Raw genomic sequence first — 68,545 nt, forward strand, 5'->3', positions numbered from 1 at the left:
ACAGAGTTCTGGCAACGCTACGTGCGCTACCTGGAGCGGACTGATCCACAGGCAGCCAAGCCGGCGCTTGAGCGTGCAGTGATGGGCTTTTGCAAACGGCGGCCGGAGATTCATCTCTTTGCAGCGCATTTCGACGAGCGGCATGGCGACGTGGAGGGTGCTCGCGCACGCTACAAGCAACTGTTGAACAGCGTGGCGCCTCGCCTCCTTGAGGCGGTTACAGCAGCCGCCAATTTTGAGCGACGGCAGGTGGGTGGTTGCTGCTTTACACCGATGGCTACCTAAGGTGTTTGCTGTTTCGCCTGGGTGGCTGTCTACCTTGGGACTTGTACGGAAGAAGGGCAGGCCTTCGCGGGTGCCACTAGCCATCAAGGGAAAGATCGCGTGCAGATGTTATCCTCGTTGTCCTTGTGGGGCATCAGACGGCATCAGGTTGGCCTCTATTAGCGGGGCAGGTGAACAGGGGGCAGCCCACACCTTCCAACCCTGGTTTGGTAAGCATGCTGAGGTGAAGGCTTCCAAACTGTGCTTCCATGCGTCCTAACCGCAGCTTCTGATGTCATAAGTAACCGCATCAACTTCTCGTCCTCACGTGCGTATCCACGTGAATGCCTTGTGTGCCTTGTTTGCGGCTTCGTTGACCCCAGGGCAACCTAGAGGCTGCGTGCCACTACCTGTCGGAACTGATGAACGAGGAGAAGGCAAAGGAAAGCTCGCGCATCTACCCCTTCCTAGCAATCCATTACGCGCATTTCCTACGCCGCAACACGGGAGACCTGGCGGCGGCGCGCAAGGTGTGACGGGGAGTTGGTGGTGGACTAGGCCCGATCAAATGCACGGGAACTGCCAGAGTGTCTCGGTCGTTGCCGCGGGACTCTTGCTGCTGCTGCTGCTGCTGCTTTATGCCTTGTTGCTAGGGCTCGTTGTCCGAGCAGGGCCTGCCACTGCTCCGGAGGCCACAAGTAACGCTCGATAGAGGAGGTTTCTTCCTAATAAAGGCCTGAGATATTCCGTAGTACCTGCCAATCCCGGTGGTCACAGAACTGTTACGCTTGTATCCGGTTTAATTCACAGTTGCTGGTAGTTTCTTGGGCACGTTGCCACGCCTCCTGCGTGGACGCTGCAGCAACAACCAGAAATCGCTCTTATCACCTGTGATCTCCGAAACAGAGACCTGCCCTTGCACCTCGGTGCTTTCCGATGTGTCACCAGGTTCTGGACGACGCGTTGCAGCAATGCCCAGGCGTCCGCAGCTTGTGGGAGGCAGCTATACACTTTGAAGAGTTAGTTGGCGGGGCAGAGGCTGTGTCACGAGCGCTGGACTTGTACAACAGGTGTACAGGCTCGCCACCGGAGGGCGCGGTGGCTGCAACGGCAGCAGGGCGGTGCTTGCCCGAGCGCGACCGGGAAGAGCTATCAGCACGGTCAGTAGACTTCGCGGACATGTACGGCACGATTGACCAGGTCAAGGTGGTCTCGGCGCGCCACGCGCAGCGCTTTATGTTGCCAACGACGGTGACGGCGGAAGCGCGTGCCGCCGCCAGTGCCAAGCGAGTAGCGGAGGCGTCAGCTGGGGCCCCGGCGGCAAAGACGGCTCGTCCTGAAGGCGCCACCACAGCCTCTGGGTCCGCTGCGGTGGCAGTGCCTCCGCCCCCGCCCATGATGGCACCTGCCGCCGCGGCAGGGTATTACCCACCTGGCCCTCCTGCTGCTGCAGCAGCAGCAGCAGCGGCGGCATATTCATCATACTACGGGTACGGGCAGTACCAGGCTGCGCCACAGTATCAGGGATACGGGGCATATCCTGGGTACGGTTACTGAGCAGGAAATGCGTTAAGCAGTTGAAAACGCAGCAGGGGGGTACTGACTTGGACGGTGGACGGTGAACAGAATGTCAAAAGGTGCTGGCTACTGCATATCGTTGTCACCGCAATTTGCGTATGAATTATGTACATGGTGCATTGTGGACCTTATGATTGAGTACGGTGGAGCGTACGGCATGGCGATGGCTTTGTTTTTCCCTGCTGCGCTTGTGGAGCAGTATGTCGCAGGCGGTCTCCTCTGGGGGCAAGCAGGTCATGAGCGAAGCGGCGTTTCGCGGTTTAAGGTGGAACATAGCGCCTAGGTTCTTGGCTTCAGCCAAGTGGATGGTTGGGGTGGGGGCGCGGCATGGTGTGCGATGAACCAGCCGCAGGCGGCTATCCAGCATCTGGGTCGCTCGTGATGTGAGGCGGGAGGCGAAGGTCCTAAGGCGATGTGTGCTGCGGGAAGGCGATTGTGCTGAGCAGTTTTAATGTGTTCAGTGTCTGTGGCGATGTTTTGTTCTGTTCTGTACCGTATGTACCTCTGTCGTCGTCGTCAGCAGCACACGGCTATGAATACGTGTTATTCATGCTCTTATGCATCCGTAGAGGTTTAGAGGAAGGTCAACTTGGCACGCAACGGCTGTACCTTGGCTCAGGAACGGTACCTAGTTGCTGTGTTCTTAAACACATGGCAGATAGCCTCATGGTGTCAAGAGAGTTTTCAAAGATCCCGGCACTGCACGCGATTCTACTACTATAGAACCATCGGTAGCTGTGCTGCCGCCAGCTGCGAAGAGACAAACACCTCCAGGAAGACACACGCAAACCAGCGTGGCTATCTTGCCTTTTGGGGAAACGCCACACCTGCTATTTCCCCTATGGGTACTTGGCCTAAATCAACGGGTCGGCGCAATTTGGTCGGTCGGGGATTTAGGGGATGGGGAAGTCGACAAAACAGCAAACTCACATGACATTTATGCTATGCCTCTCAAAGTGCTTGTTCGGCAAGTTTCGCTTCGTTTCCGCCATCTATCGGCTAGATATGCCGTAGCACGATTTCAAGTCGGGGCCAGGTGCCATATCAGATATGATGGCTGTATTTTTATTATCATGTTATTGTAACGTGAATTAGCTGGTAGGTGATTTTGCACATTTACATCGTGTTTCATCACTGATACAGTGAAGGACCGCTACAGTAGCGATCCTTCGCGCCAGCGCGTTATTCGCCAATCCAATAATGTTCAAAAAAAGCCTTGAAGCATGAGGGTTGAGAATGTCCGCAGCAACAGCAAACAGTTTCAAGGCCACCCAGCCAGGATATGATATTTGAAAGGTTGGAGATACGGAAGGCGTGGGTGGGTCGCGACTGGGAGAGATGCGAACAGTGGGATCAAGTTTCCCTTGGGAGATTCGTTTTCGATCGATCACCGCACGAAAAATTGACCCCTTACCGCATCCCTCTTATCCATACACCATCAGCTCGCGCTCGCAACCGGTCATCTACTGCGTCTGCATCGACCCCGCCATCAGCATGAGCTGCAGCATCTCCTTGTCCGTCATGACCGACCCCGGGGCCAGTAACCGAATCACTCGCCAGCCGGGCCTGCGGCGTTACAGAGTCGCGGAATCGGGTTCAGTGGTTCAGTCCACGTGGATACACGGTCAACGCGACATACGATATCGGCAGTGCATGTAGCATGCATGGGGGACATTTCATCACGGTCCAGATCCGTTTCATGTCACCAGGATGCGCGTATGGACGGCATCTAGCAGTCCTCGGCATCTTGCACAGCCAGGGTTTGTTGGGTTCAGGGCCACACAGCATACTCAACCACCCTACCCAAGTCCAGTCAATCACCGCGGACCTTCAGGACGGCAGGAGTGCTTAGTTCCCCGACTCTCACAACGTTCTCTGTGCATCACATGATCGAGGGTGCGGTAAAACCCGGGAACTGCAGATTTGCCCAGGCAAGCTTGGGACTCCAGGACTCTGAACTGCTGTCTGTCAAACACGCTTGGCAAATATTCCCACATTCATGTAAAAGGAAGAAGAGAGATAAGCAACGAGACGGAATGAAGACATCACAATTTTCTTCAACCGGTCACCTGCGCAGACACCCTGCCACCCATCAGTGCGTTTGACTCCAGCAGTATCTACTTTGGTCTCCTTCGGCAGTTGGTTCGGTCTGCATTTTGCATCATCGTATGATCTCTTCCCCCCAAGGCACGCACCTCTGTGTGGCCAGCAGGTACTGCGCATTCCCCGGGTCAGCCACCACAGAGACGGCCCCCAGCGCCAGGCTCTGGGCCAGACGACCCCGCAGCAGCAGTGGCAGCACCTCAAGCTCCACGGGCAGCAGGGGCACCAGCCGCTGGTAGCCGCACTGCCCGGGACGCAACCAGCAAGAGGGGGCCACAGCACAGCAGGGAAAACCGAGCTCTCAGTACCGACGCGATGCCGAGAGAGAGGAGGCGCAATTGCGGGAGGGCTGGAGGAAGGAGCAATGCGGGGGGGAGGTGCGGGGCGGAGGTGCGGGGCGGAGGAACTGTTTGTGCTCCATTGTGGACGTTGGTGGATGGGCATGGCGCCCAAGGGAACTTGAATAGCGCACCACGACAGCGCACCTCACCTTCTTGCTCAAGCGACCTGACGACTCCTAGCACCAGTTGGATTAGGGAAGGCTGGATAAATATACCCCATCATACATCCCTCCTGGAACGCACCGCCAGCACGCGGTATCCTCCCATTATCCCGACTTGCCCGAACATCCGAGGGCCCGTGCCCCCCTCCCTTCATCCGCCTCAACCTCCAGTTCCCGTCCCTTTACACATCACACACCAACACCAGCCCGGCGACTCGCAGCAACCGCCGCAGCGTGCATCCACCGGGTTCCTCCCTATCCCCCCCGGGACCCGCAGCCGCTTGCGGGTCCCAGGTCGCCACCGTGGCCGCAGCTCCAGGGCCTGCATCCTCCAAAGTGGAGGCCGTGTGTGGCGTGCCAGCTGGCGCCGGCGGTCCCATGGGTCGCTTCAGGCCTAACAGCACGGCATACAGCATCGCAATCGCCACCTCACACACCTGCGTGGTGCACACCGGTGCGTACGGCACGAAAGGAAAAAATTACGACATCAAAATTAAACAACAGGGATAAAGCGTAATGCTTCATTAGGCACGGGCAGAGTATCGGCGTAGTTTACCATTAATGCACGCTGTCATGTGCCGCAACCGTACCAGAAGCATCAGGATCATGGAGGGAACCTGGACCAGCAACCCAGATCCGCCTAACGCCCAAGTGCTCTTACCCGGGGCATGATCGCCATATCGCCAAAGTCGATGATGCCAATAACCTCCCGGCCATCTTCGCTGACCTGTACAACGGGACAAAAACAACAGTCGAAAAAACAACGATTTAATCTAAACATCGTTTCTCTCATACTTTAATAGATCCTTGGAGCAGGTTTAAAAGTGATATTAGCCCGCGGGAGGCACTGGCTGCTGTGCATTTGCGCAATGGGATCAGTCAAACAGATGCAGGGGAAGCTCAAGACAGGTAACAGGCAAAACTGTCAACTGCCAAACCACTATTTACCTTAATCGTGGGTAGGCAACCAATGCGGCAGCTCTAGCCAAAAGTCCGAGGCCTTCCACAGCAGGCCTCATCCCATCCAAGCACGGCTCCGAAGCTGAGCTCTGGCCAACTAACCAACAACCAGCATGGCAACCAACCACGCGGGTCTTGACCCATGGACCTACCACGCAGTTGTCGTCGTTGGCGTCCGCGTGGCACACCTGGCGAGGAAGGACCCGTGGGTCGCTAAGCCTGGTGCTGGCCGCCAGCAGCTCATCCGCCACCCGCAGTAGCAGGGATCTGGGAAGGGCTCGGGGCGGGGCCGGGGTGAGTCCCGTGTGCGGCGGGAAAGGGGAGGTGAGGTGAGGGAAGGAGGTGAGGGGAGGTGAGGGGAGGGAAGGAGGTGAGGGGAGGGGAGGGGAGGGAAGGAAAGACGAACCACACACGATTGAAGCTGCTGCCAGGGCAAGAGAGTATCAAACGTAGAACTGACCGAAAGGCGTCCGAAAGGGGAGGGAAGGAGGGGAGGGCGGTCAAGTAGAAAGGGACCTAAGTGCGTAGCGACTCCCTAGGGACTGAGAACCTGAGGTCCACGCACGTGCCGATAAGCGGAGTTCCGGTCCTCGGAGTGGCCAACAGCGCCAGGCAGCCCCAGTGAACCTCCTTTCCCCACATCCGCACAGACGCGCACGCATGTACCATGTACCCGTCCCTCCCACGTTTCGTGATACCCACACCCATATGCTAGGCCGTCCACGCGTGCACGCACACCGCTCCATACAAGCAACACGTACTGACCACCCTTCACTCCGAAGCTGCACCGGAATACAGCCCTCACCCTTTCCCCTCTTCTTTTCTCCCCCTAACCCCCTAACCCCCTGCTGTTGCTGCTGCATCCGCATCTCTCTTCCCACCTCTGCTCCTGGTCGAATGCCTGTATACCCGGCACGAGCCTCCGCAGCACTGCCCCGCCGTTCTCTGGGTGCCAGTCGTGGCTACAGCGCTGCTGCAGGGCGGGGGGCTGCCATCCCGCCAGGCCGCAAGTCACCCGGCCCATCAGGCGCCCCAGGGACAGCAGCAGCGCCGGGGTCTGTGGGCCAGTATGGGCGTCTTGTGTGTGTCTGTCTGCGTGTGTGTGTGTGTGTGTGTGTGTGTGTTTCTATTATCTGCGCAGCGATTTGCGCGTCTGTGTGTCTGCCTGTGTGTCTCTGTCTGTGCCTGTGTTCGTATGAGGGGTATCGCACCCATTGCCGCCACTGCAAACACTGTATTAGTCCATTCAGCACCACCACAGATGCGCCTAATCAGGAGCACACAGCGTCAAAACTCGCTCAAGTTTGTGATAGAGGTGTTTGTCCTTGGCGACTAACTGACGTCCGACCCTCCCGTCGTCGTGATCGCCATCGTCCGTCCTGACTGCCTAAGCTGCCCCTTCTCCCAGCCCCCCCTTCCCCACCCGGAAGCAGCCCGTCCAGTGTTTTTTTTCATTTTTGCCTGTCAATTTTCCAGTCCGAACGGAGGAATAGGTTTTTAGTCGCGGGAATAAAAGTATCCCGAATCTGTAAGGCGCTGGGGGGGGCTACGCCCCCCCCAGACCCCCCCCCATGAGTTATGGGGGCTGCATGTCCACAACCCTTCCCCAGGCACCCACCAGGTACGGCACACTGGACAGCATCTTGCCCGGTACGTACGACAAGCAGCGCACGACGTGCCAGTGGCATCGTCCGCCGCAGCTCCTGCCGGAGTCCTGTTGCATATCAACCGACCCATGGGTCATATCCGACTGGCAAGGAGGGCGGATGGAGGCAGCAGGTCCAGCAGCGAGCGGCCCCGAGGCCGTGCCCAGTCCCGCCACCTCACCTGCCTCCCCCGCACGGCCCTCTGTGGGGTCCTCCGGCTCCGGGAGGGGGTGGCAGGTGCACGGCAGGTAGGCCCAGCAACACAGAACTGACTCTGCGATGCGGGCGTGGATTGGGCGGCGAAGGCATTACCCCGGGTGGGTGAGAGGAATAGGCCCGGGAAATACACGCCTGGGGGGAACACGCCAAGAGGACACTCAAGGGGGAGAACAGGTGGTGCGGTCTAGAGCACGGAGGGGCGTTCTTGCTCCATGCAGCCTCCATGCAGGCGGCTGTGGTTGCCGGTGATCGGACCGACGAATGATCGTTTGACGCAGATCTCCCCGCAGAGGCAGGTCCGCAGCACACAGGACCGCTCGGACCGCCCTCCGTCACCGGTCCCCCCCCAGTCGGGACACCCCGGGTAGGGGGTAGAGTCAACCACCAACTGTCGGCCGCCACCACGCGAGCGGGCCTCTCACCTGCACAGAAGGGCTCCCCTTGCTCCGAAACCGGCAGCACTCGGTACGGCACCTCATCCCTTGAGCTGCTGCTGTTCCAGCTGTTGTTGTTGCTGCAGCTACTGCCTCCTACTTCAGCTACTGCCGCTCCCTCACCTCCCGGGGCCGGAGGTTGGCGATGTTGACGACCGGCGGGGGTTCGTAAGGGCGTGTTGGTGAGCACACCTGCTGCTAGCACTCGCAACATCGCCTCATCCATGGCCTGAGGAAAGAGCGGGAAAGTTCCACAGCACGGGCCCCCAGTCAGAAGAAGAAGAACTACTCTACGGAATGGATACCCCATGGCTCGGCTCTCCCTCGACCACCCCGGGGGATCCGAGCCCCACCAAGGGGCTCCAAGAGGTATCTAGATCTGCCTGGGATGTCCATACTACATATATCCTGCTGCGTCGGCGACCTTGTGGAGAAGGTCTTGCGGGTCTTGCGGGTCTTGCGGGTCTTGCGGGTCTTGTTGGGAGCTCCGTGGTTGGCTCCGACATGAACCGAACCGAACCGGGGCCGGGGCTGGTGCTGTAGAGGTCTACAGGGCCTGCGAGGTGGGAGGGTGGGATGGGAGGAACCCACCTGCAGCTGGGAAGTCCTGTCGTTGTCCTGCGTGTTATGGACCTTGAGCACCACAGACACCTCCTCCTTTGCCTCCTTGTCCTCCCCCTCTTCCGCCTCCTCCTCCTCTCCCCCCGACACCATAATGCTCGCCCCCTGGTCGCTCCGATGAACGCCGGAAGCCTCCTGAGCCCGCTGCTGCTGCGTCGGCTGTGGCGGCGGAGGCTGTAGCTGTTTGGAAAGCTGTGCGGACCGTTCCTGCAGCGACCGTAGCGCTTCTTGTTGAGATTCGTCGCGGGTAAGGCCCCCGTGACCTCGGCTGTAGCTGGGCAGCTGGGGGGCCAATTGCATCCCGGATGTCCGTATGTGGAAGTTACGGTCGTTGTAGCTGGGAAGCTCCGTACACACAGCGTCGAGGACGGTGGTGCCAGACATGATGGCGGTACCGCCGCCGATGGTGACGGCTGGTGATGAGGCGTCGCCGCCGCCGCCGCCGCCGCCGCCGCTGCCGTCATCGCCGACACGGTGTGTGCCGAACGTGCTGCTGCTGCACTGGACCGTGGCCCTGACAGGACCTGTACGGATGCCGTACAGCTCCCGGGCGAGGAACAGCGCCTGTCCAGGTGTCAGCATGGGCCGATGGGTCCCCTTGGACCCCCTGGAGCTCTCTAGGCCGCCAGGGTGTGTCGCTGTGGCCGTAGCTGGGGTATGCGGGGTTACGGCCGGTGGTGCGGCGTGGGGCTCCCTAGCGGAATCCATGTTTAAGGTAATATGGCACAAGTGTGGTCCTTTGGGCCCCAGTGAACGTTGAAACGTTGAATTGCAATGACAGCGAAGATAGTGGAGAGACTGTTATTTAGGTTGCCTACGGATTCTTGGATATGGCGGAGTATATATACTTTAAATTTTATAATTATATAAATTATTAGCAGAAATTACCGGCAGATAGGACAGACTTTGATGAAATCCTGGAGCTATCTGAGTCGCAAAAGCCTCCCCCTCCGCCACGAGAGGGTTCGATAGATTTCAATACTATCGCTAGTTATTAGTTTGTGATATCGTATTTAATAAGCACAGGGTCACAGTATTTTTAGGCCGGTACGGCAGCTTTGCGTGGATCTGGATCCTCTGTGTTACTGCCTGTTAAAACGGAAGTTAAGGTTTTTCCTATATACAGCCCATCTTTGCGCACTGAGGGGAGCAGCTTCAAGCTGCAGGCAAGGTTATGAACGGACCAAACTTAACGGTGGAAATGCCACCTGGCTCGTGCCCTGACTTCCTGTCTCATGACTCGCGAGGGCGGCCCTCTGCCAGCCCCAGCTTTGAGGCCCCTCGCAGGTCAGATGTCACAGCGCCTGGCTGTTCGCCGCAGGATAGAACCCTGAAGAAAGAACTCATGCTCACGAACGCTTAGGAGGAACCTAGCGCTACTACCTACGCTGTTCGGAGTCCGCACATCACTGCACACGGATGCCATCCTACAGTACCAAAACAGCAAAAATCTTAGCCAAATCGTGGGGGCAAAGAGCGTCTCCGGCAACCGAGAGGTACCCAAGGACCTGAAGACGCGTGTGCGTTAGCCACCATGGCATAAGCAAATGAAAGTGACCCACGCCTTCGCTTCAGTTGGCGCTTGACGGAGGTAAAACGCCTAACCAAGCAACCTTCGGTTGTGCAAACAGTGGTGCTCAGGGATGCATGCACATACCGAGCACGTACCTACCTGCCGAGCAAGTGAAGTCCAGCTCTGCACGGACAGCCCTCCGCAACCTCAACGCGATTATGGCGCCTGAGGGGAAAGGGGAGATCAGTTGCAGGAAGAAGGGAGACGTGAGACAGGGCAAACAGAGCTCCTGATAATGTAGGCAGAATGCCCAACTAGAGGAAGGATTTGTATGTTAGTGCCAATGTACGACAGGTTGCTGGTAGTGGCACAGTGGCGACGGGACGGAGAGAGGACGGCGGTGCGGAATGGAAGGACGGCGGTATGGATACTTACTTGCACTTCATTGCCCATGCGGGAGCTTTCTGGGTAGAATTTTCTCTACTGCCGTACATGCACGCTTTGCTGGTCGTACATGATGATCGTACATGTGAGACAACCGAACCAGAGATTTGTGTGTGAAACAAATCGTTGTGCTTGTAAACACCATTGTCATTGAAGCTGGCCAATACCCATCTCAATACCTCTTCTCCCTGGCCCCTGCCGTTCCTTGGCTTTCTCTCGCAATGTCCTGGTCCAGAGGTCATGGTAACAGCAGCAACGGATGTCGGCTGTTCGAAATAAATGTGGTCATCCACCTACCCACATAATAATAGCCATGTGCTAACATGTACCTGCCGTGGTTGCTGCCATGGAAGTTGGTTCCCTCCCTTCCTCGGCCCCCCTTCTTTCTCTTGCCCTGCCCAGGGCCCCAGCTGCCTTTGACCTGATGCGGGGAGCTGATGACATCATCACATGGACATAATAACCTAGGCTATGGCGACTGCAGCCCATCCTGACCAAGTTCACCATAAGGCCTGCGGCTTTTCGCACATGCACCGTTCCTTCCCACTGGTAGCTGCATTACCCTTCTCCACAAGCTCCCTCGCTAGAGCTCCTGATACAGTCAGGAGACGTCAGGCTGACACGCCTGCATCGCAACTCCTCTGCCGCCTCCTGTCGTTCGAACGCTGTGTATGTATGTATGTTGTTACAGGGTGGTTAACTTCGCCAGCGGCCCCCCTTCCCGAGGCAGTCCCTGCTCTCCCCTGCGAGAGGGGCACCCTAATCCATTCACCCCATCCGACTTCAGAATGTATTCGTTGGGTTCAGCAACTCACCACCAGCATCCAACCAAATGTATGTATGTATGTACGCCGCCCTGGAGCTGTGTGGAGCTCTTAACTGGTAGCTGATCCGCGTCACTGAACAACCTGACTGTACCCGGGGTTGCGACCGTTAACCAGCTTGCATGGTGTACAGCTATTGGGACGCGCTGACACGCAGCAGCAGCTCGGAGCTTCACGCTGGACGGTAAACACCAGTGTTGCAGATACCCGTGTGTGTTTGGGAACCCAACCGCAGCTCCTTTCTCACCCAACCGCATCTCCCGGAGAAGTCGAGACCAATCAACATGCAAGCAGCGGCCGCGGCAGCAGCAGCGCCGGGTACCATACGTAACATTCTTCCTCATCATCATTGCCTAGGTAAGTCCCTTACCCCTTTCCGCCAGGAGATGGCTCTCCCTTTCCAGCCAGGATGTTACTTCCCTCCCGCCTAACACATCCCCGCTTCCAGTGCATCCTCCAGCAGCCCAATGCCATCCCCCGAACAGACGCCTTCCCCCGCGTAAACGCCTTCATCAATCAATCGATAAGAGCCGCCGACCAGCAAGGGGAATTCCTTGTTTTTGGACGGCACAATCATTGCCGTCCTCCAGCAGCTTTCGTACAGTTATGCGGAACACGGGATGTTTTCCACACAGCCACAAGTCTTAAGTTGAGATTCACAGCATGGCAGGTATGGTACCACACAGTCCAGTTCGACAGATTCAATACCGCAGATCTCATACTGCAGATCTACATCCCTACAGTGCTTTGTGGAATGTCCTTTGAAAGGCCCTGCTCCTACTTGCCCCACCAGCCCACCCCAGTACCTGCCCCTGCCCAGGCAACCTCCCCCGCCCTTCCCGAGGCCACACTACCCCGCCGCTCCACATCTCTCCAAAAGACGCGTCGCCTCAATCCTTCCCGCTGTCCTGCTCGTCCTCCGTGACGTCGTACGGCTCATCCAGATCCGGTACCAGGCCCAAATTGAGCATCCCAAAGGGTGTGGTGGGCCAGGTCCCCCGAGCCGCCCCGTGCGCCAGTACCCTGGCCATGGCCATCCATGCCTCCCAGGACATCCTCTTGTCCCAGGCCGTGCCCCAACAGCCCAGCAGCCGCACTGCCCTGTCCGCATGCCTCCGTCCGTCGACCCACTGGCCCCTCTGGCAGTAGATCTGGGCGAGCAGCACGTGGGGCTCTGCGGGGACAAGGAAGGGGAAACATGCGCGTGTGTGAGCGTGTATGTAAATGGATATGCGTGCAGGTGGTAAGGAAACCACCGGCTTTTTTAGATGAGGTAAAAACCCGTATAGCGAAAAAGCTGATAAAAAAATGCAGCAAGCTGTTCGTTGTAAACGTAGACAGGTCTAGGCAGAACCCTTAACCGGAGAGAGGGTCGCACACGGGCCGGCAGGGAAAGACAAAAAAGACAAAAAACACTTATGATACCCAAGCAAGCGCATGATGACTCCCCCCTTTCCCCAGTAAGCCAGTCCTCCTAAAACCCCAAACCCCAAACCCCAAAACCCCAAAACGCACCTGCCACATGCGGGTTATGCCAACAGGCTGTCCTCAGCAGCCTAAGCGCCTCGTCATGCTTGTGAGTCTCAGTGCACTCCGAAACCGCCACCCAGTAGGCGTCCCGGGCCGCCAATTGATCTGCCTCAGTGATGACCTAGGGCGAATTTGTGGGTTGCGGTTCCCCCATGGGAGGGGGAGAGATGCGGGAGGCATTTAGATGAGGGAGACGCAGTTAGGGAGTACGAGGAAGATCACAAAGCTATGAACTCCGACGACACGAGAACAAGGGTCTCGCGCTAGAGGGGTACCTCCGGCGGCGTGACCACGGCATCGGCGCGGATGAAGAGGAGGAAGAGGAGGATGCGGGCGAGGGGAAATGGAAGAGGAGGAAGAGGAGGAAGAGGAAGAGGAGGAAGAGGAGGAGGAAGAGGAAGAGGAGGAAGGGGCGGATGCGGGCGAGGAAATGGGTTGCGAACACTGTGAGACGGGACGGGGAGAAGGAGCGCTGCAGCTGACACGCAGAGGCATCCATACACACAGGCGCACACCCGCCCGAACACCCCCACCTGCGTACAGCCCTCGAACACGGGTGGCAGCGGCACCAGCGGCCGACCCTCGGGTCCTGTGCAAGCGAACCTGAGCAGAGCCCCCATGCGGGACAGCGCCGAGTGCCAGAGACCGGGCTTGCAGGCTCCGGGCCAGAGCGACCCGTGGTTCGTTCCCGCGTAAAGCAGCCGCCCGTTGTGGTTCTCGAACATGGAGTCCTTCAAGTTGTTTGGGGTTTGGGTGAGGGTGAGTGACTTCCGTGATCATCGAGGGGGGGGGGGGAATCTGTGGCAGACTTAAACCCATATTGACCCACATGCGGGAATCGAAGGGCAGGGCGGGGAAGTGTTTTGATATTGTGGCGGCCCTCTTCCTCCCTTCTTTTCCCTCTGTAGAGTCGCCCTCCACATGCCATTGAGACAGCCGCGCCGCGCCACCCTGCCATCCACAAGGAGAAGAGCCACCCCGGCATACCTGCCAGGAAAACAACTGCTCGCAGAAGTCCGCCATTGTCATCACAAGGAATCGGGCAACCGTCAAACGGTCAACTGTCAACGGTTCGCCAGTTTTAATGTGCCGGACAGTGATGCCCTCTGGTGGGACTAACCGCCGCAACGACGGCGGCGCAGCTGCCGCCGCAGCGCCGTCGTCGCCGCCAGCGCCACCGACGCCCAGCGCCGCAAGGTCTTCCGCTGACGGCGCCCTCGCGAGTAGATCGTCGTACACGAGGTTGTGGCGCGGTACGACACAAAAGGTATGGATGAGATCCTCCGCGGAGTGCCCAACGAGCTGTTCGTACAGTACGGCAATGAACAAAACTCACCCGCAACTTCAAAGCTGGACTCACCAGAAAGCCTGACGCACGTGACATCTTGTCATCTTGTAGCTATTGCGGTCCCTTGGCGGGATTCAAATATTTCTGGTTACAGGTTCTAAGGTTCTTCTCCTCCCTGGCGGGAAGTCGTACCCGCTTTGGTGGGCCTTTGAGGTTTCACCCTCCGCCGCCACCATTACCACCACGACCACCACGACCACACCGCACCGCTATGCTGCAGCCCGAACCTCAATCATCCTTTAAACATGAGCCAGGAGTCAACTCCTATAGAAGCTGCGCTCTAGCTCTTTGATGGAAGCGCTGTTCGCTATTCCTATTCCGGTCACAAATGGCCATCAAACAGCGCGAGCATCGCCACACCAGGAACCCCCCCTCCTTGCATTTTCCGCGTGCACCCCGTAAGCAGCCCTGGCCCGCGAATCTCCCCCTTTTCCGTCTCTCCCGTAGCACTATCACAACAGCTCACCTCCCTCAATCGGGTTCGATCCGTGGACTCCTTGAATATGGCTAGGTTGACGTAGCTGTTGCTGTAGGCTGAGTGAAACAATGCGCACTTGCACACGTCGTCGTCCTGAGTGAGGCAGGCAGGCGGAGACCCGCGGGTCAGGGTAGGGGACGTGAGAGCCCGAGATAGCAGAGATAGACGGATAGCCCAGGAGAAGATGCGCGCGCGTTGTGGGGGATGTGTTGGGAGGTCAGGCGTGAATGAACGGCAATTGTTCACTGGGTGGATCGGAGGGGGCAGGGACGGGGAGGAGAGGTTGCATTACCGTCTATTGCATTACCTGGCCCCAGATCTTGCAGATCTTGTACACTTCGTACAGGTGCGATTTGAAGCTGGGGACGAAGGCGCCGGAAAAACGGGGTTGGAGCGAGAGAGTAGTTGGAGAAGGGGGAGATGGGCGTGTATGGCATAAAAGGTGTAGCACACGTCGCCGACAGCAGTAGCAGCATCCAGATAGGCAAGTGGAAGGACTTCAAGAGCTCAGACGGACGAGGCGCGGGGGCGTTTGTTACTTGTTGTTAGGATCGCAAACTGTGCAGCAAACACGGCCGTCTTAAGGGCGTAGATTGCAATGGCTAGACTGGTGTTTAGGCGGAATGCGGCCGGAGAAAGAGCACGGGTGGTGCCAACATACACCGTTGGAGTGGTTTCTATTGACCATGCGTTCGCCGTACTTGCAACAGCTTTTTGACAAATCTACTTTACGATACTACAGTCGGGGCAGTTAAGAGAACTATATACTGATACGGGTCTGCTCCGTTGTTATGATCTTTGCCAAGCGAACTTGCCTGGACTTTTTGTGCCAGCATTCGCCTGCTCCGACACTCGACAAGACATCCAGCCACTCCGGCAAATGCGGGTCAATCCGGGATAGGTCACCGCGAAGGAATGCTCTCACGATGCCAGGGATTTTCGGCCAAGCGATGTCTGGGTCCGCCTCGGAGCCTGACCCTGCTTCACATTTAGGACTCCCGTCAGCTTCTGTCATATTTCAATTACTGTATGATCCAAGCCACGTTAACCTTTCAAGAGGAAATTTGTCCTTTCCGATTGACACTTTGCTCCGAGACCAACAAAGATATTTTAACGACCTAAGGATGAGGTAAATCAGGGAGCTTCTACTCATCTTGAAAACGGTCTGGCTGCGTCCACTACCTGTCGGGCAAAGGGCCCAGCGATGATTGTTCGCGCGACGTTGGGGTTAACTCCCATCATTAATACCTGGCCCAGTTTGAAGCGGCCTGCACTTTACAGGTGCTATTCTGTGAAGGTAAAACGTTTTTATCTCGTTAAAATCCTGAGCGCAAGGGGGATGCAGGTCCCCTTTCAAGTAGTTTCTAACGCCCAACTACAGTACCTGAACAGGCGTCCCATATGCATGACGAAGCTAGCAACTGTTTAGCTTCATGGCTATAATGACGCGACTTTTGCCGATCGTGTACAGGCAATGGCTTCTGCGGCCGAAGCAAGAACCGGAAAGACGACGCCCAGGTACGGCAGCCTTGCACAAAATTTTCCAAAGAGAAGCTATTGTGGCAAAAAACAAACTTTTAGCACCCAACGCGCGGACTTTTGGGCCTGTGTGAACAGCTGAGCACCCTAGCGCACCCGCACATCTCCCCTCCTCCACACTTCCCCTTTTCCCTCTTGCTCTTCCGCCGCCCCGCACAACCAGAATTGTCATCTGCGGCGGCGGTATCATCGGCGCCGCCACCGCATACTACCTGGCGGAGAAGGGCCTGGCGGAGCGGGTGACGGTCGTGGAGCGCCACGAGCCTGCATGTGCGGCATCGGGTGAGCGCAGCAGCCCAACAGAGAAACCAAGCTCCAATCCGACGATCAGGCGCGTTTCATAACGGCGGGTCAACCTCTACATAACCATGAAACAAAACACAAAAGATGCCACACATACGTGCGATGTCGCATGAACATCGGGCCGTCACACGGTCGTCACACTGGCCATCCTAGACCCCGTCTGCCCCCTGCTCTTCCCAGTGTGTAAGGTCTCCTCCTCCCTGGCCTCAAGGCCCGGCGCATCCCCTCGACGCACAGGCCCGGATGTCGGCTCAGGCCCTGAAACCCTGATGGTTATATCTGCCGCTGCTGACGACATTCCCCCTTCCGACCCCCACCGCCGCCACCGCCGCCACCACCGCCGCCACCACCTCCTAGGCAAGGCTGGCGGCTTCCTGGCCCTCGACTGGAACGACTCATCCCCCGTGGGCCCCCTGGCTCGCCTCAGCTACCGCCTGCATGAGCAGCTGGCCGGACAGCTGGGGGCTGAGAGAATCGGATATCGCACCGTGCACACCCTGCAGGTGGGTTGGGGGTGGGGGGGGGGGGAGGGGAGCGGGGGAGGGTGCGAGGTGGTTGGGGACATGGGCCGAAGAGGAGGAAATGTGCGGGGGGGGAAGGGAAAGTGGGTTTGCGGAGTTGTTGGCGAAGGTTGCACCTCGTTGGGATGGGTTGGGGAAGGAAAGTGATATGTGTAGGATATCATGTATGTATGCTTTAGCAGCTGTGCGTAGCTTGTATTTAAGAGCTAAGGTTAAGGCACAAGAGTGGGTAAGTAAACGTACGATAGATCCTAGACTTGAACGATTATCCGCAAAAGAATAGTAGTTTAATATACCGTTGATCATGGAATTGTAGAACATAATAATATCTGCATGATCCATGTTAACCATGTTACGTTTAGCGGTAGCTTTAACCTTTCCTAAATTTGTTCGATTTAGGAAGCCGTATGTATGTATGTATTATGTATGTATGTATTATGTATGTATGTATGTATGTATGTATGTATGTATGTATGTATGTATGTATGTATGTATGTATGTATGTATGTATGTATGTATGTATGTATGTATGTATGTATGTATGTTTGTATGTATGTATGTTTGTTTGTTTGTTTGTATGTCGGTGTGTGCCTTCACACACTGGGTGAGGGAGAATTTACGGACTTGAGGCCCTCGTGGAGTGGAGTAATTGCGCTCCGGAACCAAGGGCTAACCTCACTCATCCCTTTGGGAAAAGCCCCGGTCGCTTCCAACATGCACACATGAAGCGTGTGCATAGAATATAGACAATGGATACGTAGGTTTATAGAGGGAGGCTCGCATGAACGCAGCGACCAGATAGCTCCTGGGGTGGATCATCCACGTTGGGTGCCTCCCGCAGTTTTACCCGTTTTACTCGTCTATTGTACGGTGGCCTGCCATAACACACACACACATACATACATACACACCGCAGGTGCTGGGTGTTGAGCGGCCCCCACCCGGCTCCTCCCCTTCGGCTCCTGGGAGGCGCCGAGGCGCCGAGGCGCTTCCAGACTGGGTGGACGGACATGTCGTCGGCATGTCGGTGGGTTCCGGATCCATACCTCGCACGTCTAACGAGTCGGTTGAGTCGAATCAGAAAGGATTCGGAATCGGATCGGATCGGATTTGGCATTGGCCGATAAACCGCTTTCCCTCCTCCTCCTTGTCTCCTTGTCTCCTGGGAGAGGGCCCGCACTTGGCTGTCGGGGAGGCCCCCGGGGTGGTGAGGACGTGGGAAGTCTCAGGACACAGGAGGCGGCTGGTTGGGGTTTCTTCGAGGGTTTAGGGGTCAGTGTCCAGAGTTTCAGGAGGCTAGGGGTCTTAAGGATATCTATTTACTTTGCTGATGGACCATAAGCAGTTGGCCGCAACTCTTCCCTGGCACGGTGTTTTGTTGTATCTCCCTCCCTCGCCTCACCCTCCGCCTCCACAGGTCCCTCCCACGCTGTTGTTTTCTCCGTTCCCCCTCAGCATGCGCCTTAACCCCACTTTCGCCGTATTGCACAGGAGATGGGCGACCCCTCCGACACCGCCCAGGTGCACCCACACAAGCTCACCACCGCACTGCTTGACTCGGCCGTGACCCGTGGGTCGCAACTGCTGCGGGGCTGTGTGGAGGGGCTGCAGCTGGAGGGGGTGGAGGAAGAGCGGGAGGGAGCCGAAGGGATGCAGAGGCGGAGCCGTGTGACAGGTACGGCTTCTTTTGTTGGTACAACCTGACTACCAACCTGTTCTCCGGTGTTGTGCTCGGTCCCCTCATACACACACACACACATACACATAATCCTCACCTCATCCCTCCCCCCTCACCCATATGACACCTAATCCCCCCACCCCCCACCCCACAACCCACCCCACCATCCCGCCAGGTGTTATTGTGGACGGCCAGGTCATTCCTGCAGATGCGGTGGTCATCGCCATGGGCCCTTGGTCGGGGGTAGCCAGGGAATGGCTGACAGCGGCAGCAGCAAGATCGGGGGAGGTTGGGGGAGGCACCGGAGGAGGGCCCCCTCCCCCCTCCCCCTCCCCCACCCCGCTGCTACCCGATCTGGCCATCACAGGTCAGAAGTACCACAGCGTGGTGCTGCGGCCCCAGCAGCCCGTGAGCAACCATATGCTCTTTACGGGCTTCAAATACGCATCAGGTAAGGTAGGGGGAGAGTGCGTGGAGGGGCGCTGTGCTGGGCGAGGGGGGAGGGCAGGAGGGTTAGGACGTGGGACCGCACATCCGACACCCCCGCAGCCATCAAGAGGTCATTTGTGAGGCTGTTTATCTCACCCTCCATCCCTCAACCCCTCAACCCCTCAGCCACAGCCCACATTCCCCACATTCCCCCCTCCCCCCTCCTCGCCCCCTCCCCCCTCCCCTCTGCCGCAGCACTCTTTCCTCGGCAGGAACTTCACTCGCTCGTGATTCGTCTTTTCCCCCTTCCCCCCTTCCCCTTCCCCGCTTCTCTGCACCTGCACCTTCCCCATCCTTACCCCATGCAGCTAGCATGTACACGTGCGACGCGTAGTATTACCGCCTGCCCCTTCTGCCCACCCAGCCCTCCCCGCCCTCTAAAACCCACCACCTCCCTTTTAACCACCTCTGCCACGGCCCCCTGGTCCCCCCGCCTCCGTAGGCCGTACGGTGGAGCCCGAGGTGTACCCCCGCCCGGATGGCACTGTGTATGTGTGCGGGGAGCCCCAGTCCCTGCCCGTTCCCCCCAGCGCTGCCCAAGTGACGGTGGAGCAGCCCCTAATAGACAACATCCGCGCCGTGGCGGCTTCCCTGGCCACCTGCCTGGGGCAGGTGAGAGTTGTGGGGCTTGGGGGAGGGTTAGGGAGGGGTTGTGGGAAGGGGTCGGGCGGGTGACGGGGGTTGGTCTGGCCTTGGCTGGTCTGGGTTTTCCTCACCTTAACCCCCGCCGCCGTCGCTCCCTCCTTGCGAGGGGCAGTTTCGTCTTTGCCTCTGACTCCTCCAGCTTCTGGTGGTGTTTCGTTGGGCGTCGGCAGTTACCTTTTTTTGATTTCGGCTAATACCGCTCCGCCCTTTCCTGCCTAGGAGTTTCTCATCCCTTAACCCCCCTCTCAACATACACACGAAGGGTTCCGTCCCTTGGACTCGGCCCCCCGTCCTCCCCCCCAGGCCGCTGTGGAGGCTCAGCAGGCCTGCTACCTGCCTTGCGCGCCGGACAGTCTGCCCGTGATTGGCCCCGTGCCGGGATGTGAGGGGGCGTACCTGGCCACGGGACATACCTGCTGGGGCATCCTCAACGGTCCCGGCACGGGGCTGGTGCTGGCGGAGATGATCACGGAGGGGGGGGCAAAGAGCTGCCCGGTGGGAGCATTCAGCCCGGGCAGGTTCGCTGGAGCGGCGGGTGGGGGACTAGGTGGGGGAGCTGGGAGGCAGGGGGGTAAGAGGCCGTGATGGGGAAGTAGTGTGGGTGGGGTGGAAGCGGACGAGGGGAGAGAAATGCGTGATGACGGGCGCGGGAAGGTGGCGGACGCCGTGTGTGTGTGTTTTTCCCTCTCGCATTGGTAATGAGGAACCCCTTTCTGCCGAGTGCCCAACTCACCCGCTTGGGCAGCGGCTTACGGAGAGGCAGGCACCCCTTATCACGCGATATGAGACCCATGGGCCGGTCTGTGGAAGTAGCTTGGCGCAAGGAGTGATCAGAAGGGCGGGGAATTCTGGCTGGGACCTGGGCGGTTGCGTGGATTGGGGGGGAAGGGTCCGTGGTGGGCATGAGTGCTGCCGCTGCAAGTCACCTGCCGCGTCGGCGTGCTGGCCCCCGCTTTGCCTCCTAGCGTCCTCCTCATTTTGGCATATGAAACGACCACGCAAGAGTAATGTTGAAACACTTGCCTTGTTATTGCATATGTAAGTCCATTGGAGGTATTGTATTGCCCTCAGGCCTGTATCGGCGCCTATATCGGCGGACGCTTGACACTCCGTCCTATCAAATCTATTACATTTCGTCATCACCAACAACATTAAAACCACGACAAAACTCACGCACAACCCTTCCGAAGCAGAACACATAATCATAAGCGTACAATAGCTCTCGAGGGTTAGTGCACGGACATCCATGCGAGCCGCAATACAAGTACAAGTACACGCGCGCGGTCCCTCCTCCTCCTCTCTCGCACCGCACCCGCGCTCCGCCACCACACAAGATATGATATCGCCATCCGCCACCGCACTTTGCATAACCTATTTAAAAATGGAGGTTTAGCTTGTGGTGGGAGTACCCGGGAATTTTCCCCGTGTCACGTACTCTTCTCCAGGTCTCCACGCCGAAAGGGGGATTGGGGAATTGCGGTGTAAGAGATTCCCTCCCAGACGTAGGGCCACGCGAGAGCCCCTTTCCTGCTAACCACCTCGCTGCGTTGGCAGTCCCACCGGGATTCAGGATTCGACGCCGACACGCAGTCCAACTAACACTAGGATACGGCCATATACACAGCAGCAAAGGTCACACTGGCAACGTTTCCCCTTTCCCTTCCCCTTCCCACTCCCTCCCACGTTCCTATCTTTCACCCATCGGCCACTGTCCCCCTCGCCCCTACGCACCGCAGCCATCACACCCCTCGCATGTCGCACCTCATCCAATCCAATCCCAGCACAGCACAGCGCGCCCGATACGTGACCACCACATGTGTGTGCTTCACTGACGACGCACACATGCAGACAGACACACATGCAGACAGACAGACACACAATACCCCACTTCGCTCTCCTCATGAAGCATTGACGAGGTTCACATTAACGCGGTAACCGCGTTCTGCCCTCCCTTTAAAGCAGTGGCGCCGTAGTAGTAGTAGTAGTAGGAGTAGTAGGAGTAGTAGGAGTAGTAGGAGTAGGAGTATATACAACATGAAAGAAAACAAACACATATAGCTTTATCTCCAAGGGTCCCAGCCCCGCAACACATCGGCCTCCTCCTCCCCCCCCTCCTGACTCTCCTGCTCACGTAGAGGCCATGGACAGGTTCTGGACGCTCATGAGCTCCGAGTAGTGGCTGTTGGGTTTGGCAATGAGCTGGTCGTGAGTACCCGCTTCGACCACCCGGCCGTTGCGCATCACCACGATCTGGTCGGCAGCCTGCGGGTGTGGGGTGTGGGCCGCGGAGGGCCGCCACGCAGGCAGGAACAGGACGCATGGGGATGCGAATGAAAGATGGCGTTCGTCCATGTCTTTTGCTATATACAGGGGTCAGTCATATACAGTTGGGGAGGATCAGGAAGATCCCTGCAGTGGATTCTTCTGAGGTGGAAGGTTCCAGAAGGGAGCTCAAGGAAAACAGGACATGCGCACAAACGCCTGCAAACACTCAATCCCCCCTCACACCAAAACACACATCCCACCTGTACGGTTGCCAGTCTGTGCGCAATGACCAGCACAGTGCGCCCCGCTACCAGGCGGTTGATGGCCTGCTGCACCAGTCGCTCCGAAACCACATCCAGTGCCGAGGTCGCCTCATCGAGGATGATGATGGGCGAGTCCTTGATGATGGCCCGGGCCAGGGCGATACGCTGACGCTGACCGCCTGGGTTAAGGAGGGTTGGGGTGGGAGGAAGAGTGGGTTGGGGTAGGGTTGCGTGCGTGTGTGCGTGTGTAAGGGGGGGGGTAAGAATCAAAACAGTGTGTGGGGGGGGGGGGGGAAGCTGTAACAACTACACACACAGTGGGGGAAAAGACAAACCACGAACGAGTGAAGCTGCTGCCAAGGAAAGAGTGTACAAGAAGAAGAACTGACCGAAAAAAGGCGTTCTTGAAGGCGTGGGAGAATCCCTCTCCCCCGCAAATTAATTACGCTCCACGCAATTGCACAGGTCACAGCAGATCAGCCGCCCTTTTCTTTCACCCCCTGTCGTACCCCCCACCTTACCTGACAGCAGCACTCCCCTCTCCCCCACCACGGTGCGGTACCCGTCAGGTAGCTTGGTGATGAAGTCATGAGCGTTGGCGGCCTTGGCGGCGGACTGGATCTCCTCCAAAGTAGCCATTCCGAACTTACCTGAAAAGAACATGGGGAGGTGCGGGAGAGAGAGAGAGAGGGGGGGGTCATTAATTATATCCGCATGCGGATAAGGGCAAAGAGGGCGGGTAAGGGGCGGTGAATGAAAGGGGAAGGGCCTTCAAGGGGGTGAAAGGAGTTGGAGAAAGACGACCTCGCGAATGGCGAATAGGCAAGGGGGGCCGTGGGGAAACAGATGAGGAGGGGGAGGGGGGAGGGCCCGGTCGGGATCGAAAACTACACCGGCCATAGTGCCGTACCCTTTGCGATCCCAACCCGCAGGGAGTCACGTAGCCCCGAGGAAGCCCCCTCGCATTAAAAACCCTTCCTCTGTACATACATACATGCATACACACACACCCCGGGATATGGCGGCCATGGGAATGGCCACATCCCAACCATCCAGGCATCTAAAGCAGCCCAAAAGCCCCCGCCCTCACCCTTACCCACCCCCTCAAAACCCGTAGCCCCCCTGTGCGACCCAACCCAACCCATGCCAGCCCAACCCAGTTCCCCACCCCCACCAAGCCTCTCGCCCTCTTGTCCCCAACCCCACCCGGGCCCCTCACCATACGCAATGTTGTCCGCAATGGTGCCGCTGAACAGCACGGGGTCCTGGCTGACCAGGGACACCGCCCGCGCCCACTCCCCCCGCGTGAACGAGTCTATGGGCTGACCATCCAGCAGGATGACCCCCTCCTGGGGCTCGTAAAACCGGGATAGCAGGGCTGCGACAGTGGACTTGCCTGAAGGGGGAGAGGAGAAAGACGAACCACAAACGAGTGAAGGGGGAGGGGGGAGCGGGGAGAGGGGGGGGCCGAAAGCGGAGTTTATATAAAGCTGCGAGCGGCCAACCCAGATTCCGGCCAACCCAGGCGCCGGAATGCTGAGGCACCGCGAACCAGGTTTTTACTTACTTACCTCCTCCCTCTTCCCGAGGCCGGCTCCTTCAAAACCGCCTACTGGGCAGTTTTCTGCTTCTCTTTCCTTGGCAGCAGCTTCACTCGTGGTTCGTGGTTCGTCTTTCCCCCACCCCTCTTCCGTTCTCCTCCTGTTCCCCCCTCCCCCCCCCCACACACACCGACCCCCTCCTGCCCCCTCACCTGCTCCTGAAAGGCCCACCAGAGCGGTCGTACGGCCATGGGGAATCGTCAGCTGCAAACCCTGCAAGTCCGTGCGTCGGACCATGCGTGTAAGGGTGTAGAGGGTTTGGGGGGGAAGGGTCAAATTGCATGCAAACAAGGGGAGGTGGAATGGAGGAGGATGGGGGCGGGCATTGAGCCGACTGCACGGCTAGGAGGACGGACGACGAAGGCTTCAACCAGAACCGCTCCCTCTTCATCTTACTTGGGGTTTGGGGTTTTAGGGTTTTAAAGTTTTAGGGGAGATGACATACCATGGTGGCAAGTACACTCTGGTAAGCACTGGTAATAGATGTCAATCAGTGGGTTGTACCACAACCCGAAAAAGTCGTACGGCAACCTTGTTGTCCCCCTCCCTGCCCCAGGAGCCATCTAGGGCACCCCCCCGCTGGATGAATGGCGGCATCCGGAACCAAGCACCTCATACACGTAAGCAAGCTAGCACACACGCACGATACACACACGTACCTGCAACACCCCTGACTCGGGACGTGCCGGGTAGGCAAAGTAGACGTCACGCAGCTCCAACCCACGACCACGACGAGCAGCCTCAATGGCGCGATCGCCCGCGGCGGGACCGTACGGCTGTACGGCAGGCAACTCGCCGTTAGCCACCTCCCACCAGGCGCCCGGTGGCAGTGCGCCGTACATCGAGGGATCTGGATCCGAGTTCTGGATCAGGTCACGAACCTGGACACGTGGACAAAGAAGTACGTACGGTAGGATAAAGGCCGTACGTTAAGAAAAAGCACACAAACCCAAGCTACGTTCCGCACCCTCCCGGACCCGAATTCAGGCTGCCACTTAGCCAAAAAGAGGCCCAGCTTGTCGTACACACTGCCGACCCAAGGCCAAATCAATGGCAAGGTGTACAACCGTTCTGTGTGAAATGACGACACGCGAGGCTGGACTGGCTCTTAGCCGCAACCCAAGCTTCCAATCCACGTACACCCGCTCCTCTCCTTTACAGCCTTCAACCCCTCCCCACACCCCCTCCCCCTCCCCACCCAAAACGCTAAAAATCCTGCCCCCGCCATGCCCTCCCGCACCCCTTCCCCCCCCGTCCCTCACCCTCTGGAATGCCCCTGACGCCCGCCGCAGCTCGCTGAGTGTGTTGACTGAGCCCTGCACCGCGTACATAAGACTGAAGGTAAAGCCAATGCCGCTGACCAGCACCCGCACCGGCATCAACCCGTTAGACACCAGCCAGCCGCCCCAGGCGTACAGGGCAAGTAAAGACGCGTGAATGGCGCCCCTGCGGTTTACACATTCCCACAGGGGGAAAAAGAGGGCACGGGAAGCGTTTTGGACACGGGCATAACATGGCAACTAGAAACCTTTTGACGTTAAAGCGAAGGAAGACAGGTCCGGTCCGGGTCTCTTAACGTGTTCGCCTGCCCTATCAAATAGCCTCTTCCCCCCCCCTTCATCATTCTCCATCATCCCCCCCACCATCACTCTCCCGCGCCCCACCGGTTAGCGCTCTCGAACCAGGCCTTGGCCGCTGCGAAGGACAGCCCTGCTCGGTAGCTGGAACCCACATGAGCCTGCGAAGGGGAGGGAGGGCGCCCCAGAAGGACGTGTGGTGGATTGGGGCCCGATGCGAATTAACCCGTTCGGCCGCTCAAGACGTGACGTGACGTGACACACAACGTGACAGACCTTCAGGGGAATTCGTTTCCTATAGCCCTGGGAAAAGGGCACCCGAAATTCGCCCGATGCAAACACATTCCCTGATAACCCCCCTCGTCCTCGCCCTGTCTACTTCCCCCCCTGCCCCACCTCATTCATGCCAAACCTCCTCCGCTCACCTAAACACCTAAACAACACGTCCCTTTGCTCCCCAGTTTGGATAGCCCTCTGAATTCGTCCCCTCGTCTCCACCATCTTAAACCTCTCCCTTCCCCCTCCCCCACGTCTGCTGATAGGTGTTACCTAGTTACACACACACACCCTCTCGCTCAACCCACGCAACACCAACGTTGGTGCCGTTTCGTTCCTACGTTGGGCGCGTTACACTTGAGCCTCTGTGTCTTGCTCCTTGCATATGGCAAACCCCCCACCCCCACACCTTTTCCCTTCCCCCCCCTTGCCTGGAACCTCTCCCTCTCCAGCGCCTCCCCCGCGAAGCTTCGGACGATCCTCATGTTGTCCAGCGCCTGCTGAGCCACCGCCACCATGCGACTGAGCGCAGCGCCCTGCCGCCGCTCGATATCCCGGGTGTGGCGGCGATACACGGCGGCTGCCAGCCCCGCCACAACTACCACCACACTGCACACGGGGGCTAGGCGCCAGGACAGCGCAAACAGCACCACTACAGACCCAGCGGCCTGATACGCGGGAGAAGGACAACGGGAGGGGGGGGTCGGGATGTGGGGAGAGGGGCTCCTCAAGTCGATGTGTAAGGGAGCGAGAAGTGGACCAAGAAGGAGAAAAGGGAAGGGAGAAAGGTGGGAAGGACGTGGGGCGGAGCGGTGAGCAAGGGAGCACACAAGGGGATGAAACGAGATATAGCGCACGCAAACCCCTGACCAAACACCCTGACAGACGCACCGCCTCCACACCCACCCCCATGCCTCCCACCCATCCCCCGCCAGTTCCCCCCCACCTCGAGGAAAGCCCGGAGGCCTCTATCCCGAGACACGTTGCTGTGCCGGAAGGGAGGCCAGATGGATAGGGTGCGGTTTCGGAGCGGTCGCCGCAGCAGCAGCGGGGGCAGTGGTGGAAGCCGCAGTTAATGACGTCGTAGCAGTAGCAAGATGCGGAAAGGAGGGCAGGAGGGAACACGCAAGGATGTAGTAGTAGCTGGTACACAGTGCGGCACCTTGAACAACTATACAAATACGCGCAAAGCGCAACACTACCAACTCGAGGGCCCTTTTCAGCTACACTACAAAGGAGGAGGCCGGGTAAGCAGTGGCCCAGCCAGAGAGCAGTGAGGGGCGGCTGGGAAGAACCAGAATGACGACGAACACCCTAGGCCCCACCCCCAAACTCCCCCCGGGGCTCACTTAAAGATGAACGACCGCACCGCATCCAGCTCCACCGATATGAGCGCCGTCAGCTCCGCGGTGGTGTGTCGGTCGAAGAAGGACAGCCGCTGCATCAGCAGGGTGCGGAACAGCTCCAGACGCAGCGTGGCCAGAACCTTCTCACCCGCCGACAACACATTGTACATGTACACCTGTATGTAATAAAAATGCGTGCATGCATGCAGGAGGGAATCTTTATGGAGGGAATCTTTATACAGACAGGAGGACGGAGGCCGAAAGAAAAGGAAAGTCAGGCAAACCAATTGACTGATCTGCGACCGCACGTTCTGTGCGGCAATTAATACCTGCCCAATATTTTGGGCATTGTTCTGCAATTAACATTGCTTTTTGCTATAATGCCCATGCAGATGGCGAGTTTGGTTGAGAGATGGAGGGAGAACGGGAACGCGAATGGATTAGCAGGGAAGGAAGGTCCTGGAAGAGCCCAGACTGGGGGAAAGACGAACCACGAACGGGGCCGTGAGGGCCTGGGGCCTTTCTCCCCCTCCCAGGTAGGTACCAGGTAGGTACCAGGGGCCCGCAGTGGGAGTTGGGCGAGGTGGTGGAGGTTGACGAGCTGGCTGACGGCACATGAGACCCAGACGGATCCCCCCCATACACATACATACATACACACATTTATACACCCACCACGCCGTCTCACTTCACTGACATACACATACACACACGCTTGGCTTGGAAAGGGACCTTCCCTTTGTTCACACGTGGCTGGGCTCATTTCGGGTGCCCCAGCTGTACTGGGTGCCCTACACCAACACCAACACCAACATCAACACAGAACATGTCCAAGCTTCTGCCAACCCTGCGATCTCGGCATACATCTAAACTTGTTTCATCTACAGTCCTCCTGTCACTTTCAGCATAGGGGCGGATGTGCATGGCTCGCTAGGGCATCGCTCCATCCGTGGACCTCCCTCCCTTTGTTCTTATTGCCACGTCGGAGCCTCCCTGGCTTCCCCACGCGGGGCAAGGTGACATGTCGGCCCCTACCCGAACGCATGCACCACCCCACCACGCGCCTTGGTCAGGAGGGGCTCCAGGACGTAGCCCGTGGCCAGAATGGCAAACACCTGGGGGGGGGGAGAGGTGGCGAGAGTCAGGTGGGACATTCCGTGTAAGAAGCAAGGCGTTAACTGCTCAACAGGTCAACAGGCGGGTTGCAAGAAGGAAAGTCAGTGCGCAGGGGGGAAGAGGGTGCTGGAAAGAGCTTAACCGAGATGTTAGGCAACGTAGGCAATAAGCGCACACACACCCCACGTATAATCCCGTGACTCCGCGTTCACCCACATCCTCGCTCAGAGAAAAAACACTTCAAACCCCCGAAGCTACCAAGTCAACAAGTCATTACCAAGTCAACAAGTATCAACAGGATTATTCCCACATCACCCCCGCAACAGCAATCACAATCACCACACGGCATGCCGATCGCTCCCGTTCATTTTCGCAACGCCCATCCCACCCGTTCCACACACATTTTTACCCGGCGGGCGGGCGCCCACCCCCCCGGACCTCGTTCTTCCCCCATACCCCCGCCGCGCACACGCACACGCCCTTCTCCGTCTGCTTCGGCCGGCCATAAAAGATCTATATACATATATTGAGTCGACTGCTGCTCCTTTCCAGTCCCTGTCCTGCGAATCCCCCCCCGCCTGCAGCCCTCGCTCACCTCCGCATACTTGGTCATTGATTGTCCGCTGACCAGCATTTCCAGCAGCATACCAGACAGCACGGGTGCAGCCAGGTTGGAGGCGGTGCACAGCAGCAGAGTAAACAGCGCCAAAGCAAGGTGCCGCCGCTCCCGCCAAACCAATCCAAGAAGGTACTCGTTGTCAAAGGGGGCGCGCTTCCGGGTCAAGTGAAGGACGTCGGCCAGGCTAGAGGAGAGGGGGAAGGATGTTGGGGGCAATTTTGGGCCGGCATGGAATAGAGTGGTGTGGGTATAGCTGTAGGTATAACTGTGACGGAAATATGCATGTGCGGGGGCGCGAGATGACATATTAACAATTGTTCAGGAGCTGTGTAAAATGGGATGAATGTTCGCCCGGAGCGAGGCGAGTTATGTTTGGGCAAATGGGAAGAGGTGCCAGCGGAGGGTAATGGGGTATGGGGTTGAAGAGAGTGGCATGCGGGTGATGTAGGTGCCGGTAGGAGAAGGCAAACGTGTGGAAAAGGTTGAAGGCAGGCGGTGTTGGTGGCGGTCATGGGTTTAACAGGGTTTTAGGGCTGAACGCCTGCGAAAGCGAAAGTAGACGTTGGAAAAACGGGTGAGGCGAGGGGGACCGATGCCGGGACCGAACCGCAGGATTGAGGAGTTTCGCGCGCAACGGATCTCGAAACACTTTCGTGTGGAGTGTTAAGGAAGTTGGCGGGGTGTCTGAGTCAGCGGCAAATGCTCAGGCACGCAGCGGTCAAGCCGGACTGAAAAAGATACCTTCTTCTAACGTGGCAACACCCTACAGGAAGTGGTTTTTGTAAAATGTCCGGGAGTTTTGGGGCATAAGAAATTTCCATAAGCAGGGATTGGAAAGGATCGCGCTCTGCGGTGAGGCCGATGCTACAAAAATGCTTGCCCCGAACACCAACACATACTCACTCTTTGACAAGCGGATCCGAAGTAGACGGGTTCTGTATCTCCAAAAGCGAGTCATTCTCCACACGCCTGCTGTCGAAAGCGGCAGCTGCTCGCGTGCATGGTCGCTGTGCACACGACACAGTCCAACGCCTGAAAATTGATGGGCAGACAGTCCCGGCGACTACTGATCGATGAGCTTGCGCCCGCATCTTTGCAATAGAACAGCTGCCTGCGTTCATAGCTATGTTGTAGGTCTACCGCAGGTAAAGTAAACCAAAACTAGTCAAAGCACACATCGTCACTAAAAGCTTTTGTTTGGATATGCAGCACCCGATTAATCACTGAAGAAAGGAAGAAACAAAATTGAGAAGACCGGAACCCGCCATGCGTTTCGGTTGCAAACTTAAGTTTAAACACAACATAAAGATACTTGATAAGTTTTTAAATTCATCTCGCTTGCCTCCGCTGGTCCATTTCTATTGTTGCTTGCAAGCCCGTTCCCGAGATTTTCCGTTAAGGTGGTTAGTCTGTCGACCCAGCAAGACCCGACAGACGCGTACACTTCTGTAATGAAACGTGTGCCAGACATAAGCCTTTGGAAGGGTCCTTTCACATGACAGTAAATTTACCGGCCTTAACACGGCGTAAGAAAAGGGTTATTGTAGGCCTAGCACAAGGCTACATAACGCAATGCGCTGAAATTCTTCCAGAAAGGAAGTTTCACTATATGCTGTCTACATATCGGCCCATGCTAATTCATTAGTGTAGCCCCATGGTGCGCCACCATCGAAGCTCGCAGCGAACAATGTCAGCAGTTGCCGTTCGAACTGCGACGTGACCTTCTGCGTTCACGACAGCTTCCGCACACGTCCTGACTCACTTAACCCAAATCCTGCATTAACAATTGTGCCTAGCTGAGGCCTCGCGGTTGGCCAGGATCTGGAAGTTCCTACTAGGCTAGTTAAGTCGCGGGCTCTGTATGCCTTGCAGCGCCTCGTTCGCCCATAAGCTCAACTTACTTACAGGATCCATTCAAGCCAGAAAGATCCTTTTTAACTTGGAGAAGAACATATTTCAGTGTACAGCGCACAGCCAGCGCAGGACGACAACAGGACTTTCCAGGTCGCGCGCTTCCTTACCCTGCTTAGGGCATGCGCGCAGGTCCCGGCAGTAGATTTTAGCAACACCACACTTTACCACCACGACCACCGCCACAACATACACATCTCCTCCATCGCATCGGAAGCCGACTACAGCCTTGGCCACGAAGGTTCACGGCACGCGGCTCTATACCTGGACTTCTCGCGTTGATTGGTCCACTGTTCTACCGACAGGCATGCTTGCATAATTATTACCAGCCATGTGGCCGCAGTAGCCCTTTCCCGCACCTGCGCCGCCCGCCAGCCACCCAGCGCCACTTCGGCCGCCCCGGCAAGTCTTTCATTGGCGATTGCCAGCAAGGTTGGTGCTCTCAGCAGCAGAAGCAGAAGCAGTATGATCGGCGGGAGAGCAATGGTGGCCGAATCGCTGGCTGCGGAACAGCTGCTGCAGCTCCCACACCTGGCGGTCTGGCGGCTGCGACTATTGCTACTGCTGTCGGTGCTGGTGCTACTGCCGGGCGCAGAGCAGGCCGGCCTGGCGTGTGAGCGCAGTGGATACTGCAGTCTGGGCAGGACCAAGCCGTACCTCGGAGAGGTGGACACTGGTGAGACCTGAAGCGCTGTGTGTGTAGCAGGATAGGATAGGATAGCCCAACACGGCCCAGCCCAGCGCTGTGTGCGATGACTTAAGAAACAGACAAACAGACCCGTAGACAAACGGGAGGGGTTGACCCGGGGACGGGGAAACGAGGACAGGTCGAGAGAGAGGTCTTTGCCTGCACTGGGGACCCTCTCTTGGCAAGCATTTTGATGCCAGGTTGCTCAGACCAACCACACAAACACACTTACCCGCCCACCACCACCTCCCCGTTTCTTTCCTTGGCTAACCGTTCAGCGCCATCCTCATATATGTATGTATGTATGTATGTATGTATGTATGTATGTATGTATGTATGTATGTATGTATGTATGTATGTATGTATTATGTACTATGTACTATGTATGTATTATGTACTATGTACTATGTATTATGTATGTATTATGTACTTATTTACGTATGCAATGTATGTATGGATATCGGGAGGGGCCCGCTCTTACTCCATGCCGTCGCCTCCCTCACCGTCCAAGTCTGTTGTCGATTCAGTTCCTTCACAGCCCTCCATCACAGACAGCCGTTATTGCCGTTAGGCCGTTATTGCCGTTAGGCCCCCATCCCCGTGCCTTGCCCCTCTCTGTCCTGCCGCATCTCCGCTCGCGAGCACGGCGGTGCCCCTGTCCGTTCACTGAGGACAACTAAACCAGGCCGCCCGCCTCCCCATCCCCATGCTGCCGTCCCCATCTTCACCCCCAGCGGTGGGGCTACGTAGAGCCCTGGTGGCTCGGTCATACAGGCGCGAAGTGATCCTCATGGCCACGGACGCCAAGCACGTGCTGGGCGCCATTCAGGTGGCGCTACTTGGCTGATTTGGGGGGGAAGGGCCCCGGGCGGGCGGGGCGAACGGGAAAGGGGCAGGGAGGGGATTGACGGGTAGAACGGTTGGCCGTTAGAGGCCAGGAGGAGTACCAGGCACAGGCGGGTCGCAAGCGTGGTTGGGTGTGTTGGATTGTGCCCTCCGTGTGTGTATTGGGAGGAACTGAGCCGCGAGAAAGAAACGGCGAGCGGTTGGTACCAGACTAGCATGGCCTGCCCGTGTATCTGCCCGTGTGTCCGTATGAGTGCTGGAACTTCTACATGTAGAGTATTGATTGATTGATTGATTGATTGATTGATTGATTGATTGATTGATTGATTGATTGATTGATTGTATATGAGAGATGACTTTTAGCTCCAGTTCCAGGACGCACGCAATGCCGCGAAGGGCGGGCATATGCACTACATGTGGTAGTGGGGCGAGGGGGCCCAGGACCGGCGAAATGAGGTTAGAGGCAGTGAAAATACCGCCCCTCACATGTTTACACACCCACACTAATCTTCATCTCGGGTTTTCACAGGCCGTGAGGGGTGTGGAAGGGGGCTTCCCCTTTGGGGAGGGTTAGGTGCGTGCTTGCTTGTCCGACCGACCTTACGTCTTTGGTCGTGGAGGAGGAAGGCACAGGCGGGTAGGTAGCCGTCCAATGGCACATGTGCCGTATGTGTACGATGTGTTTCGGGGACGCGGGAGCATTTCAGCCCGCCATTCTGAATCCCTGAGTCCCTTGCCCTCACCCGCGCCCTCACCTCACCCGCGCCCTCACCTCACCCGCCCCTCACCTCACCCGCGCCCGCGCCCGCACTCTCTTGGACGTCCCCCAGGCGGTCACGAACCTTCGACGTCTGGGACTGGACAACGTATTGATGTTGGGCGACTCGGGTCCCGAGTGTGTTCGTGTGGCGTCCGCCCTGCCCTCCACTGGCTGTGTGTGGATGGAGTGGGATTTGCCTGTGGTGGGGGCGGAGAGGGACCTGGTGCCCGTGGCGGCCCCGCTGTGGCACAACAGGTGGGGTGGGGGTGAAGGGGGCGGGTCGGGGGAAGGCGGAGGGAAGAGGAGGGGGATTAGGGAGCGGCAGGCCAGCTGGGAGTCGCCGAGAGAGGCAGCAGGCGTTCCGAGAAAAGTTGAGGGGGAAGGGTTGAGGGTTGAGGGTTGTTCATAGTTGCATAGTTGCTTGTGGTTGCGATCGGGACGCTTAAGCAGCGCTTTGGATTGATAGTAGGGACAATGATGCTTTTGGCGTATCATGGTGCCGTACTATCGCCGTCTGCTACTGCTGACATGTTGTTTTGCTACGGCAGGTACCGCCTCGCGGCGCGGGCTGTACGGATGCGGTACAATGTGTTCCTGGTGGACACTGACGTCATTTTCTTCGATGATCCGTACTTGTACTTCAAGTCACCGCCCTTCGCCAACTTCACCATCATCAACCAGCCAGAGGTGCGACTTCCTGCCGCGAAATCCTCCCTGGCTTACGCTGATGCCGCGCCCGCTGCTGTCACTGTCGGCGCTGCAGCCCTGCAGCTTCACGTCCTTCAGCTAGAGTTAGTCAGCACCATCAACCGCCGTACATGTGTACGGCATTGCCGCTCGCTTCTGTGCTCAAAAAATAATGCCATAACGTGCTTTCATGCACTCCAGGCAGAGGGCAGGTGGAGGGACACATTAAACTGTACAATTCAGAAAGCAGTCAAGCAGCTCTTTTTCACTCACCCGTCCCATCCACTCCCCCAGTTACCCCCACTTTCAAATCCGATCTACGGGGTTTGCTGTCCCTGATTTTGCTGCTATGATTGCCCTTACCCATGACGCAGGTGCTGTACGACCAGCTGGACTACCTCACGGAGAGTGACCCCAATGGTGGGGTGCTGTACGTACAGAGCGCGGCACCTGACGGCCCGGCAGCCTGGCTGCTGTCTGAGGTGACGCACAGGTACGGGGAGGGCCTTATGCGGGGAAGGGCCTTATGCGGGGAGGGCTTTATGCGGGGAAGGGCTTTATGCGGGGAAGGGGCTTATGCGGGGGAGGGCCTTATGCGGGGAAGGGGCTTATGCGGGGGAGGGCCTTATGCGGGGAAGGGCCTTATGCGGGGAAGGGCCTTATGCGGGGAGGGCCTTATGCGGGGAAGGGTTTATGCGGGGAAGGGCCTTGTTAACAGGGGAAATTCAAGGACCCAGTCCATCATAAGGTATCTTTTACGGATGTGGACAAGGAACTGTTCCGCCCTCCGCGGGAAGCAGTTGGCTGAGGGCAGCCTATCCTCCATCCTTAGGTCCACCGCGGTGGAGAGCCCCGGCTGGGACGTGTGTTTTGCCTTTTGTACCGTCGCTCTTGGAACTTCCGGGAAAGGCACCAGCCGCCGTGTGCGCGGTCCTTCCGGGCGTTGCCGAATCGAGTGCGGGTTGCGCTGTAGTAATAAGCACTAATAAGTTGGCTACTAAGGGCATCTGCGGCGCTGCCCGCTCCGTCGCGCTCACACATCGCCACAGGAGGTCCGCACCCCTCCATTTAAAGAGCGGCTACTACTCCGTACTAGGACTCCCCACTTACAGTACACACACACATACACACACACGCAGAGTGGTGCGAACTCACACCCTGGCAGGACAGCAGTTTGTTCCACACGACGGGTGTGTGTGGGTGCTTAGGATGTCTTTACCTACCCGCTGGGGTGCACCTCTTAGGCCTGGGTGTCGGCCTCCTCGCGCCATCCGTTGCTGGGGGCGTTCCTCGACGTGCTGCCCGGAGCGCCGTCCTGGTCAACAAACAAGCCTGCCTGCCTGCTGTGGCGGCGGCGAAAAAGGGGCTGCTGCGGCGGCTTTTTTCCCTCAAATTCAACGAAGCTGTCAACCTATATTTATTTGTCCTTCCAAAACCCTGGCTGCCCCACTTCCCAACCCTCTAACCCTGGCCAGGCTGCTCCGCTGGCTGGAGGACGGCTTTCGCCTCAGCCGTCACACACACCACATCGCCACATGGTGCAACTACATGGACCAGGATGGACTCAAGGACGCGCTCAGCAGCGTGCGACTGGGTGGGTTTTAAGGTTTTAGGTTATCATGGGGATTAGGAGGTTTTCGGGTGCATGGTAGAAGTGCATGGGAGCCCCCCAAGGGAAATCAGGCATGATCAGTGTATGGGTAGATGGGCCCCCTGAGGTGGAGCGGATTACCTTGTCAGTGTGTTGTCTGTGAGAAGCTGCAAGGTTGGGAGGAGGTGCCATGGGGAGGGGGAGGGGGGCTTAGGAGACGTGGCCCGGGCGGATTGATGAGGGGAAAGCAGGCGCTGGTCACAACTGCGGTCTTACTCGCACGTTTTGCCTTACAAGGCTTTCAGCATGTTTTTATGTTAGGATTGACGCACACACACACACACACGTAACGGTGTCGTATGTGCCGTGTTCCGTTTTCATGGGCGGATATGCCCTGCACAGGTCGCATTTTCTTCGGGTTTGCCGTACGTGACTGCCGTACAGAGGCGTGGCGAAATGAACATCCGGACCAGCATGTGGCCCTTCGGGATGCAGTAACTGACCTCTTAGGGAAGGACGCCGCCAGCGGCGGTGGTGCCGTACGACAGGACGATCATGTTGAGTTGCCGACAGCGCTCCAGGGAGCCGCGGGGGAGCAGACCGTAACACTCAGGTAGGCCACCTTTGTGCTGGTTATGACGCCCTCCCTTCCTCATCCCGTACAACCCATCTGACGGGTGGGGCTGGCGTCTAAGGCGGCTCCAAAACTCACACGCGTCTCTGTTGGAGTGGAGGCCGTAACCGGGTATGTATGTCGTTACAGGGTGGTTAAGCTTCACCAGCGGCCCCCTTTCCCGAGGCAGTTCCCTGCTCTCCCCTGCTAGAGGGGCACCCTAATCCGTTCACCCCATCCGACTTCAGAATGTATTCGTTGGGTTCAGCAACTCACCACCAGCATCCAACCAAATCTAGCGGATCAACGGCGCCTCAACTTGGTTCCTGGTCAGCTCGCAAGTTGATATTATCACGTCCTACACCCTCCATAAGATGGGGGGCCACCTCCCATTTCAACACTTCTCAGACACCCGAGAAGTCGGCAGGCGGATTTGATCCGGGAGCAGAAGTCAGGCCTTAACCTCTGCCAGCCGCCTGCGTATGTGAGGATGTATGTATGTATGTCTGTGGATGATACATCTAAACAGTTTAGATCCAGGCAGGGGCCAGGTGATGGAGAGGGTAGGCGAGGGAAGGGGATTGCAGGTATGGAGGCGAACACGTTCTCGACCCTTCCTCGTTTGGGGGTGCTCGTGGTGGTGTTATGCACCCGGTGGTGCCGCTACCGCCGCCTTGGGGTTGACGGTAAAGTGGACGTTTGTGATCATCACGTCCTTTCGGTTGTTCTCGCAACGACTTTTACTGCTACGGCTACTTCTGCTACGGCTATGCTGCTGCTTGTGCTACTATTTGGTTTTTGCTGCATGGTGCGGTATGGGTTCGTGCCGTACCAAAGACATCTCTGTACTGCACGTCCCGGTTATTCAGCCTGATGTCCGTCCCTTTCCCCTTTCCCGCTTTCCCGCCCTCTCTCCCCTTCCCTTTGACTTCCCTCCGTGTCTTCTTACCTCCCCCCCATGTAAAGGTACTTCGAAATGCGGATGCCAGCCTACGCGCCGTGGGACGAGAAGTACGGTCCGTACCTCTACCCTTCTAAGGGTGTTCTATCGGGGCAGTGGCTGCAGCAGCTCCGAGAGGACTGCGGGTGAGGGAGAGCGCACCCCGGGGGCCAGGGGGCAGGGGGCCAGGGGAGAGGGAAGGAGGGAGGGCAGGGAGAGAGGGAAGGAGGGAGGGCAGGGAGAGAGGGAAGGAGGGAGGGCAGGGAGAGAGGGAAGGAGGGAGGGCAGGGAGAGAGGGAAGGAGGGAGGGCAGGGAGAGAGAGAAGGAGGGAGGGCAGGGAGAGAGGGAAGGAGGGAGGGAAGGGAGAGAGGGAAGGAGGGAGGGAAGGGGGGAGGGAAGGGGGGAAGGAAATGAAGCTCCTGATTGTAGGCGACTTCTTCAGGCGGCTATGTTGGTGGGAAACATCGCCACCTGGGGGGCACATACGTGCAATTGAGCGCATCTGAAAAGGTAAGGATGGTGTGACCCGACGGCACATCGTGCCCCCGGCCCCAGACCCCCCTCCCCCGGCCCCAGACCCCCACCTGCGAGCATAGCACCCGAATTCCCCCTTTCCCCCCTCCCGGCCCTGCCTCCCCTTCTTCCCCTCATCCCTGCTATCTACTCCCACCCCCTCCCCTCCTGCCCCTCAGCTGCCCCTTGTGGCCCGACCCCGAGGATCCCTCCTCCGCAGCCGCCTCCGTACCCTCCGAGCGCTTCCTGCTGGCCCCCCCGTTCCTGATGCTCAACTGGTTCGCACGGGGCCGCAAGGGTTACTGGCACCCGGCGCTCACACCCACTGGGCCGCAGCAAGTGGTGGGGCACCTTCACTATGTGCCAGGTGAGGAGGGGGTTGTTGGGGCCTGAGGCGGGGTGGAGGAGGGTGAGTTGGGATGTGGGAGAGGGGGGCTGTTTGGTTTGAAAACATTGGATATGGAGCGGCGGGGCAGGGCACAGCAGAAGGGCAGGGCAGGGCAAGTTAGAGATCTTCTGTCACTTCTGCGGTGGTCTGACTGCGCTGTGTTCGGCGTGTGTGTATGTGGACCACATTTTGTGCATACGTGTGTGTATGTGTATCTTTGGAGAATGTAGGTAGGTAGGTAGGGTAGGTGGGGTAGGTAGGTAGGGTAGGTAGGTAGGTAGGTAGGTAGGGTAGGTAGGTAGGGTAGGTAGGTAGGGTAGGTAGGTAGGGTAGGTAGGGTAGGTAGGTAGGGTAGGTAGGGTAGGTAGGTAGGGTAGGTAGGTAGGGTAGGTAGGTAGGGTAGTAGGTGTTGTAGTGTACCATCCTGTGCTTACATTGCTCCCTGTACCATTGGTGTACGGTTGCGTATCATAGCACCTGCCGTAACTCATCCGTACTTCACCCATATCATGAAATACCCCAGGCACCAGCATTTCAGTGGGCAAGTCAGCCGCCCGAATGGCGGTCGGGCAGTACGACTGGAAGCTGGCACAGCAGGTGCTAGGGCCCCGACTGTACTTTTTGCACCAGGTACGGCACGGTGTATATTACTGACTTGGTGTATTACACGGTTGGATGGTATTCCGAAACTCCAACACGCCGTGCGGAGGAGGAGGGGGCAGATCATCTCACACAAGCCCAGGCACACAATCCGGAGGAATCCGAATCCCTTCCGGTCAGTATACATTCAGGTCAGTCAACACGATCATGGACTCGCGCACCCCCTCACTGATGTAGCACACGTAATTCCCCCGTCATACACCTGATGCCATATTACACCATATTACTGCGCCAAATGGCAGAGGAGCTTAGTTGCTATAAAACACCTAAGACAGCAGCAATTACACGTCGTTCTCCATCCACGTTGTCCAGGGCACTGACAACATCCAGCCTGGTCCGGAGACCCAGCCCGGGGGTCTGGCGCCCCTGCACCTGCTGGCGCTGCACCCCTCCTTGTTGCGCTCCCTGGCATACATCCGCAGCTGGGAAGAGTATGCCCAGTTGCTGAGGGGGCTGCTGGCGGTGAGGCGGGAGGGAGGGAGGTTGGCGGGGAAAAGGGGGAAAGGGGGAAAGGTCACGGGCCAGTGAAAGCACTCCGGACCCTAAAGGGGTGTGGGAGAAAGGGGAAAGAGGGGGGAGGTAGGTCGTGGGGGGAGGCTTGGGTCACGTGGGCTTTGGGGATGATGGGGTGCTTTGGATGGATCAGAATCTTCTGAGGGCTTAATTAGGATTTGTCCTATTAAGTCGTTGAACATGTGACCGGCTGGTCATGGCTACGGTTATAGCAGTGCACCTGCAGGTCCAGGGTGTGGGTTCATGGCTCGAGGGCCTCGAGGGCCTTAGCTTAAAATGGGTGTGTTCACATGTTGGCGCAGTTTAATGCCACCACCTGATTTCGAGTGAGTTAGCAGATAACTCAAGGGCTGGTACTTAGTCTGTACGGCGGCATCGCAGCCTTGAGCCACTGCAGCTTTGCATCAATGATGCACAGAGGCTCTCTTGACGCATGCCAGGGTGTAAGACCCAGAGAGCAAGCTTTCCTTTTCTTTTTTGACTTCCCTGGTTTCCTTTTTGGCTGGACTACTGGTCTTGGAAGGACCGTGTGTGTGTGCTTTTGCACGTGCATTGCTGGATGCTCAAGTGGCCCATGGGTCGGTCACGCCTCATGCGCTGTGGCGCCAGGTCACGCCCTCGATCACCCTCGCGTAGCTCCCCGCCCCATACACACACCCATATAGAGCCAAGTCCCTCCTCACACAGCGGTTTCCCCCGTTACCTCTTTTCACTGGACAGACACGCAGTCATTCCTTCCCCTCCGTCCTCGGTATCTCCCGACATTTCCCGATGCTTGGACCGCACTGACCCGTGGGTCACCTGTGCAGACTGCCATAGTGCTAGGCCGGGTGCCAGTGTGGCCCGACGCCCCTTGCGCCGCCCCTTGGATTGCCGAGTCCGGAGCGGAGGGTGCCTCCACGTTGCCCCTGACCATACGGCAGGTGGGGACATCATGGCTCCCGGGAGGGGTAGAAGAGGGCAAGGAGGGGGGTAGGCAGGGTTTGAGGGGGTGATGCGGCGGCTGTGTGGCATGTATTAAAGCTTGGCTATGGGTGCGTGCCTGTTGCTAATGCGGTTATAAGCCGGGTAACCTTTCCTAGGGGGGGGAAAGGGGGGAAAGGGGGGGTGATGGGGGATGGTGGAGGGAGCTCTAATCCAGCCTCCCCCCGTTTGCCCTCCTGGCTTTCCAACCCGCTTCCCTCTCTCCCGCGAGAGCTCTACAAGCTCTCATCTACGTCATCTCCCTTATCGCCGTACGGCCGTCGAATGTCTGCCAGGAGTTCATCCCATACGGCACGCATGCGGCAGACCTGTGGTGCATGTGGTTGCCGCTCCTCACGGAGGGATGTTTGTTCGACGGTCGGGGCATGCTGACACTGGAGTTTGCGCATTGGAGGAGCAAGATGTTGATGTTGCCGTACATCGATCCGGACGAGCGAAACACAATTGGGCTCGTGTCAGGTATGTGTTGTGCACATGTGTGGTACAGGGCGCTAGATGGGGAGGCTGAGTCGCCTTACGGTACCTTGTGGTGTACTCTACACCCTGGGTAAGGCCAACATGTTGCTGCACGGATGCCTCGGGACATGGGCTTGCCGTGGTTGCAAATTTCTCGCTGGTGATTGACGGATTTGTGTGGTTCAGGTTAGCGCTTACCGAGCCCCCGGAGTATCCTGACTCATGTCTGGATGTATGTTTGTCGGTAGTTCAGGGATTCCTCGCAGCCGCCCGAAGCTACGTCTAGAATTGGTGGATTAGCCGATTAGCGACTGCACCAGGTCATTAAGCGCTTTAAATTGGGGTGTTGGGAGTTAGAGATTAATAGGCTCCATGACCGCGAGCGTGCTGCAGGTTTTGTAGCTGCAGCGCGGTGGAAGACGAATTGCATGCATGTGTTGGGGAATGCCCTGCGTATGATGGCTTAAGGGCTTAGTCTGGGAGTGAACTCGGGTTTTAAGGGCGCAGCATGCGCACCATCATGACCGAGGTTCCCCCGCTGGCATTGCGTAGCTAGATTTCTCTTCGAAGTCTAGGAGACTGGGCACGCAGCGCTCCGCCGCTTCACGCTCAAACGGGGGTTGGAGGATGGCGACAGTCCCCCCCGACACCGTGTAACATTAATTTTCAGCAACGGTCTATGACGTCCCGGTCTATGACGGACCCCTGCGAAACTTCTGCGGACACTGTAAGTGTAACCGTAACGGTTAACCGTAACGGTTAACACCCTTCGAGACATCCCCGGGCTTTTTCCGCCTGGGTGCAGCCCCTGCCGCTCCTCGCCGTTCACCCCCTCTCCCCCACGGCTTCTTGCAGAGCACATACACACTCACACACACACACGCGCACACGCGCGCACACGCGCGCGGACACATAGCTAACCCCTCCCCTCCGATCATATCTTTATCTTCCTCTGACGGCCCCTGGGGGACGTTATTAGGGTTTCCAACCTGGACCCGGTTTCCTTTGGCCCCCTCCCCCTTTCCTCGCCCTCGCGCGCCCAAACACACGCGCAGCGGAGCTGGGCGCTACTGGGGTCCCCACCTCCAACGGCTCCAATCCCACCTTGAGGATCTTTTCCCTGCCCCGAGATGACCTGGCTCGGGCCTGGTCCCTGAAGCGCACCCACGTATTCAGGTAGGCTGCCTTGAGCATCGGAGATATACCGTGTTGGAACGGGAGTCAAGGGACACACGACGCAGCGCGAGGCATCGCAGACAGTTTTTTCGAATGTTAAAGGGATGTTTTGGTGTATAAATTTAGGTGAGATTGTTATGGGGGTTGCTGCTCGCGTGGTTTGCATGGTGGGTTTCTTTCACTGCTGGGTAACCGCTTGAGATTGAGAATGAGAATGAGATTTAGGGTTTTGCCTTGCAAGAGCCCGCTTTCGGCGCGTGATCTGGATTGCTTGGGGTAGTTTGAGCCGTTGCGCGGCCAGAGACTGCGTGTAACTCTTTTCATACCTTTGGGTTGTGAAGGAAAGCAATCTGGCCCATGCTTGGGAAGCCTCTCGCCCTCTCGCCCTCTCGCCCTCTGTATGCATGTATAGCATCAAGTCGATTCGTCCAACGTTTTTTGGGCCGCACCGGAAGTTCCGGATCCGCATTCAACTTCAAACATGTCGCTCGTCCAAACGGCTCCAAATGTTTCCCCCCGTTGGGCCCTCTCCCACACGGGTTTCACCCGCCCACCCACCCGCCCGCCCACCTCACCTGGCTGGGGCCCCGGCTGTCACAGGGTGTTGTACTTGATGAATCCTCTACGGCCGGTGCTCTCCCGGGGTACCGTGGAGACCAACAGGCTGAATATGGTGCAGGATATATGCAAGGCAACCAACCATGAAGAAATGGTTCAGGTGGGCTCTTGCGGGCGTGGAGATGATGGAGGAGGTGGTGGAGGTGGAGGAGGTGGAGGGTGGTTGGTGAGGATTGGGGTGCAGGTGGTGGTGGTTTGGTGGAGGAGCGAAGGTGAGGATGCGGGTGCGTTGGGCAGGGGGGATGTCAGCGTACAGCGCGTGGCCAGGCGTGGGGTAACTCAGCGTGGGTGTATGAGCTCGGTGAGGTGGAAAGGGTTGCGGACTGAAGCTCAGGGGGGGCCCGTGCGAAGCAGGTGGGGAACGGGCGGCATACGGCAGAGGGCCCCAGACCAGCAGGTGCTGAGCAGCAGCATTGACTACAGCAGCAGCAGCAGCAGCAGCAGCAGCAGCAGCAGCGGTGACGGAGGCAGTAAGAGCGCCATCGTCAGCAGCAGCACAAGCTGCTGCTGCAGCTGCTAGCCCTGTCATTGACATGTTGTCATGCATGCTGTCGTCGTTTCTGCAACTCCTCACTGCACTTTCCGGGTGTTTCATTTTCGGGGCTCGTATTGTACGGCAGGACCTGAAGGACAAGCCGTACAAGGAGCCCACCATGCCCAACCTGGAGCTCAAGGCGGCGGCAGTGGGTGTCGACGGTCTCATCCGTGCCGCCCCGGCCATCCCTGGATACAACGTGCCCCCCGGGACGGAACCCCAGCAACATGATCAGCAGGTGGAGCAGAATACCGGGGACAGCGTGCCTGTGGACGGTACTACCCCTGAAGCTGCAGTAGATGCAGCCGCTGCCGCGGCGATTTTAGCGGCGGCGGCCGCTGCCGCTGCCGCCGCGGCGGGACCCCCAGGCGACTCTCAGGCGCAGGCGGCGGTTGCGGCGCGTGCTGACAGCCCCGGCAGCGCAAGCATCCTTGTCGGAGCTGGTGCCGCCGCCAGTAGCACTACAGCCTACGGAGGAGGAGCAACAATCCTGGCAGGGAATACGGAGGCCATGCCTGAGGAGTACGATAGTGCAATGGCGGCAGCCGGATGGAGCCACCGACAAGCCATTCGCGGCGCACGTCGCTTTGACGCTGTCAGCCTCGGCGACGGCGGCGGGCTGGACCACGGCATCGGCGGCTTAGGCAGCGCGCTTGCTCTTGATGACGGCGGCGGCGACGATGATGACGGCGGCGGCGCCGGATGGGGGTTCCGGGCACACCGCACCGTGGCTGGCACCCGCCGCTTCCACGGCACTGCAGAGCTGGTGGGGCACCGACTGGCAGGTCGGCGGCGGCAGCACCGGGTCTACGGCACCAGGGCCCACGGAGTGGTGCCCTTCCATGCCGGCAGGCGCGACAACACGCGTACTCTGGCCGCTGGCGACGGCGGCGCTGCCGCTGCTGACACTCCCTAAGAGGCCGGGGAGGCCGTCCGTCTTGCTGGCTGGCTGGCTGGCTGCTTGCTGGCAGAACCGTGGTGGTGCGTTCTGCAGTAACGGAGACGCCCAGGAGTCGTGTGACACCCGTAACACTTCCGGGATGTTGCAGCAGGCCGCAGGAAAGGGAACACTTACCCGTATAGGGGCTAGGCACGGGAGGAGGGCGAGGAGGGCATAGAGGGCGGGAAGAGGAAGATGATGATGAGGAGGCGGGGGGAAAGGGAGGCGACGTGACGTGGCATGACATGAGTACCGTATTAACAGTTCAGGTGAGGATTACGGCGTTCCTAACGGTGTGTGTGAGCACGCTGTGCTCCTGTATCCTGTATGTATATGTGTGTGCAAAGTGAGCTTTGGTGGCACGGCAGGCGCACTCACCCGCCAGCTGCTCCAACGGACAGCCAGTTGCCCAGTTGCCTGCCGTCCAGGGTCACGCATCCTAAGCCGGCCGGTGGCTGTGTCGGCGTGTACGGTATGTACGGCGCCGTTTAAATAACCCGGGAGGCCCCGTGCTGTCAGTGCTTACACTGCTGGGGTTGCCGGGGCGGGTCGTGGCACCTCCCCCACTTTGAAGGAGCGTGCAGGACTAGGAATACGTATTCATGGTGGGCCTTGTGGTGGTTCTGGCGGTGGTAGCGGTGGCGGACAGGTAGGGGCATGTTACTTGGTGCCGCTGGATGCCCTGTATTGGGGCCCGACTATCAAGAGCGCAACGTCTGTCGTGGTACGATGCCGTAGGGCGGGAAGGGCAGGAAGGTTGAAGGGGACGCGGAGGGGATCGTGTTTGCTGTATCTGCGGAGGAGCTGTTCGCAGCCTACTGCACAGGGCGTCCCATCCCCGCCGCAGTGTAGCTGAAGAAGGCGAGGTTAGTAGGAGTTGAAAGGGAGAGCGCTCGGGTTCCTGGTGCTGAGAACGAGGGTGAGCATGCTGACATGGCAGCCTGACTTGTGACGATGTGGTGAGGTTCACCATATCGTAGTTCCCGCTTGTGCATGCAGCCCCATGTACGGCAATGAAGAAGGCAATGCAAGCCCATGTACGGCAATGAAGACACGACTGTCCTTAAAGCGTTTTGTCAATCCAATCAGTTTCATTCCACCACATGCGATGATGCAAGACCAGTACGCTATTGCAGTTCTCGGCATGTTCGCTCAGGGCTGCATCACTCGCCTGCAGGTTCGCTCATAGCCGGCAGAGAAACACAATAGTAGCTGTTCTGGGTGTTCTGTTCCTTTCCTTCTTCTTTCCCGGAGGCATTGCGTAGTAGTGCCGGGGCGTAGTAGTGACGGTGGCATAATAGCATTAAGGGTGGTCTCAACGGAGCCGGTGCATACTCATACATACATACATACCTGCACACGGGGGGTCCCAATGTAATCTGCGGTTAAGCATGCGTTCTTCCGAGCAGCTACACTGCTGAGCATGAGCGCTACTAGTAACAAATACAAGTGGTATCTTGTACAGCGGCACATTTCCCTCTGCTGGTGGCGAGCAATGGAAATGCATCATACGTGCTTGCATGCATGCATGCATGCATGCATGCATGTGTTGTGTTGCATGCATGTGTTGTGTTGCATGCATGTAAAGGCATGCGTGACCATGCAACCTTAAGACCTTGTAATATCGTACATGCGACTTCCGTGCTAGGCGTCCAGTTTGGTTTCAGTCGGCTCTGCACACCGCGTCCTGTGTGTATGGGCATAAGTGTACTGACATACTGCATGTGCAAGATCTGAAGAAGTTCAAGAGTGCAGGGTAAAGCCTGGCAAGTTTTTTGTGAAATAAACATCGGCCTGTGTTACAACCTACTGCCTGCCAGGGGGCTCGCGGGCGACGGCGATTAGCAGCTCGCGACGGCGACAACGATTTCGTGGCAATCCCCACAGCCATCAAAACATTGCACGGCCGAACGACTCATCCGCGTCATAAAAAGGTGGTGTCCGCATCACTGCAGATTCATTTGCTCATTCGCTTCGTGCCAATTGCTGACTTCTCTAGCGACCAACGCCAAACCACGACCCAGCTGGCTGGCGAGCAGGCCGTTCGCCTCTTTCGGATCTATGTCCCAAATGTCGACTACCACGATTATCACTACTGCTACTGCTGCCGGTACTACTGCTGGTACGACGACCCTGTCGATTTTGCATTGTGCGCTTCACCGCTTCGAAGTGACGCTCATTGGAATAAACGAACGTCTTGCAGTTTGGGGGCCAACCTATCCTTCCCGTACGCCAAGCAACTGAGCATCTGGCGGTGACGGCGGCGTGACCTGGTTCCCGTGTCGGCCAGTCGGGGAGCGCATCCGCACATTTGTAAGTACTGCCACTACTGCAGCAGTACTACCAAACATAAATAGACAGGTGTCTGAGCGGCCTGCATGCGCTCGAAATGCGCATACGTAATGGCACGCAAGGGCGCCTCTCTCTTCCCCTCGCTTCATGTCCCTCCATGTCCCCAAGTTGCCCCAGTACGGTACCTCGTCCCAGTCACCAGCCAGTTCCGGCGCCGAGCCGAGGAATCACCCAGCCAGGCAGCCAGCCAGCTAGCCAGTCACAACCATAGCCACCCGGGCTCGGGGAATAATTTGCTTCATTCGAAGGCCGCTTCCGGAAGTGGCCCGGACGACCCCCAGTGCCCCATTCCCCCCCCATGCCCGCCATGGTCTCGCGGGATGTGACCGTCCTGCAGCATGCATAACACAACTTCGCGCCACGCCCAATGGCGCTTTGGGGGAGGGAGCCCGGGCGCGCTGCTCAGGCTGGAACAATTGCCTATTCTGGCACTGGCCACTACGAAACAGAGATACACACACATGTATTCAAGCCCTAACCTATCAACACAGTTATTGACACACACACACACACGCGAGGAAAGCAGTAGATGCACCCTTCGAAACACACACTACGCACAAAACGTTCCCGCATTTCGAGACACACTACTAAACGTGCCAAACGTTCCTGCACATGGATTTATCTGACCTCTCCTGCCGTATGTAAGTTACTCAGCAATCGACCGTGTGCATCATCGGCAAACTCATTTGTAGCAGACACATAGAACACAAGGGCCACCGACGGAAACAAGCGCATCCTTCAGCAGTAAACGCGACACATCGCACAGGGGCACAAGCAGCGGCAACTGACCATGCCAAACTGCCGGAAACGGCACCTCCTAATAATCTAATCGAGCCATCACGGCAAAACAACTGGTGACTCCACTACGTCAGGAAGGGAGCCGGAAGGGCTGCCCCACCCTCCTCGGCAGACGATCAGCGGGCCTTGTCTGTACTACTCAAATCACCACCCAAAAGCTGCTACGACGTCGAGGTCCTGGAGAATTCGTGCAGGTGCACAATGGATTCACAACAAGGGCGGCCACTTTCCCGACTGCCTAAGCACTCTTCACTTGGCTAGACCACCGCCCTCGCGCAGTGTTAGCAACCCGTTGTGCCGATGATGCATGCAGCATAGGGACCCCCGGCACCTTGCCGGCGGGGAGGTCTACGCTGCGTTTAAAGCAAGGTGGACACAGCTGGTCCCACGGGTGCCAGGCGCGGCCTGCTGGTTGGGAACCCTGCCTGTGTGGGGAGCGTGTTCCCCTAGAGCCTGAAGGGGTGCCCAAAAGTGTGCAGTCTGCAGCGGAGCTGCCTTACCGCCCATCCTATTCGGGTCACGCCATCCGCCTCCTACTCGTCTTCTCCCTTCTCGCTTTGTGCAGCCTGCGATGACATGTATGGATGCGATGTGCAGTACGCCACACGCTGCGAAACACAACTCTGCATGACGATGGAACTGGTCCCCTGACATGCAAATGCCGGTAGCAGCAGCAAACAACAGCAATAAATAAAGCAATACATTTTAAAGCAGCAGCAGCACTGTAAACAGCATCATCACTGGCAGATCTCTACCTCCCACAACACCTTCATCAACAGCTCCGGCACAAGAAGCAAGAACAAAGCGATAGCGCCGCCACAACCGACACACGTTCAGCGGGGGATCGACGCCGGGCCTGACCGGCAGCCTGACCCTTCCAGGAAGCACAACGAAACCTCCTCCCAGGGGGGCCTCATGGCCGCACCTCTATCCAGCCGGGCAGAGAGCTGTTCCCGTACAGCCCTGTACGACACGGTACAACGACGCGCTGAGCTGCATGACGACGACGACCAATCGGTGTGTCACAGCTTCATTTACCGCACGTTGAGCGCTGGCGCTTGCCCGCGCCTATTGCTTGGGCCGAGCACCTGTGGTGTGCGGGTGCGGCCGATCTCCAAGAAGCTAAAGAATTTTCCCACATGTCGACCTGCCGGAGAAGGTTCCCAAGAACTCCACCTCCGGCGCATGTAGGACACATCTGGACGCCGAAGCGGAAGCCGATCAGGTTCCCGCCGCAGAGCCAGCATGTGCCCCACGGGCAGGCGGCCAACGCGTCGGCGATTTCCAGGACTAGCTCTCGCCTGTAGATTGGAAGCGAGCAGAAAGCCCGCCGTCGGCCTTTATTTACTTTGCAGGACATGGCCGCATGTCCTGTTCTGCCCTGCGTTCAAGGTCAGTGGCGGTGACGTTAATCGGCATTGGCGCCGGCAGCAATGCAGTGCGTGTGAGCAGCGAAGGGACACTTACGGTGCTCTGATGGAACCCGCAGGCGGGACGCGTGCACAGGCTGGTATATACGTAACGGGCCCATGCGAGCCGGATTTAAGTCTTGGTTGCTGTGGAAAGGAAAGCGGCTAATTACGGATTTGGTCCTGTTCGGCCTTGCCTGGTGGTTGAAGCATATGCTTTGCATACACACACATCGTGCCAAGAACCCTAAATGCCTGTAGAACTCAAGGCCCTTACAAACTATAATATTCTAAAGTTGACCGTGTCTACAATTTTGGACTATATAAAACTCGTGTTCGACCACGCAACGCAATCGGGCGCACCCACCTATCTTCCTGTATGTCTCTTTCCAAGCTTGTCTTCAAGGGGAGCCTAAGCGGCCTTCTTTTGGCCTGCTGAGGGGCTGGAGCTTGGAGTCTCGCTCGCACTGGGGCGTTTACTCTGGTTTTCTGGGGAAGGAGGGGGCACCTTCCACCAGTTGCGCGTCGGACTCGGTGGGAGTGGCGGGAGAGGCGGGGGCTTGGGCGCGCGGGGTGGTGACCGAACTGCATAGCACAGTGGGTGGGCGGAGCGCGGGGGGCGGGGAGCGGGGACGGAGGTATGGATAAGCGGGCATGGATAGCAGTTCAAGGAATTGGCATTAATGCTTTAGCTTAGTAATGACAACGCCTGGTGAAGTGGGTATGCGACCTTACGAATGCGAGCGTCGCAAAAAGGAGGCACCTGGTCACCCAAGGAGCAAGGCTCCCTGACCAAGCTAGCGTCTGATTTCGACCGCCCTATTGCCGGCGCTGCAGCTGCCGACCCGACCACCACTTGCCAGCGTACAAGCCAGTTACAGAAAGTAAGGCTGTTAGAGAAACGAGGACCCTTCCCAACATCCACAGAACTGTGCTGACACCGGCTGAACACGGGCCTTTGCAGAGCTGTATCCATCACCACCACCGCCAACAAACAGCCTCATCCCACAGCCTCCTAAAGTCTTTCGTGGTCTGGCGAATCAACTGATTGTTGTCCATTATGGCAACGAACTTCCGTACTGAGCGGGTACAGCCTTCGCCCTTCAACCCCGAAGACATTATCCAGCGCCAAACTAGGTCCAAGTGACTCCGGAGAAGAATGAAGGATTCCGAACACGCGCCATCGCACCAACATGCTGTGGGGCCCCTTTTTGCAGGGCGTGCCTACGGTGAATTCCCTTGGGAGTGCAGGGCAAGGGAGTGTCTCTGGTTGCCTGGTGTTGTCCGAGCCGTTGTGCATACGGTGTCTGACCTGCTGCAGGTACCTCTTTGGCCCCTTCATCGGCCATTACAGTGTGCCAGTGCTGACAGCACCGATGACCTGTTAGGTCCCGCTGTAACCTCATTCATTCATTCGTGCCGTGACTTAAACCCCCGGGCCCGGAATCTTTTAATCGCACGGTTCCGTATTGGAGTAAAAATGCTGCTTCAAGGTTCCCCAGGTTCAACACCACTTACCCTTCGCTATAATAGGCGGCGACGTATCAGTGTCGGAGTCCTCGGAGGGTGGAGGAGCGTAGTCGGGCGTCGGTGGGTAGGGGGAAGGCGGCTTGGGACTCGGAGGGGGAGGCCGCCGCCGACCTCCTGTGATCAGGGGTGGCGGCGTAGGCGACGGTGGCGGCGGCGGGATCGGCGGCCAGGCCTCGGGCGGGTTGTAATCGTACGGTGGAGGTGGCTCGTACTCTGTGGGATGGGCCGTGTGGAAAAGGCCGCGGGGAGTGTCAGGTAGGGTTTTTGAGGTGGAGGGGACTAATCATGTGGCTTATGGGTTACCTGGTGGAAGAGCACATGCACACGTACGAATGCAAGCTCGCGTCCACGCACACGTACATACATACACACACGCACGCATGTATATTGCTCTACGTAAGCATGTGCATACCTACAGTTATACGCACGCGCGCAAAAAACGCCCAGGTGGAGAGACAGGCATACAGACGGATAGACAGACACGCGGGCAGGCGCGTACTGCACCTGGTGGAGGAGGTGGCCGGATCCTCTTGGGCGCCTTCGGTGGTGACGGCGGTGGCGACTTTGATGGTGGCGGAGTAGGCTTCTTCGCCAGGAGGGATCGGCGAGTCGTGAGGGCATCTGCGCGTCCGAGGTTGTGGGTGGTAACAGTGACAAATCGCAACGTTTTAAGTTCATCAGCAGGCATGGCGGAAAGTACGGTTCGCCCGGATTTAAATTTGTAAGACAAAATAAAATTATAGCAGCGGGATGAGGCTACCTTTTGTGAAGGCGCTTTCCGGCAGCCGCGGCTCTGCATCGGGGTACGGAGGACTTTCCTCTTACGAGGACGAAATAGCGATGAGGCGCTCATGTTCGCCATCCCGCGTGGGCAGGACGACAACCTAGGTACTCGCTAATAAAAAGGAAGGAATATCTCTATAAATGGAAATAGTGGGGCGGGAGCGAAACGTGACCACGTAGCCCAGAGAAATGTACTGGCCTGACACCTGTATAAAAGCGCATGTATATGGGCCGCATGGATTTTGCTACTTGCCTGTGTGAGCACTGATGGAAAGGAAGAAGCAGGCCAATAGCAGCAAGCTTGTTGTGAGCTTGCGGGACATCAGGCTGTTGCAAGGGCCCCGCATCCCGGCGCCTTGATGGAGGCCTTGATGGTTCATACTCACAGTATCTCAAGATATAATTTTACTCTGATGTTACCTGTGGGTAGAAAAGCGTTTCAGGTCGACTCCGTCGAAGTGATGACTGATAGGTTGGACAGGCTCTGCTTCCTCAAATCTAACAGGCAAAATTAATGAGGAGCAATAACAGGATACATCTATTTGCAGTGATGGATTTCTCACGTCTAATTGAGTTGAACGCCAGCTAGCGTGCACTACAATTGCGGACTGATTGCAGCTCACCCACGGCGCGTGCCTTTGCGATCAGGTCAGCTGGAACAAATTGCTAGAAGATTCGCTGGCTGTTATTTGTAGGCACAGATGTCAGACCGATGAGGCTTCCGCCTTGCACCCGGGTTCTGCGATCTAAACAATCGCAGCAGTAGACTGCGCAATTGACTCCTCTTATAATAATAGAGGTTCTGCCTATAGTATAGGCAGCTTCCTCAAAAATTAGGCTGCAGGTTCACCTATTATATCTTCGCTGAGGGTTGTACGACGGGTGGGCAGTCACGGTCTGGCCGTTAGCGCAGCCGACGCAATCGCACCACACTGAATGTGCTCCGTGGTACAGATAATGATAGGCCTATATTTCTTCTTCAAGATACCTTAACGGGAGCTTGAGTTGCACTGTGTTTCACATTTATGGTTGCTTGATTCTTGGAGGATCCAGTTAGGTCAGAAATTAGAGTTCGCACCACTATTAACAAATTGTAAGCAACATGTGTGATTATGGAAGGCATTTGGAAGCTGCCGCGGAAAGGCGGGCGGGGTTCAAGTAAAGTACTGCTCTATTAGTGGAGTCCAGCTTACTCGACGCTCTTAATTGATAAATCTGATATCAGTTACACCTCTGATGACATTTTGTGCGTCTGACTGAACGTCTCAGTAAGGCTTTCAAAACAGGCCTAAACGAACTTTGGGCAGCAAGTTTCTCTAGATTTGCTGCCTTAACTATATGTAAAGGAGTTTCATTGCATCATGGTACTTGGGCACCCCAGAATTTTCGCCCTGTAACAGGTCTTCGTTTTGCAAAGCCCTACCTTATCTAGGGAAATTTTGTCTCTAAAGCATATCCAAAAATCAGCACCTGTGATGTACTATGTTTTTAACTCTCGGGAAACGCCGTCTGTCCTTCCAGACCGCATTCGCTTTAGGGTCCAAACAGGCTGTTAGGCGTCTGTCTGGGTGCTGGATGAAAGCATTCGCTCTGCGCCGAATACCTCTGGAAGATTCTCCTAAATATGGCTTTATAGGCCAAGTTGGCGATTGTTGTTGCGATTAAGAAAGCAAGGCCGCGTTTCGATGGCTGTTCCGTTACAGGAGGTTACGCTCATATGCCTAACTGGACGGATGTCCACTTCACGTTTTTGTCAACTCACAACGTCGAACTTTCAAGATTCATCATCGATTATGATTAGAGTCATCGCAGACAAGATCGCTTCACAGCTTCATACACGCCGCATGCCTGCGTTGGTTACGTAGCTAGCAGCCAACGACCTGCGGCTTGGCGGCGATATGTCCTGCCTACGTCCCTGCATATCGGTTCCTTACCATCCATAAATGTATGCTTGTGATTAGCAATGCATTTTTATGATCCTAACCCTGACTAGACGGGCCTCCGTCAGACGTCGAGTTCCGATGATCGGAAATAAAAAGTTAAACAATTGATACGTGTGTTTCCAGCTCGGCATGTTTTTTTCGCGCCAGTCGCTTCTTCCCAGTAACGGGTGCTAGCAGCTACCACCACTGTTTCTGACACAGCCGTCGGCGTTTCCCGCGCTTGGTATTGCCGCCTCTGCGCCTAGCTGATGCAAAGTCCCCAGGTCACCAGCAAGAGAGAGACGATTTGCACAATTGGCAACGGCCCTGTGTCTACCTCGGCAGATCTTGCACTATTGCGAGAAACGGCATAACCCTTTTTTGCCAATCTGCAGATTGAAGAAGAAGAAGAAGAAGAAGAAGAAGTAGAAGAAGAAGAAGTAGAAGAAGAAGAAGAAGAAGAAGAAGACCATGTTCTAGCGCGGGCTTGAGCATTAGGTCAGATTCCACCAATTCATGTACGAGGCTTAGCGGACCCCGTCCAGAGGAAGCAAGGAGTGCGTTTTCCGCATGCTAGCCTCGGTTCGTGGGTCAAGCATCTTTCCCCTTTCTCGTTCTCCATTTACCTCCAGCTCCCACAATTAAGTGGATAAGATTGTGAATGTAATTAGAAGGATGATGCCGTGTAAGGTATCAACGGCCACCTAAACGGGATTGGCTGGCGGCAACTCCCTAAGAGGTTAGCAGCAGAGCTGCCCTGAACCGGTGGCGGCGTTGCGGCAACACGGGCGGCTGCAAAGCAATGGAGATACGCGGTGACGCTGAGATGTTGGTCTGGCAGGTAGCGTCCTTGCTGGTGGTAACATGGGTGCTTCACATGATGACTGCTTATTGAGAAGTGCCTTGCCTTCTCCCTGAGGCTTGAGCAACTTTCCTTTCTGTGTGCCTATTTTAGCAATTGCGGTTGCGGCGCTTTTTGTTAGTTGCCACGCAGTGGAGGTCTAAGGTCTAAGTAGTTGCGGGCCCTCTTGCGGGAGATAGATGTAAGCTCACTCACCAAACCGCACGCTCAAGTTTCCTTGCAGTGTGACGCACGATGGGATGAAAAGAAAGGATAACATGCGGTCCCTCAGGCCCCAGCCTGTTGTTGAAATATATACGGCATTATGGAAGTTTGACGCTAAGGAATGCCACGTTGGTAAGCCTGAAAAAGGCAGATGAGCCTTTCTTCAGACGAGGCGCCGCTGATGGAGAGCGGCAAGACACCAAGCACGAAAGGGAACGAAAGGGGAGGTGGCGTATCGACGGTGGCATACAAGAAGGGACCCGCACACAGCGGGCCGCCGTGAGCCCCTGCCAAGACTAGATGAAGGAGTTACCTGGAATAAAAACGGCTGTGTCGTAAGGGGCGGCTACAGCCCATTTCCTTTCTGCCATCCTGTACCTAATGACCGGCAACCAAGGAACAGTTACAGACTGCAAACTGTTTAACAGCACGGGCAGCTACTTCGAGGAGGACAAGTCGAAGTATAGAGGTTGCCCGTCCATCCATGTTGCTGTGTTGGAGAGTGACCGACACTGTAGACTCGCAATGTGGGGTCATACATACATACGGAGCGTTTGAGGGGTCAATACGCCCGTTTCAAAGGTGGCCTTGGGATAACACTTTAAGCTTCTTATCTTGTCGGCATATCACATACTGCACACAGGTGTGAATGTCGCGGCGTTGTTCGGTCGACACAAGTCACTAAGCGAGTCCGCAACTTTTTGAGCAATTTCAAACTGGGAATCCAGCTGTTTTGTTGTCACATCCTTTTGTTTGCTGACCATGCAAAGATCTTGACATGCACGAAGTATTGTGCATGGACAGGTTAGCTACAAGTTCCGCACACAAGTGGGGGTCCGTCTGTAAAAGCCGGGGGAGCCATGGACGATCATAACACTGTGGCGCTGATTGAGGACGTTGTCAGTGATCATCGCCGCGCGTGCTACCACCGCTGAATCGCGCTATAGTCCCAGCGACCTCAGCGGCTGCGACCTTCGTCCAGAGGAGAAAGAAGGAGAACGGGACACTGCAGCTGCAGCGCCGCGCAGACCGGTAAGCACTTCAGGGCCCTCTTTAGCCTGGCTTTTAAGGCATGTGGGTAAGAAGATATTTTTGCTCGTCAGATAGGTCAGGATGTCCAGATGTCGAGCTCCTGTTTCCGCCCGCCACAGACCCGCTATTGCCTGCACTGGGGTGAGGATAACCTCCGCCGTTTCGGATACGGACGCTGAACCTACAATTGGGTCAAAAAGCTAATGCGCTGATCTCGATCACCATCCTCACATACTATCGGAAGGCATGAACCTGCCCTGGGCAATGGCGTGTGCTCGGAAATGTCCTTGTCTTCCATCAACACGCACTTGTGCTACCTTCCATTCACGAATGCCCTTGTGGATGGTCCTGGGGGCAGCACCCCATGCCCTAACCAAATTGGTCTGGGGCTCATGGACTGTAAGCAGTCAGTTTGCCACTTATTGTTTACCAAGAATTGAGAGGAAAGTAAGGATACGACATCTTACGACTCCCTGCGTGACAGTGCTGTGCATCTGCTGCATTAAGGTAAGCAAATAAATAAATAATTTAATGATTAAATTAACGAAAATGCAGCAGGCGCCTGTCCGCCACTTCGAACTTGCTCGGTCGTAGCAGGTGATCTAGCTAAGCGCAGTAAGAGGCGGCTCAACCCTTGCGATAACCTCATTTTTCTGGGGTCCTGCAAACATCGTGTTCGCAATGTCTTAGCAGCCTTATAGCCCACTCGACGTTGGACGGTCGTGCCTTGCGCGAGCCGCTGCTACAGACGCCAAAACATGATGGGCAAAGATCAATGATAGCCGTTTGTTGTCGGTCGTATAAGCTGTGCAGGCTGTTCCGTTAACATTTCCTTTTCCTTTTCAAGTATCTAACTGGTTCAGGAGCCGTAAGGGACCCAGCCCGGACGCATGAGTAAGCGTCAGTAAGTTCGCAGGTAGGAAACAGCTGTATGTGCCGCGCAGCCAGGATCACGCAAAGCATGCACCCGCGCAGTTCTTTAGGTAATGCGCTCAGACGTGGTATGCACTTGCATCAGTTGCATTTGTCCCTACTCTATCGCCTTCTCTAGGAAACTCCTCCATAACACAGAAGCGCAAAGCCCCATTCCAAAGGAATTGGCTGGAGACCCGGAAATCCTTACGGCAGATGTGTCCATCCCCCACTTCATGCGGCAGAACATCAGGCATGGGCAACATCACGGAGTTGCTAGGTCACAGCGCGGAATACGCAACTCAGGCGGTTTATCAGTCAGTTCCATCCTAGGGTAGGCAACCAGCCGCAGTCCCCGGCACGGAAATCCTGCACCCTCGGGCAGAATGAGCTCTCGTGAAGCAAGCCCACAGACCGCTACGGATCCCCAGGCGGTGCCGAGGAGCAGGCTGAGGCGGGGTCGCATGTTTACGAAGAATGCTGCCCGGGCGCCGTGGCGGAGAAGATACAACTTATCGACCCTTGCAAGCAAGGCAACGGCTGGTGGAAGTGCGGGAACCTTCCAGGTCGATGTTTTTGAAAAGGCTTTCATATCTGGTGTCACTGGGTGTTCGTGACTGAACCAGCGGGGCTTCGGCTCCGTGCCCTGTCCTGCTGCTGCGCTGTCAGCGCTGCTCTCGCTGCAGCACGTCGTTGAACAGGATACATCATATCTGCGAATCGTTGAACAGGATACATCATATCATGATCCTCGATCATGAAGTCATCTGTAAGCCCGATAAGATCGCATAGGCAGGCAGAGGCTTGGGACGTGGGACCGCTGCTTGTAGCCAGAGCGGCTATCATGGAGAACAGACCTGTGGTTCTTCAGCGCTGTAAATGCCTTGGGCACATCCAGCGTGAGTATCTTCCGCGGTATCGGAAATGGAACCCACTGCTATTGACCCCCGTCGGAGCTTGGTTTAAAAAAATGGCTGGCTGGCGCGACCTCGTCGGTCGAATAATAGGAAAAAAGTTAGAAGGCAGGCTCAGCAGCCTAGGAGTATTCCTTCGCTAAGATGTCTTTCCGGAATATTGGTAATATATGTCTGTTGTGCTCAACGTCAAAGCACGCAATTTTCCTATGCTGCTGTCAGTGCAGTCCGTTGGCGAATTTGAACTTGGATCGGAGTTGCCGTTTGGCACACACGCGCATCGTACGCATGGAATGGCTTGCAGACGAGACTTCCATCGAAAGCTTAGGCTGGAGAAGCAGCCGACGACTTAAGACTTTGAAGGAAAGGATAGTCGTCATGGATCGGAGCAGTTCTGAGCAGTGACCTTCATATATGACCGTTAAGGGCAGCAGTACAGATAGACGATGTCGTCTAGGAACTTGATACAAAAGCATAAGAATTGTGCCGCAGAGGAACTTTAACGAAGGGGAACGTATGGCCGGATACGGAACAGACGGCGCAGCGAGGCGGCCAAGGGCCCTGATGTTAGTTTGGGCTGCGTGACATTGTTAAGACCAGTCTTCCAGAGCCATCTTTCCCGTTAGGTACGCTACCTGATCAACGAAGACGCTATTGACCCAGGAGGTTTGTTGCCAATGTTCTGCTGCGCTTTCTCGCACGTTCGTATTTTTCCGACGGTTTCCTGGGTACATAAGAATGTCAGACAGTGGCATGATGGAGTTGACGAAAATAAATCGTACATTACCAGGGCGCATAGCCTGAAGATTTGTAATGAAAAATCAAAAAAAGCGACCCGTCTTTTACATGCCTGACGAATCTGGCAACTTCTGGCAATCAAGCAGGCTCACTCGTATCGATTGAGCCCGACTCGCCTAATTCTAAAGTTCGCCATGCCAGCAGCAATTGTTTTTTTTTATGTCCGCGTTGGGGATTGCAGTCAAATATGCTTCTGTTGGCCGCCGCCGTTTTTGTCGTTTTTTCCTGGTGCCCCCACACACCGACAAGCAAGACGCACGCGTAGGCATAAGCATGGACATTTCTTACTAAGCGCAAATGGTCCAAACCACTTGAAATAAGCTTAGCACAATATACATGAGGACTACTCGTTAGCGTTATTGTTGTCGTTCACGTACGTACTCCAAAACGCGATGGAGGAATATGATCAAAGGATTGCAACGCTCATGTTGGAGGTCAATATGGATGCATCATGCTAGCTATCATGATAGCTCGATGGAGCCACCAAGTGCGCAGGCCCCGACCTAGCAACAAACGTGCGCTTTATTGGCCTCAGCTGTTCGTAACCTTAGGGGCGGGCATTTCGCGACATAACTCGATTCCTAACTTCCTCGATTTAAATTATATAGTGGCAAGGTCGAGAAGTGGCGTAGGGCCTCGTAGTAATAAAACGCTGCCAATTATGAGGAACACGGCCGGAGAGTGATACGCGTGAGCTTTTAACTTAAGCGCGACGGGGCGCTCTTTGATTGACCTTGATGTAGCCCATGCTGAGAAACGCATTTCCAGGAATAGGCATCAGCGATTCGGATGAATGTGTTGCCGGTCTGTGCATTTGTGAGCGTCTCCTTTGCACTGCACGCTTCACAGAAGAGGCCATTATGGCCACCATAGCAACAATCAACAAAAACTGGTGTCATTCTTCCATACAAACCATACAAACGAACACCAAGGCCAAATTGGAGGGCCCCTGTGTCAGCCATGCCGACGGGGAAGCCACGAGGTCGATGAGGGGCTCAACACTGCGTAATCATTGCAACCTTCTGGCGCTTGCATTTAGGGCGTCTTACTGCATGACCTCTGTACTAACAGGCATTCCGTACTTAGCTGTCAACAACTGAGTGCCAACGGAATGTTACTGGCAAAGGATCACCTACAGAAGAGTAGAAAGAACGTGGCCATAATCAGACAAGCGCCATAAGAAGACACGTCAACGTGGCCGCTCTGCATTTTTATTCAAGCACTAAAAACAAGTACCTAAAAGCTTAGGAATGCCAAGCAAGCCTGTGAGCTGCATGGCGACGCTTTTAAGGCAATAGGTTTCACCGGGCATGCATGTGGTGGCATGAGGGGCGCTAGCAAGTTGCTGCACTGCCTTGCGTGAGCATCCGGAGAGGGCTTGGGAGGACATTACACGGTGGCACCTCAGCACTAACCCTACCCAGTGAGATGCCGCATTTCCTGCAGCCGGCCTGTGTTGTACAGCTCTCTCAGGCACTTCTCGGGTTCTTTTCCCCCCGGGCCCCCCCCCCCGGGAATAACTACAGCATGAGCAGACCTCACGAGTGCGCGGCAGCACAGCTCAGATGTATAGCGCAGCATGCACAGAAGCATGATGCCTTCGTAACGGCAGCGAGGGCGGTGCCCTACCATGCCTCCCTCCCCCACCTCGCCTCGCACCCACCCCGCAGCACCACGGGTTGCTGACCCGCGGAAGCGACCGCCAAGATCCTAAGAGGCTCGTATGCCTCAAGGCATTGTTGAACCCCCCAACGCCCTACCCGTCCCAGATGACCCCATGCAGCAGGAGCGCACCATCAAAGACAAAAGATTATCAGTCCCATTCCCCAGCAGTAATATTTATACAAAACATGGTAACGAAATAAGGGGCAGCAGCATGGTTTAGCACCGACAACGACGATGAACGTGGTTATCGGCACAGCATGGCTAAAGACTAGGTGACGCGTTTGGCGAAACTCGGCCGGACTAACTTCTGGCTGTTAACCACCGCAAACCTTCTCCACCACATCGCCGGAAGAAACAGGACTCATCTATGTGACCGCGCGCAGAAGGCTACATACGGAAGGCTGCACGTGCTTGGCACAGCTCAAAAGAACAAATGACAGTTTCTGATATGGTTTTGGGTCTGGGTGCATTCTGGAGGCATTGGCAAGAAAAAACACGTACCACCTCCCTTATAGGGAGCCGGGGGCCGCTGCCCGCAAAAGCGCGCCGCGCCCATCCGCTGCCTCCAGTTCACGAGGAGCAGGGAGGGCGGGCAGGATGCCCCCAAGGCAACCAAGAGTACCACACATTCCGCAAAACCTCACACTCCAACAAGCAACTGAAAATCAAGGCAAGTTAAATATCAACGCAACATAACCATCGCTGCCAGCAACATCACCGCCACCACGATCACCACCACTCCACACCCCCACATTCGATTGCGGAGCTTGGGCGAGCAGTTCGGTTTTCCTCGCAATTTCACGTCGACTGCGAAACTTGCGCCGCTGAGATGGCAAGTATGGGACAGACTGCCCCGGACACGCCGCTCCTGCTATACTGGTTTTGATTCCTGTGTATTCCAGAGGGCAATCCGCCCGCCCGCCCTGCAGCAGGCCTGTCCTGGGCCCCCGTCCAACAACCCATGTCAATCACCGAACACCAAGCAATCACCGAGGCAGCAGCAGCGGCAGGATTGCACCACATCAGCAAGGCTCGCAACCGCAGTACCCTGCATGCACCCAGCACCAGTACCCCGTAATTATCCGTTCCCCGTCCGCCGGAGCGATAACCAGCGTGTCACCACCCGTCCGTGCACCCGTCGTTGCCACACACCCCAATCTGACCTCATCTCCTGCAACGCCAAAGGTGCGGTGCGGCACACTGAACCGCACGTGCCCACTGAACGGACGCGGTGGAGTCACAGCACCTAGCGGCCACACCCGCAGCCGCGCCGGTGGCCATCTCCCTGATCTCCGCCCGGCGATCAGAGTCACATTGCTTAGCACCCCACAAGTCACTCCGCACACAATATCATATTTAACCCTCACTCAGCAGTCTGGGGTGTTCCGCAAGTGCGGCATGTGCTGGAATGCTCCCGACACGTGCATGCGGCAGCAGCAGCAGTAGCAGCAGCAGCAGCAACAGCAGCAGCAGTAGCAGCAACAGCAGCAGCAGTAGCAGTAGCAACAGCCTTCGTCAGCACAACGAATACACCCGCCCCGCCGCCTGAACTAAGCCCGAACTAATACACCCGCGATCAAAGCGTATTACGCAACCACGCCCTTGCGTCTTGGTTCTCGCCCTGCCTGTCTTGCGTTTGCCTGACATCTCTTCCCTCCCCCCTTTTTTCCTTCCCCTGAGCTGCGCCACGTCCGCCAATCGTGCCCTCCGTCGTGTCCATCCAGCACCGCCATGGCACTGCCGTGACAGGCCCAGCACTGCCCCGCAGATCCTAACACGCGAAAACAGCTTTCCGGGGCCCCAAGGCAACAGTTGTCAGACGCTGAACAGTCCACGCCATCCCCCTGGGCACGGCGGACCTCACCCAGAAGCTGCAATTCGCCCCGACCATGGGTTAGCTTAACACACGCAGCCGCCAAAACTCGGCAGCCCCCAATACCCCATCCTCCACGCCCATACCCGCCACATCACACTCTGCACGGCGCCCAAAGCCCAGAGGACACAAGAGAAAGGTAGGGATTAGCCCTCCTGCTCTTTCAACTTGTGTTGAGCTACCGGTCCGTTAGATTATTACCCAGCTTGAGCACCGCTGGCAGCATGACCGCCACCACCAGCACCAGCATCCCCAAGAGCAGCAACCTGAGGCCTAAAAGCCGCGTGGATGCTCCTGCCTTGGCCGCCAACTTCACCGCCGGGGCTGTGACCACCAGAGTGCCACTCAACAGAAGGAAGCGGGTCGATGCCGACGCTTCCAACGCCGGCCCAGAAGGTGAAGACGGCTGACCCGTCCGTTGAGCAGCCTGATTGTGAGGTTGATGCTGTCGTCCTTGATCATGCTGCTTCTGCCGCTGCTGCTGTTGCGGCTCACAGCGCTGCAAAGGCTGTGCCGGCGATGCGGCGACATCGCTGCCGGCGAATCGCATATCTCCATCCCCTTCGGCGGTTCCCGCCAACGCACACTGTGCCACCGGAGTTGGTTCATGTGACTGCGAGCTTCCGTAACCAGATACAGAGCCACTGCAGCGTACACTGTCGCTGCTGCCAGGCCCGCCCCGACCAACGTGACCGTGGCTGCCAGCATCGTCGACCATACAAGCGCTAGCTTTAACACCACCAGACGCTGCCTCGGGGTGAGCAGCTCCCGAGGCTTTCAACAGGTGATCCTGCTGCTCCTGCTGCTGCTCCTGGTGATGGTGGTGATGACGATGGTGGCGATGGTGCTGCTGCTCCTGCTGCCGTAGCTGCTGGCCCTCGTACTGGCGCTCGTACTGCTGCTGGCGCGGTGCGAGTCGCAACGCATCGCCGCGATTACACAACGCCCCATTAAGATCCCCGGCAACCCCGTCTCCGCGCCCGGCGACCATCAAAGCCAGCATTCTCGTCAGGCCGGCCGTCCTGGAAGCCGCAGTGGGCAAGCAAGAGGGTGCGTAGTCATCTGCGAAGGCAGCTCGCCGGGTGCTGGTGGTGGGTTGGCCGTCACCAGGGCCGCAGCTGAGGCCCCGCGGAGCGGAGCTGAACAGCGAAAATGTCGACACAGCCGAGGTGGTAGTGAAGTGCGTCGAGTACGACGACGATGACGACGCGCCGCCAGCGCTGCTTGCTCCGGTGATGGCAGCAATTGTGGGCGAAGGCGAAGAACCTATGGAGCCCGGCGGCGAGCGCATGCGCAGCGACGCAGCGGAGTTTGAGTTTGCGTGGTCGCTGAGGAGCGTGTTGGCCAGGAGGCGGTGGCCGCGGGAGGGGGCGCGCGGAGATGGCAGCGGCAGTCCCGTCGGCGTCGGCGTCGCCAGCTTGTGCTGCGGCTGCTGGGACGAATGCCACGGGTTCGCGGTCAGCGGCTGTGATAGAAGGATAACATTAGAAGGGGCCGGCGGGGACATGGCAGTGGCACCTGACGGGGGCATTTCCATGGTGGCGGCCGCGGCGGCAGTGGCATCGAGGACCGTCCCCTCCGAGCCCGGCTGCTGCTGCTGTTGCTGCTGCTGCCACGGTGGCGGCCGTATTGGCTGCGAACATGGCCCCATCTTCGTTGATGGCGACGCACGGAGTGATGACTGCTGGGATAAGTGCGAGCTCGGGTTCTGCATCTGCGGCGAAAGCGGCGATGCCACGTGCGACTTATGGCCTGCCATATCTAACTGGAAGGCCGCACGGACGGAACCGCTTGGTGCCGTCTGCGGCTGTAGGTTGTGTTGTTGTTGTTGCTGCTGCTGCTGCTGCTGTTCCTGTGCTGCCACCGCTAACGCCAGGAGCTGTCCTTGCAAAGCGTTGCCACCCATAAGGAATGCTGCAGTCCCTGACGCAGGAGCTTCCTCCGTAGCTGTGGCGGTTGTGGGGCCGCCGCCAGCGGCGGAGGCGCCGTCGGCGCCGCTGCCGCTACTGCTCATGTCCGGCAGGTTGGCCAGCGACAGCAGCGTGGCGTTGATGGCGTGGTGCACGCCAGCGGCTTGTACGGGCGACAGGTCGCTGCGGAGGTCCTGCAGGGTACCCAGCGGCTGTAGACGGCACAGCGCCGCCGCAACAGGAACAAGAACAGGAACCGCCCATACCCGCAGGTGCACATAGTCAGGAAGGTGTTTGCAGTGGCAAAATGAGCGACGATGCATAACCTGGCTATAGCGGGTTTCAAGCGTGCTTTCAAGGCAAACGAGGAAAGGTGTAATCCTGACGATTGCGGCGGACAGTTAAAACATAGCCATCGCCTAGAACCCTAAAACCCGAAGCCTCCCACTCTGTAACAATTCAAACATAGCCATGGCACTTGTCAGAAGTTGTCAGTAGAGGGAAAGAGTAAGAGGGGGTTGACAGGAGGCGGAGGCGGCCGCGGCGTTGCGAGGGTCCCCCGCCACACCGAGGGCCAGCATCGAAAGATACGTCAGCACTACTGTCCCCTCCCCTTTCGGTATCGAATCACCTGGTTGTTCGGCTGCGTCTGCGCCGTGGTACTGGTGCTGTACGACCATTGAGAATCAGGACCGGTGGCTACGCTGCCACAGTCCGAGGGCCTGAATGGAAAAAAAGGGAATGTTGCCCCCCACGTTGACCCGAATGCACCCGAACACAACACGGTGGGTGGATATGGTGGGCGATGCGGCGGATGTGTGTGTGTGTGTGTGTGTGTGTGTGTGTGTGTGTGTGTGTGTGTGTGTGTGTGTGTGTGTGTGGAAGGATGTGCTGGCGTATATGCTGTACATGGATGTGGTGGGCAAGGGGCGGCCCATGAACACCATGAGAAGGCTGTACTGGGCATCGACTGGGCTACCCTTTGAAGGACAGGTTTGCTCGAAGCCGTGAAGGCATCAAACCCTGCCCCGAACTTCAGCTCTGAGCCTGTAGGCGAAAGTTTGCGTGCTACGACTGCGAGTTTGCAGCCACGAATAATTGTATATATTGTAATGTGGCTCGTGATTGAGATGAAGCTGCATCCGAAGCAGCGGAAGAAGAACAAACATTGGAAACCCTTTAGGGATGAACTAAAGTGAATGCCTTCCCTTCGGTGATCGTCCAGACTCCAGGAAGATAGCACTCGCCAAGATGGACGAGCAGGCGGGGGCTTACCGGTAGGAGCGGCCAAATGTGTTGCCCTGGCCATGGAGGCCTTGGGTTGTTGTTGCGTTGGTCATCAAGATGCTGCTCGGGCAGGAGCTTGAAAAACCCTCGCTCGTGGCGGCTGTAGCGGAGGCGGTGCTGCCGTCCCCAACAACAATTCTGTCTACAGCTCTACAACCGCCTGCGTCTCCCTGCAGCACCGGCGGTGGAGGTGGCTGCGTATGGGGTGGCATGGCGACCGTGGTTTCCGTGCTCCCTGCGGCCGCTTCACGTTGCTGCTGCGGCTGCGATGGTGGCAGCGATGGTGGCGCCGACGACGATGTAGCCATTGTAGCAGGCTGTATTGCTGCGGCGGTTATAGCCTGCTCAGCAACGACTGGCGCCGGCGGCGAGGCTGCTGGCTGTCCAGTGAGCTGCCACGTCGACCCTGTCGGAGCGGCGGCGGGCCCGCTAAGCGCCCGCATGTGGGCATACTCTAGCGGTGTGCGGCCGTCACTGTCCCGCGCCACAGCCCAGAGCGCCTCGGCGTCGGGCCACAGCCCCAGGATGGCTCCTGCAAACCGGCCATTCTCCTGCACTGCCGCCAGGTGCAGCGGCGTCAGGCCACCCACAGCGGATGCGGGCTCGTCCCACGGCAAGTTGCAGCGGTAGCGTTGCGCCCAGGCCTTGACGGCACGCACCATGGACATGTTGCCGGACATGACGGCTGTGTGCAACAGCGGCATGCCGCCGCCGCTGCCGGCAGCAGCGGCACCCTCGCCGATGGCGACTGGCGATGGGAAAAGCTGGCGCACCTCCTCAAAAAACAGGCGGCAGTGCACCATGAGACCTTTGAGCAGCAGCGTCGCAGCCGCAGGCCAGCCGCGGAGCACTGTGAAGCGCAAGAGCCGCATACCTAGCCCCACGGCAGCAGACTGCAGCGCAGGCCCTCCACGGCACGTCAGCTCGTACTCCGCCGCCAAGTCCAAACTACCCTCCAGCAATTCCTGCTCGGGCTGCAGACCTCGCAGCAGCAGCATCTGGACTTCACCATCGAGCGCCTCCGCGCAGCCGGTGCCAAGTCCGTCATAGCGGTCACTGGCGCCGGCGCTGACGTCGCCAACGCTGCTGCTGCTGCTTCCGACGCACATTTCAGGGCTATGGAGTGCGGGCGTGAGGTGCTGAACAGGCCCGCCGACAGGCAGGTCCACCTGCGCCCGCACGACCGCACCGTTATTGCACGCCGAGGAATACAAGGAGAGCTCCTCCGATGATGCCCAGCTGCTGTCATTGTCACTGCTGTCTTCTTCCTCTTCCTCCCTTCCATCTCCCCTCTCTCCCTCCTCCTCGTCATCCGGAGCTGTCGTTCCTGTAACCGGTGGCGTGAGCGCCAGAGGCAGCAGTGCCGCTGGCGCCGTTGGGGCCTCCGACGGCGCGTGATGAGGGGCCGCAGTGACATCCGCCATGCCGGCCCCGCGGAGAGGCTGGCCGGTCGCAGCAGCGATGAAATCGGCGTCAGACATGCTAACCGCGTCAAACCACATGCCGAAGTCCAGCAGCAGTGACGTGACGCCGCCGTCCAGCTGCCGTGGCGGCAGCATAGGTGGTCGCTGCAACAGGTTGCTGCTGCTGCTGCTGCTGTCGTTGTTGTCGCTGTTGTTGATGGTGGTGGTGGTGGTGGTGGTGGTGCTGCTGCTGTTTGCCATCTGCTGGCGAAGCTGCAGCAGCTCAGCATCGGCGTATGCGGCCCGCAACGCCACCGTTGCGTCCAGCTGGTGCTGTACCCGCATTACCTCCGCCGCCACGCGTCCATCGCCGACCACGAGCACCGGCCACGGCAGCGATAGCGCACCGTGGCCGCCACCGCCACCGTCCGTGCCGCCGGCTGCCGCCGCCGCCACCTCCAAGAACAGCAGCCCGGGACGTACACCTGACATCGCCAGCTCCACAGTTATTGTCGGGCAGCCCATGTAGGATACGGCACAGGGACGCACCACTGCCGCTAGGCAGCGGCCGCTGTGCCGGACGAATACGCGCGGCAGCCTTGCCCCGCCCGTACTGGCGTCAACACCAGCAAGTGCAATCGTCAGTGTCACCGTGGGGCGCCGTCGGTCACGCGTATCGTCACCGCTGGCCTGACGGAGCGTGACACAACACGGCGTCACACACACAATGGTCATTGGGGGGGGCACCTGGGGAGCTGCAGGGGACAGTGGCGTCGCCGCTGCCGCGGTGGCCATCGCCGATAGAGGTTGGCGCCAAGCCTCCACCTGTGCTGACCCTACGGCGGCCTGCATCCTCACGTCGCCGCCGGTTAGCGGCGACATCGGCGATATCCCGCGTCCCGGGCGTCCCAGCGTTCCGTGGATCTGCGGCAGCAGGCTCTGCTCCATGAGCTCTAGCATGGCTTCTGCGGCCGCGCGGTCGGGATGCAATGCGGTGGCAGAGGATGACTCTGCGGGCGTCTGTTGTTGGTGCTGTCGGGGCGCTGACGGCACAGCCGCGGCGGGTCGCATCACCACCGTGGCCGCAGCGACGTGCTCCCCAATAGGCAGCAATGGCGCCAGCCCAGGCGTGCCAGTGCTGACGGCCCCAGAAATGCGACTGCTGCCATTGCCGCCCTCCGCAGCTCCGCCCGCCGCACTGGCCACGATAAGAGATTCCGCCGCCGCTGCCTCGGATGGCACCAAGACGTCCGCCACTATCTCAACACATCCCTCGCGCACGTACGTTCCCACCGCCGCAAGCGCCGGCGTCGCCGGTGCTGAATGCCCTGCCGCCGCCGCTGCCGCCGCCGCCACTGCTGAGCCGCCAGCCGCCGCCAGCAGCGAAGCCACACGTTCTACAAAGCCTTCCGGCAGGTCCGACGGGGTCAGGCCTGACAGCTTTATGCTGCAGCGGATGTGATGGAGCGCTGGCATGTCGTACATGGCGTTGCTGCCGCCCCTGGACGCAAGAGACTTGGCGAGGGCAAAGTTGCGCTGCGTGCTCGAGTTAGCGGCGGCGGCGCAGAGAGCAACACAAGGAGAATCGAAGGCCGGAACGTCGAGGCCGCTACATGTGCCGGCCAAACCCGTGGCCACGTCAAGCGGTGCTAGAGGACGGATTGCCGGCGCTGCAATGGAGGACAAAGGGACAATCGTCTCCCTGCCACTGGCAACGACGGGCCCTGCTTCGGCAGCGGCGCTGTCCATGGGCCCAGTGCCGACGGCGACGGCCGAACACGCGCCGCCGCGTTGGCTGGGCCCCGCCGATGGCATGGCAGCGATGGTAGCGAACTCAAAAGGCGTTTGCAGCTGCACTGCTTGCCGCTGCTGTATTGGCGCGACGGTGTCGGCCGACAGCGCCCAGACGGCCAAGCCGCCAGGCCGACGCACGTGCGGCTGGGCGGCCGCCAAGTCGACCGGCTGTTGTGTGTGCGTCAGAACACCATCCGCCGACACCAGCATGTGGCTGGGTGATACAGCTCCAAGGGCACAATGTGTCGCCTCTGTAACAATGGCCTCGCACACTGGTGCTGCCGCCGCCGGTGGCGGGCGCAAGCGCCGCGCAACGGCGCCATTAGCAGCCGCGTGGCCGTCTGGCGCAATGGCAGAAGAATCGCAGCAGCTGCAAGGCCGCGCTTTCGCTTCGCCCACGACTGGACAGCCCGAGCCGCACTGCTGGGCACTGATTGCACCGTCCGGCCTTGCCTTGGTCGCCGCTACCATAGCGCCCTCCCGCTGGTACGAGCACAAACGCGGCTCCGAAGGCCGTTCACTAGCGGACGGACAGTTGCCCTTCGCGACGGACGGTGCATCGATACCGCTGGTGCTTGTGTGTCTGCTACAGGCCCTCATGACAGCAGTTTGGCTTTCTGGAGACGGCGACACGACCGCCGCAGCTGCAGCTGGGGCGCCTCTCATCGCCAGGTTCTGCACTAGTCGGCGTAACTGCCGCAATGGGCCGGGGCCTGCCGACAGCAACGACGTGGCGCACACCGACACCACCCCTGACTCGGCGGCGGCGGCGGCCGCCGGCGATGGCGGCAGGCCGACACGGGCTGCGTCGGCGTCGCCCTCGTGCTGCGTCCCGCTGCATGTCCCCAGGCCGTGTGGCGTGGGCAGCAAACCCGCCAGTGGCCCCCTCTTCACATCTCGCCCCGAAACTCCCCGTACGGACGAGGCACGATCTAGCTCTGGCCTCCCAGGCGGCGTGGAAGCCAGGTGCCCACCTATCGCGCTCCCAACGAGCGAGCACCCTCCGTTGACAGCGCCGGACAAAACAAGCTGCCTTGGCGCCAGCCCCGCACTATCCGACGCAGGCACCGACGCCATTGCGGTTCCAATGCTATCTGTAGCGCACACCCCACAGATATCCTTAACGGCACTGTGACTGGCCGCGGCAGGGCCCTGCGCGGAAGCGCAAGTGCACGTCGACAACTGCATTGCTGGGCATGCACCGGCTGCCAAGCCCCCTGAAGCGGCGGTACTTCTGTCTCCGGTGGCGTTGCCCGGGCCAGGCCCCTGCCCTGGCGCTACCGCCAGCGCGAGGGCCACACGGCCAGGAGCAGCCCGCTGGGACGGCTGGTGCTGCAGCTGCTGCTGCTGGACGGTTGGGCGCGCTACCAGGGGCGTGCCGACGCAGCTGGACGGTCGACTGGCGCTCCGAGAAGGGCCTCCAGTCTCCGATAGCACGATTGCAGAAATGCCGCTGCCACCGGCGCCGCTGCCATAAGCGCTGTTATTGCTTAGCGTGCTGAAGGATGGCAGCGCGCGACTCAGCGAACGCGTGGAGGAGAGGGTCCCTGGGGAAGACACCTCACTGCAAACTGT

The 68,545-nt window shown here is 57.8% G+C and overlaps 9 protein-coding genes across 9 annotated transcripts in view; 4 read left to right on the forward strand and 5 right to left on the reverse strand.

Moving 5' to 3' along the window:
* Nucleotides 1-2,402, forward strand: part of VOLCADRAFT_107666 (uncharacterized protein) — a 6,268-nt gene extending 3,866 nt beyond the window's left edge. The window contains exons 6-8 of the mRNA XM_002957363.1: nt 5-249; nt 648-794; nt 1,213-2,402. Coding sequence (XP_002957409.1) covers nt 5-249; nt 648-794; nt 1,213-1,821 — 1,001 coding nt within the window. The 3' untranslated portion in view covers nt 1,822-2,402. The remainder of the gene's footprint in view (nt 1-4; nt 250-647; nt 795-1,212) is intronic.
* A 903-nt stretch (nt 2,403-3,305) lies between these two features.
* VOLCADRAFT_98508 (uncharacterized protein) lies at nt 3,306-9,035 on the reverse strand (the record flags this gene model as incomplete). The annotated part of the gene is made up of 11 exons (XM_002957410.1): nt 3,306-3,408; nt 4,038-4,189; nt 4,645-4,884; nt 5,109-5,174; nt 5,560-5,674; nt 6,289-6,464; nt 7,026-7,157; nt 7,235-7,404; nt 7,695-7,829; nt 7,899-7,935; nt 8,298-9,035. The coding sequence occupies 11 exons, from the start codon at nt 9,033-9,035 to the stop codon at nt 3,306-3,308; spliced, it is 2,064 nt and encodes a 687-aa protein (XP_002957456.1).
* A 2,963-nt stretch (nt 9,036-11,998) lies between these two features.
* VOLCADRAFT_98509 (uncharacterized protein) lies at nt 11,999-15,479 on the reverse strand (the record flags this gene model as incomplete). The annotated part of the gene is made up of 7 exons (XM_002957411.1): nt 11,999-12,282; nt 12,624-12,759; nt 13,172-13,369; nt 13,626-13,940; nt 14,453-14,557; nt 14,772-14,823; nt 15,286-15,479. 7 exons carry the CDS (start codon nt 15,477-15,479, stop codon nt 11,999-12,001), a joined length of 1,284 nt encoding a protein of 427 aa, XP_002957457.1.
* A 459-nt stretch (nt 15,480-15,938) lies between these two features.
* Nucleotides 15,939-20,628, forward strand: VOLCADRAFT_98510 (uncharacterized protein; the record flags this gene model as incomplete). The annotated part of the gene is made up of 12 exons (XM_002957364.1): nt 15,939-15,982; nt 16,167-16,285; nt 16,544-16,809; nt 17,744-17,854; nt 17,999-18,034; nt 18,319-18,502; nt 18,681-18,741; nt 18,873-18,956; nt 19,190-19,221; nt 19,437-19,606; nt 19,943-20,134; nt 20,605-20,628. 12 exons carry the CDS (start codon nt 15,939-15,941, stop codon nt 20,626-20,628), a joined length of 1,323 nt encoding a protein of 440 aa, XP_002957410.1.
* Nucleotides 20,629-21,766: 1,138 nt separating this feature from the next.
* Nucleotides 21,767-29,852, reverse strand: VOLCADRAFT_107667 (uncharacterized protein; the record flags this gene model as incomplete). The annotated part of the gene is made up of 14 exons (XM_002957412.1): nt 29,606-29,852; nt 28,679-28,886; nt 28,017-28,082; nt 26,971-27,143; nt 26,568-26,607; nt 26,023-26,289; nt 25,433-25,506; nt 25,031-25,214; nt 24,428-24,649; nt 23,921-23,981; nt 23,387-23,563; nt 22,689-22,817; nt 22,165-22,346; nt 21,767-21,901 (listed from the first exon to the last, which is right to left on the reverse strand). Exons 1-14 carry the CDS (start codon nt 29,821-29,823, stop codon nt 21,767-21,769), a joined length of 2,136 nt encoding a protein of 711 aa, XP_002957458.1. The 5' UTR covers nt 29,824-29,852.
* A 1,226-nt stretch (nt 29,853-31,078) lies between these two features.
* Nucleotides 31,079-43,498, forward strand: VOLCADRAFT_98512 (uncharacterized protein; the record flags this gene model as incomplete). Its single annotated transcript, XM_002957365.1, has 16 exons — nt 31,079-31,289; nt 32,036-32,130; nt 32,978-33,162; nt 33,456-33,594; nt 33,969-34,087; nt 35,070-35,188; nt 35,588-35,798; nt 36,765-36,884; nt 37,432-37,619; nt 38,164-38,270; nt 38,613-38,762; nt 39,623-39,785; nt 40,011-40,256; nt 41,309-41,429; nt 42,030-42,147; nt 42,668-43,498. The coding sequence occupies 16 exons, from the start codon at nt 31,079-31,081 to the stop codon at nt 43,496-43,498; spliced, it is 3,123 nt and encodes a 1,040-aa protein (XP_002957411.1).
* Nucleotides 43,499-48,493: 4,995 nt separating this feature from the next.
* On the reverse strand, nt 48,494-52,335 carry VOLCADRAFT_98513 (uncharacterized protein; the record flags this gene model as incomplete). Its single annotated transcript, XM_002957413.1, has 4 exons — nt 48,494-48,666; nt 49,600-49,824; nt 50,116-50,232; nt 52,329-52,335. 4 exons carry the CDS (start codon nt 52,333-52,335, stop codon nt 48,494-48,496), a joined length of 522 nt encoding a protein of 173 aa, XP_002957459.1.
* Nucleotides 52,336-53,763: 1,428 nt separating this feature from the next.
* Nucleotides 53,764-58,752, forward strand: VOLCADRAFT_98514 (uncharacterized protein; the record flags this gene model as incomplete). The annotated part of the gene is made up of 6 exons (XM_002957366.1): nt 53,764-53,843; nt 54,026-54,186; nt 54,330-54,414; nt 55,572-55,643; nt 56,013-56,095; nt 58,709-58,752. The coding sequence occupies 6 exons, from the start codon at nt 53,764-53,766 to the stop codon at nt 58,750-58,752; spliced, it is 525 nt and encodes a 174-aa protein (XP_002957412.1).
* A 2,002-nt stretch (nt 58,753-60,754) lies between these two features.
* Nucleotides 60,755-68,545, reverse strand: part of VOLCADRAFT_98515 (uncharacterized protein) — a gene marked incomplete at both ends in the record, with an annotated part of 10,832 nt that continues 3,041 nt past the window's right edge. Inside the window, 5 exons of the mRNA XM_002957414.1 lie at nt 60,755-60,900; nt 61,072-62,698; nt 63,118-63,208; nt 63,762-65,215; nt 65,492-68,545. The exon at nt 65,492-68,545 is cut by the window's right edge and continues 189 nt beyond it. Coding sequence (XP_002957460.1) covers nt 60,755-60,900; nt 61,072-62,698; nt 63,118-63,208; nt 63,762-65,215; nt 65,492-68,545 — 6,372 coding nt within the window. The remainder of the gene's footprint in view (nt 60,901-61,071; nt 62,699-63,117; nt 63,209-63,761; nt 65,216-65,491) is intronic.

This window comes from Volvox carteri (assembly GCF_000143455.1).
Source record: "Volvox carteri f. nagariensis unplaced genomic scaffold VOLCAscaffold_73, whole genome shotgun sequence".
NCBI lineage: Eukaryota > Viridiplantae > Chlorophyta > Chlorophyceae > Chlamydomonadales > Volvocaceae > Volvox > Volvox carteri.